The sequence below is a fragment of the Camelus bactrianus genome, chromosome 29 (genome assembly GCF_048773025.1).
Source record: "Camelus bactrianus isolate YW-2024 breed Bactrian camel chromosome 29, ASM4877302v1, whole genome shotgun sequence".
NCBI lineage: Eukaryota > Metazoa > Chordata > Mammalia > Artiodactyla > Camelidae > Camelus > Camelus bactrianus.
In genome coordinates, this window is record NC_133567.1 from 19,502,318 (window position 1) to 19,574,406 (window position 72,089).

At 37.3% G+C, this 72,089-nt stretch overlaps 1 protein-coding gene and 1 long non-coding RNA gene across 4 annotated transcripts; one reads left to right on the forward strand and one right to left on the reverse strand.

The window, feature by feature from the left end:
* The first annotated feature begins 6,518 nt into the window (after positions 1 to 6,518).
* On the forward strand, positions 6,519 to 34,508 carry ZBTB10 (zinc finger and BTB domain containing 10). The gene is made up of 6 exons (XM_010951689.3): positions 6,519 to 8,119; positions 17,028 to 17,916; positions 25,688 to 25,786; positions 28,829 to 29,014; positions 29,209 to 29,381; positions 29,614 to 34,508. The coding sequence occupies exons 1-6, from the start codon at positions 7,145 to 7,147 to the stop codon at positions 29,914 to 29,916; spliced, it is 2,625 nt and encodes an 874-aa protein (XP_010949991.2). The 5' UTR covers positions 6,519 to 7,144; the 3' UTR covers positions 29,917 to 34,508.
* A 14,803-nt stretch (positions 34,509 to 49,311) lies between these two features.
* Positions 49,312 to 69,791, reverse strand: LOC141575525 (uncharacterized). Of its 3 annotated transcripts, XR_012503159.1 has the most exons (4): positions 69,627 to 69,787; positions 56,776 to 57,041; positions 52,479 to 56,517; positions 49,313 to 52,264 (listed from the first exon to the last, which is right to left on the reverse strand). It is a non-coding gene; the product is annotated as an uncharacterized LOC141575525 (long non-coding RNA). The 3 variants fall into 3 exon arrangements; XR_012503158.1 differs by having other exon boundaries at positions 49,312 to 52,264; positions 52,479 to 57,041; positions 69,627 to 69,791; XR_012503160.1 differs by lacking the exon at positions 56,776 to 57,041 and having other exon boundaries at positions 69,627 to 69,785.
* Positions 69,792 to 72,089: the final 2,298 nt, after the last annotated feature.

A 72,089-nucleotide genomic window follows, 5' to 3' on the forward strand; every position in this document is an offset into this window, starting at 1 on the left:
TCTCCAGAAATCCTGGGGAAAAAACATGTCATTGAGTATAAAAGTTAACTTTTTCCCCCAAACTGAAAATAGTTTTAATTTTGGATTATATACTCAATATAAAATTTTATTTATTTATTTATGGGGGGGTGATTAGGTTTATTTAGTTAAATGGAAGTACTTGGGATTGAACCCAGGACCTCATGCATGCTAAGTGCACAGTCTACCACTGAGTATACCCTCCCTCTCAATATAAATTATAATCACAGTATAAGATAGTACAGAACGTATATTAAAAAGGTTTTTACAGGGTGGGGGACATAGCTCAGTGGTAGAGCATGTGCTTGGCATGCATGAGGTCCTGGGTTTAATCCCCAGTAAATAAAATAAAAAGTTTTTTAGAAACTGAAATTTAACTACTGAGATAATTACTATCCCCATTCAGGTGAACATCCTTTTAAACTTCTTTCCATGATTGTAGTCACACACGAACTTAGGTATATGCCCTCGGGAGGATGGCTGTTTTGTTCAGCAGCATAATGTATGCCCAGTGCTTAACAAAGTAGGTGCTCAATAACTATTAGTTAATTATTCCTGTTACATATGTTAATATATGTATTGCTTTTTTTTCATTCAATAATAAGCCCTGGACTTATATACCATATCAAATTTTTAATGGCTGTTCAATAATTCCTTATAGGTATATGCTATCATGTACGTAAATAACCCCACACTGATGGGAACTCAAGTGTTTTAGTCTTATAAACAGTAAGTCAATGAACATCCTGCAGACACACCTTAACATTTGTCTAGGATAAATTCCTAGAACTGAAATTGCTGGGTAAAAAGATATATACATATTTCATATTTTGATACGTATAGCCAAACAGCCTACCAGAAAAGTTATTTCTATTTCTATTCTCAATTATATTCATTTTCCTGTATCTCTGATGACTTAAAAACTTATTTATCCCCTGGTGTTTTTTTATGCACATTTCCCTGATTACTGGCCAAGTGTTACACATCTTTTCATAAGTTTATTAGTCCCTCGTATTTCTTATGTGATTTTCTAATACATGTCCTTTGCACATTTTTTCTTTCACTAGATCAGTGTTTGTCTTATTGATTTATAAGAGCCTTTGGATATTAGTGATATTAAGCCTTTGTCTGTCATACATACCCCAGATTTCTTTTTTCTAGTTCACTTTAAAAAATCTTTGTTGGGGGAAGGGTATAGCTCAAATAATAGAGTACATGTTTAGCATGCATGAGGTCCTGGGTTCAATCCCCAGTACCTCCTCTAAAAAATAAATGAATAAACCTAATTACACCCCCCCCCCAAAAAAAAGGAACTGAAAAAAATCTTTATTATACTTTTGTAAAAACAGTTTTATAATCTATATAGTCATTTCTAACAATCTTTTCCTTTAAGGTATCTGGCCTTTGTGTTCTGCTTAGAACTAGGTCCTTCACTCCCCAATATTATAAAAATAGCTCCCTAATAACATTTCCTCTTGGTATTTTTTAAACTTTTGAGAGCATTTCTAGAGGGCAATCAGGTGACACTAATAAGACTTTATTAAAATGTTCATTCCCTTTGCCAAAAGTTTCCCTTTTATTTTTTAATTTATTAAAATTCTTTTTGGCAGGGGAGGTAATTAGGTTTTTTAAAAGTTTACTTTAATGGAGGTACTGGGGATTGAACACAGAGACCTTGTGCATGCTAGGCATGCATTCTACCACTGAGCTATACCCTCCCCCACTAGAAGTTCCCTTTTTAGAATTTATCCTAAAGAAATAATAGATACAAAGTTTTAGTTTCAAAGGTATTCACTAGAGTTGTTTATAATGGCAAAAAACCCCAAAACTGTAAACAACACAATGTTCAATAATGGAAGACTGCTTAAATCAATTATGGTATATCCATAGTCTTTAAAATACAAAAAATATTTAATCATATTGAAACATATTAAAAACTTAAAGCCCAAATATGCTAAGTCCAATTCACAAATACCAAAACAAATTTTTGGCTAGGTACAAAAAGGAAGACTGTATTTATACAATAGTGGTTAGCTCTGGGCACTGGTAAAAATGGGTGATTTTTATTTTGGGGGGGTTAGGAGGGAAGGTAATTAGGTTTATTTATTAAATTTTTTTTTTGATGGAGGGACTGGGGATTGAACCCAGGACCTTCCTTGTGCATGCTAAGCCTGCACTCTACCACCGAGCTTTACCCTCCCGACCTGAGTGATCTTTTTCCTTTTTTTTTTTTCTTCTATGAGAACAGTTTGAAAAATAAAAACATTTAAAATTTAGTGTAGCCTATAATTATGCAGATACAACATTGTTAAATGTATCATTTGTGTTTTAGTAGCTAAAGGTGTCTTAGACTAGAGGGTAATACCCCTGTTCAACTTAAAAACATAAATTTTGCCTCATCCAATAGCTTTAAGCAAGTCAATTAAACTTTACATACCTGGGTTTCCTCATCTGTTAAATGAGGATAATGGTACCTACCTTGATTTAACTCACAAGGAAATTGTATAAATTGTTTATCATTCACTGTAAGCAACATAGAATAAGGTGCTGATAATATTGTTCATATTCAACTACATGATTATCATTGTTTTTGCTTAGACCTCTTTACTGAGGTATTGCTGACATACAAAAAGCTGTACATATTTAATGTATACAACTTGAGTTTGGAGGTAAGTATCCACCTGTGAAACCATTACCACAATCTATGACATAAACATATCCATCACCTCCTAAAGTTTCCTGTAACCCATTCTACTTACTGTTTTTTTTGTGATAAGGACACTTAAGATCTATCCTCTTCACAAAATTTTAAGTGTACAATACAGGACAGTTAACTACAGGCACTGTGCTGTACGTAGATCTCTAAGACTTTCCATCTCGTATAATCGAAACGGTACCCTTTGATTAATACCTCTCGTTTCCCTCTCCTTCCAGCCCCTGGCAACCACTATTCCACTTTCTGCTTCTAAGAGCTTGACTAGATTCCTCGTGTAGGTAGTATTTTTCCCTCTGTGTCTGGCTTGTTTCACGCAGCATAGTGTCCTCAAGGTCCATCCATGTTGTTGCAAATGGCAGGATTTCCTTCTTTCTAAGGCCTGAATAATATTCCATCGTGTGTATATATGATTCTTGTTGCTTTTAATGTAAATGCAATGGAAACAATAGCTCAAAATCTTTAAGGAGTATTTTTTCCTTATCTAAGGGAAACAAGAATAAACAAGAGAAAAAGTGGCCTACCAAAACAGATTTCGAGGGAAGATAATTATTCAACAAACATTTACTGATTGCCTACTTTGTGCCAAGCCTGGGGTTAGGGTTGGGGCTGGGGTAGGGGAGAATAAGAGTGAATAATACACAGTCTCTATTCTCAGGTACTTTATTCTGGTGGATGACACATGTCAATGCCCAGACAGAATCACAGGCCATTGACCCTAGAACCTGAAGAGGCTAAGTGCCTCTACCACGGCAATAAAGGACTGTCAAGTTTGACCATCAGAGATCAGCTGAACCAGGTATATAGGAGCTTGGCCTCATCACAGAGTTACAGTGGAAGCGGCATCAAGGTAACCTGCAGCAGTTTTGCAGAGCCTAAAGTGAAATTAGGGGACAGATTGGTTGGGGATGCCCCACACTTGAGGGGTTCCCCTGGTAAGCATAAGGGGGAATCCCCTTAAATATGGTAGAACCCCAACAGTAAATATAGGGGCTGGAGGGGAGAACAGATCCCTGCCTGCCAGTAGGAGACTGGAAGGGGTGGGGGAATTCTTAAAAACTCCATTTACAGAACAGGAGATCCCCTTCTGTTACTCATAGTTCCCTTGCACAGGGTATTCTGAGACATTTGTGATTACTAGCCTCTTGAACCCTGTTTCTGACTCAATCTTCCTTCGGGGTTTAGGATAAGACAACTGAATATATATTTATAAATATAAAATGATAAAAAATATGAATACACACACACACACACACACTCGCGCTGTTTGGCTGGTAAGTCAGTGGCCCCAGAATTTAAGCCATTTATTTGTACCACTTGAATCGAGTGTCGTTCATTCCTAATTAGTCCATGCTGAAACATAATTCCAGACAGAAGACGATGTGGATTTTACAAAATATAAAGTAAGATATATGTCTGAGAAAATTACAGTTCTGACACAATTAACAGCTTCTGGTACCACCAGAATCAGCAAAATATCAGCAAAATAATACTAGCATAAACTTACATGATGCCTATTACGTACAAGGCATATAAAGATGAAAAGAAGCAAAGATATGAATTTAACAGTTTGGGAATGGAAACAACCTTTAAAGTTGAAAGAAAAATTCTTTAGTACATTTTACTTCCCATCACCTTAATCCCAGATAAGCAATTAACTTCAGGAACTCTTTCCTCTTTTCATGCAGATGGCAGTGGCAGTTAACACTGAATTAATAATATATTTATTTGCAAAGTGTTTGGAATTTTGAAAAATGCATTAAGGACAAAGAACAGTATTATTAAAACATTCTTTCATATATCACATGGAAGCACATAATACATACAGCCAAGCAGGCAGAATCCTCCCACTCTTCCAAGGTACAAATTCTAATATTCTCCTGTCCTACACTTTTCAACAACTAAAAGCAAGACAAAATGTTTAAAAACCTCACAAACTGTACCAATCTGAGGACCTCTATTGGAATTTCACGCTGTTGATCACCGGTGGCCGGGTGACAATATGGATAGGTGGCAATATGATTATTACTGGAAAAATAACTCAAAGCCAAAATCTTTTTGTAGTAGGTTGGTACCATCATTCTTTATGTTAAAAATTGCATTTCATCTCTAAGGTGGAACTAATATTTTTTGCTTGATATACAACACTGCTCATTTAGACAGATAATAAAATTACAGTGAAAATTGCTTTGAATAAATCTATACAATCAATAATATGAGTCTGGAAATGCATGCATGTGTTCAGTCAGTTTAAATATATCAAGACAAATGATATTTTATAATATGGTTGGGAAAATCTGTTTTTTTAAAGTTGATCTTGGAAAAATACCATATTCCATATTCCACATGATATATTCAAAGCTTCAAATATTATTTACATTAAAAGTAGAAATTTCTGAACAGAATCATGACTAGAGAGCCTGAAAATTGTAACATGCTCTTTATTAAACATATATAACTTTTCATTAATATATAATGTAAGTTAAAACCTCTAACACTAGATAACCTATAACTGGAGTTTCTGTTTCATTTTTTCCTATGTACATGCTAATATATATTAATGTAAAAAATAAAATATCATTTTTCCCACTCAATAACTATCTTGAACATATTTTATATTAGTTTGTGATTAAAGTTTTAATGTATTTCTTAAGAGTAAAAAGCTCCCCCATAGTTTGAGAATATCCTTTTTTTAACCTGAAATAGGTTTAAAAAAGTTTAAGATTTCACATTTCAAAATAGTAAAATGAGTGTAAATACTTTAAAATCTGCTCATTGTGGCATACTAAATTTTTTTTTTAAAGTAAGGGCTCTAAGTTGGGAAATCTTTTTCTGAAATACTTGAGTACGATTATTATAAGAGTTTCATTTCTGGCTCAATCTGTTCTTCTAATCATTCTAAATCCTAGATACAGTGTGAACAGTTAAAAAACAAGTCCTAAAGATCAGTTCTTGTCTTTATACACACGATCGTCGGAGTCGCACGCAGCGTCTGTATAAGCAGACTCCTCCCCACTCCTGGGGAAAACCCTGCCTAATATTTATAACGTTATGACATACTGTAATACTCACAAGGTGGTTGTAGAAGTATAAACACGACTGGGGTTATCTGATTGGCTGCTGGTGATGTAACACCCATGTCAATACTTCCCAGTGAACGCACGTGTTCGACCTTTTATTTAAATTTCCATTTCATCACAGCAATAAGACACTCGGGGCGGTGCATTTTCTGTGAAATGATTATTGCCCTGGGCCTGAGGTGCAGCCTCGCACACACAATGCATCGGACGAGATGTCCGTGGCTGTAACCTCCTCGCGTGAAAGGCACCGCCTGGTCCAGTCTTTGTGAAGGAACAAAATAAGTTCACTTCCTTGGGCACCGCCGCCCACCCCCAGCAAATGACAAGGCTGGAGCGCAGCTCCCACCGCACAGTTATTTCCAAAGTCCCAGGTGAACTCCTGGCCAGAGCAGGAAAATGTGCGTCCCGGGCGCGGGTAGGTGCGTGCGGGAAGCGGGGAGGTGGCCAGACCCTGACACTCGCCAGCTGTTTGTCCTCCGCGGAGCCCGGCCCCGGCCGCACACGCCCTTCCCTCCCCGAGACCCCCAGCCCGCCGCCCGGCCTTTTGTCCCCCGCCCCTCGGCCGACTTCCTTCCCCGCGGCCGCACCCCCGCCCCCAGGCCGGAGGCGCGGCCCGGCCCCTTTCCCGGTCCCCCAGCGCCCCCACCCCACCCCACCCTAGCCCCAAGCCCAGCCCCCCTCCCCCAGCCCGGCCCCCACCCTTTCCCCCTCCAGCGGTTACTGCTACCCCGGTGCATTGTGGGCGCACGGTCCGTTGTTCATTTGCCATTCGACCTCCGCCAGGGCCTGGTCGGACGGAAACGCTCCGCCGGCTTTATTGTCGGTTCGTTATGTGGCGGAGCCCGGCAGTTTAACGTGCCTCTCGCCTTCAGCGCCTCGGAAGCCGGCGGCGGCGTCGGGACTCCTCGGCGCGCCGGAGGAAGGATATCTGTTTGGAGGGTCGGTGTGTGCGCGCGGCTTCAAAGAGGGAGCAGCGGAGGGTCCCCCCGCACTCCGCCTCTCAACTTCGAAGGCCCCACGCGCCCCGGCTCGCTGCTCACCTCTCCGCCGCCCGCCCCCTTCTCCGCGCGGGACGCTGCCCGGAGCGCAGCGGGGCGGGGGTGGAGGACGAGGAGGCGGCCGGAGGCGGCGGCCCGGCGGGTGGCGGCGGCGGACGCGTGAGGCAGCCCCGGGAGCGAGCGCGAGCCCGGCGGCCGGGCGGGAGGGCGAGGCCGAGCCCCGCGAGACCGGAACGCCCGGGGTGGGGGCGGGGGCGACGCGGCGGGGAGCGCGCGGGACGCGGCCCGAGGCCGGGCGCGAGCCGGGGCACCGGGCGGCGGCGGCGGCGCGCGCCATGTCGTTCAGTGAAATGAACCGCAGGACGCTGGCGTTCCGAGGAGGCGGGTTGGTCACCGCCAGCGCCGGCGGCGGCGGCGGCTCCGCGAACAATAACGTTGGCGGGGAGGCCTCGGCTTGGCCCCAGCAGCCCCAGCCGAGACAGCCCCAGCCGCCAGCGCCGCAGCAGCTCAATGGGCGGGGGGCCGACGAGGAAGTGGAATTGGAGGGCCTGGAGCCCCAAGACCTGGAGGCCTCCGCCGGGGCGGCCACCGCCGCCGAGGAAGCCAAGGAGTTGCTGCTCCCCCAGGACGCGGGCGGCCCCACCTCGCTGGGCGGCGGTGGCGCGGGGGGCCCTCTGCTAGCGGAAAGGAACCGTCGGACTCTGGCCTTCCGCGGCGGCGGCGGCGGCGGGGGGCTCGGCAACAATGGCAGGAGCCGCGGCCGCCCCGAGACCTCGGCGTGGCCCCTAAGGCATTTCAATGGCCGAGGGCCCGCGGCCGTGGAGCTGGAGCTGGACGCGCTGGAGGGGAAGGAGTTGATGCCGGACGGCGCGTCCCTGAGCGACAGCACCGAGGACGAAGAAGAGGGGGCGAGCCTGGGCGACGGCAGCGGGGCGGAAGGTGGCAGCTGCAGCAGCAGCAGGCGGTCGGGCGGCGATGGCGGGGACGAAGCGGAGGGCAGCGGAGTGGGAGTCGGCGAAGGAGAGACTGTCCAGCAATTCCCGCTCGCGCGGCCCAAGTCCCTAATGCAGAAGCTACAGTGCTCCTTCCAGACCTCTTGGCTCAAAGATTTTCCCTGGCTGCGGTATTCCAAGGATACTGGCCTAATGTCTTGCGGCTGGTGCCAAAAGACCCCCGAGGATGGGGGAAGCGGGGACCTGCCTCAAGTAGGGCACGACGAGCTTTCGCGAGGGACTCGCAACTACAAGAAAACCCTCCTTCTGAGGCACCACGTCTCTACCGAGCACAAACTCCACGAAGCCAACGCCCAGGTAGAGTAGATACTGCTTCTACTTTTTGAGATCTTTTAGGGAAAGGTTTATCAGTTAAAACCACTTTCCTGGGTGCAGGCATCTTTCCTGTTGGGGAAGAGGTGTAGGAAGCTTATGTGTGGGGGTTTAGAAAGCCTGAGAACAAGTTTTCAAAAAGTTGTCTGTGGGGGTTGAGGGGAGATGGATGGAATGACAATTTTCTAATCGTAGCGCTGAGTTTTGTTTTGTTTTTTTTTTTTTCCTGACTCAGATTTCTTTGCCCATCAGGTTGAATCAAAAGGAAAGTTTAAGAAAGCGAGGTTGAAGGTTTAAAACCCTTTAAGGTTGACTTTGTGGTCAAAATGTTATTAGCTGTGATTTTAGAAAAGCTGCTTGTTTGTAGTGTTGCTGGTGGAAGTCAAATCTGGTAACTCTTTGAAGAATGAATTAAACAATTTCCTTAACCCTTGACGCTACCCCTTTTAGGAGAACATCCAAACGAGAAATTTCTTTGTATTAGGCCAGAATAATGTGAAATATGAGAGCAGGATGTAATTACAGAGGAAGCTATTTGGGTATCACTCCTTTTTCATGAATAATTTTATTAAATTCATCTCCGTTAAACTAACTTTTCTTACCAAAGGCATTCTTTGGGTAAATTATGGTGATTTTTACATGTTTCCTTCTACTCAGATTTCTGTGCTGAAATTTTCTGTAGTCCCACCCTTTCAAAAAGTTCCTTATACAAGTAGTTTACTTTAAATTTAGCACATTAGAAATGTTTAATGTAAAGTTGTTTGTATCAAGTAGTTTGATTCGGACTGTTAGATAATATATTTACCAAACTCCTCGAAATCACAAGTTCTTAGTTATAAAACAAGCAAGCTGTACTTTAGTTCTTCTTAGCTCTTATTTTAATATTTCTAGTCTAAAGATAGTAGCCTTACCATTTTGGTAATCCCTTTTCAAGCCAAGCAGATGTTGATAGGCCCTTCTAAGACTTTTAGACAACCTGTGGTGGTGGGTGGAATTCATGCTTTTGTACTGGTAGCTAGTCATTGATTTTAGAAAGTCACCTTTCAGATATTAGTCCTTTTGTGTGTTTATTGGAGTGATCTTGCTGTTTAGAACACTTCGACTGGAGCTAAATAGGTACTATCTAATAACCCGATGGCACAGACGTGTCTCAGAAGTTGAGGCTTTAACTTTAAACAATAGGGTTATTTTTCTCAGGGGGCAATGGCAACAGTTTTTGCACAACTTTTAGTTGCCTAAGCCCTAGAAGGAAGGTCACTTAAAGATAAAAGGCCCAGGAAGGTTGAGTAAATTGTCCCAAATCTTAACAGTTCTCGGTGATAAATGAGACTAGCGTCTATAAGGAGTGTTGCAATGGAAAAAAAGATGGGTTTTAGAGTAAATCTAGGTTCAGATCTCAGCTTTCTGCAATTACTAGCTTTGTGAGCTTGGGCATTGGAGTGCCAGACTTGTCTTCTGTATGCCAAACGCACATTTCCCTCACACTGGCAAGTAATGAATTTGTTCCCATTTTGCCGAAGAGGAGTCTAGAGGCTTTAAAGGGTTATGTATTCTCGAAGTTACTTAGGTGATAGAGGTGGAAGGCTTGTGAGATGAAAATGTGCTTTTCTAAATATTGGTAAGTTGGTTATTTTAAAAATTTTAAGAAGAAAGTCAGAATGGATTTTCTTCATACGCCGTGGACCAGTTGCTCGTCTCAGTGCAGTCTCTCCATGTAGGCAAATCTGAATGGGAGTGCAAATTATAATTAGCTGCTTAGTGAACCTGAAATTAGAGGAAGGGGAACTAGTTGGATAACCTTATGATAGACTTAGTATGGTGTATCTTCTCCCCTAGGCATATATCTGGACTAGGGAATTCATTCCTAGGTAAAACCTTTTCTGCACTTGAGGGTAATCTCTCCCTTACGCTTTGCCCCCCCGAAGCTCCCTTCTTGCAAACCATCTTCTTTCTTTTAGGACATTCTCTCATTCGATTGAGAATAATATGACTTAGTAAGTTATGTTAGTCTAAGGCTATTTATTGGCTCCCTTGATTGGATTTTGGATGTTTCTACTCTGAATTGATCCTAATTATTTCTCTTACTTTCATTCTAAATAACCTTAGTTTAGGGTATTACCTTGAGACTGACCCCAGGTACCACCTACAGAATCTCTTTGTCTTGTTAATATGAGTGACAGGTTCAAGAACTGACCTTTCCTCCTATGGGCAGTTAATCATTTTTTTCATTGCCCTGTAGCCTTTGATTACCTGTAGGAGGCAGTATAACACAGTCTATATGAGCTTTCTTGAGTTTAAGTAGGGGGACCTGAGTCCTAATCCTTTTTCTTGGCAGGCAGAGGAGTTAACTTCTAGTTTCCCCCTGTAGGCAAAGTATTTATGCCAGCACAAAATCATTTAGTAAATGATAATTGTTATTAATTATCATCATGACTTATTTCCAGTGCCGATAATTATAACAAGATTTTTTTTGTGGCCTGGTACCTCGCGTCCCAGTGTTACCAGTTTAGTCAGTTTGGAAGCCACTTTATCTCATGAAGTCACTCTTGAGTCTAGAGGGCAAACCATTTCTCCTCTTCATACTTCTAGAGACTTTGGCCATTCAGTTCTTTGAACATTTGGAGACCTACCATACTGCCGTTTTCCTCACTTTCATAAAGAATGTTTTGCATTAGCTTTCTCCTGTCTTAAAAATAGTGAAATCAGAGTTTTGGAGCTCCTCAGGCAAGAGTTTGTGTCTGGTGGGTAGTTCATGCCCTTTATCCCCTGTGCCCTTTTTGTTAATTTTAAGGAGGCCTGTTTTTTTGAGAGCAGTTTGGCCAAATCTATCAGTAAGGGCTACTTTACTTTTTCTTGTGCCTCTGTAAGAGAGAAAAGTCATTTTCCACTAATTCCATAGTGGTGACCAAAAGATTGTGGCACGTTCTTAAAAATTTTGATACTCTGTTACTTGGATGTTGATTGTTAAGGATTGCTCATGGGACAATCTGTAAATATGCTTTCAGAATCATTCACAGCCTTCTGTTTCAGAAAGATCCCTGTGTTTATAAGGATGTGAATATAAGGATGTAAAGGACAGTGTACAGTTTCTACTTTGAGTAACAACTGACTGTATTTCAGAGTCGAGTTCGATGATGATTAGCTCATTCAGGATTTGATCATTTGGCTTGAGGACTTTATAATTGCTTTAGTAACAGTGATTACCACTGTATCTTGGTTCAGATCACTTTCTACCTAGTTGTGAAATTTTCATAGCCTAAGTCACATTCTCTCAACTCTTCCAGTTTAGTAAGCCTAAAACATGCACTCAAAAATGTGTTACTGTTATAAATTTAGTTAACCTTTCCATAAAGTAAATACTTAATTACGATCAGTGGTCTGATTGAAATTACTAATTGGAATATGTTGGTGAGTAACGAAAGCAAAGGTGGGACAGATCTACCAGCCTTCTTTGCATTTGGCAGAAATAAGGCTCAAATGTTTGTTTTGTTTTTAATGATTACTTTGTAAGAAAGCCTGAAAAACCTTTCACTAGGAAAGAGAAATAGATAGTACAAATGAGCACAGAGCCTATGCCCATTAAATAACTAATTTGTTTAATATTTATATAGGTTCTAACATTAATTCATTGTATTTGATTTGGTAAAAAAAACTGGTTCGTTTCCCTTATGATTTCAACTATAACTTAGCGTATCTAGGATTGACCTCTTTCCCCTTAAATTTACTTATATGTATTGGGTAGATTCAAGGCACTGGAGACAGATATTTCTCTGCCCTCAAGGAACCTGTATTCTAATAAGGGGAGACAGGCATGGCAAACTGATAGCTACCATGTTAGAAGTATGTTCGGGTTACAGTTAGACACTAAAGGAAAGGAGTCATCAATTTGTGAAAGTTGGGAAAAGCTTGTAGAATTGGCTCCTGAACTTAATTATATTAAATGAATAGTTGTTGAAAAGGGGAGAAGGCATTCTAGGCATTGCAGTTTGAAGCATAATGGAAATTGATGCTTTGATGTGTCTAAGAAGTGGATGATTTGGTTGTTGAGCAGCATGAAAAATCAGGTTTGAATAGGCAGATAGAATCCAGGATATGGACAATCTCCTGTCGTGCTGAAATGATTGTATTTTATTCTGTTTAACAAATGGGTAATTTAGCAGTTTTTAAGCACAGGTGAACTCTCCATGATGAAATATGTATAGAAGTACCTATGTAGTGTGGATGTAGGTAGGTTTTGAGGAAAGCTGGTAATAAAGCATATTTTTGGCATCTAAAATTGGCTGGATGTTATAATCACCTGAAGACTTCTACCCCAGACCTATAGATTTAGAATTTCTGAAACTGCAAGAGAAGCCATCACTCAAGCAGATCAGAGAAGCGATAGAAGGTTGCAAATGAGACCTTCCTTTCTTTGTCTATTGACTATTATAATTTGTCATTACCACCAGAAGTCATCTATTTGACATACATTTGCTGTGCCGTCCTTTGTCCTCATGCTAGAAATTGAATTTGGTTTCTTAAAATTAGGAGTTGTAGGTGGACATTAGGTTTTTATTTTTTCAAGGTACTGTTCCAGTGGGTTGCTGCAACAAAAGTAGTAAAGATTTTTGTTTTTAATGCTTTCAGTTTACACTTTCATGTTTGTTGGAAATGTCTTTTTTTCTCAATCCGTTTATCAAAAGAGGACTGTAATTCTGGATAGGGAAGTAAATACTAATTACTTGATTTTTAGCCAAATAGCTTTTTCTTATCATTTATGGATTGACTACAGATGAACTCACTGCAACTGGAGTTATCTCCCACTCTCCTCCTGGGTAGGGCAGTTCTCTGCAGGTTGGTGGCATTATCTAGCTTCTTCAGCTAGAATGCTATGAAGACCCTGTGATTCTCCCTCCCCACCTTGAAATCTAGTTAATCACTCAAGGTCTGATTTCCAAATCTTTTTTCTTCCAAATTTTTTTCTAGGCTCTGTCTCACTACCCTTCCCCCATTAATAGCATCTGTCTTACTTAGTTGGGATCCTTGTTTCCTGCTAGTATGTGTGTTACACTGTTAACAGTAGCTTTCCCTGGTCCCCAGTGTCTTCAGTCTTCATCCCCTGGTACTTATCCTCCACTTCTGCTGCCACAGTCCTCTTGATCTACTAATCCAATCAGATCACTCTACTTCTAAAGCTCTGTAGGCACCAATAGGCAGTGGTTCTTTATCTTGTACCAGATTCAAACATCTTAATAATCTGATGCAAGTTGTAGACACTTACCTCCAAAAATAGTCATAGTGCATATTTGCAAATCTTGGGTTTGGGGGGGAATCACCTTGAAGTTCTTTTATAAATTAGAATTGTGAGGATGCTGTAGACCATCCTGGTTCTTTTTCTCATGTTTTCTCATTTGCTTAGAATGCTCATCCTCCTATCCCATCCTTGCATCTCTTAAGGCTCTGCTCAGGGTTTTCTTCCAAAAAGCATCGCCCCCTCACCCCTCAAAATGGGATTAGATACACTTCCTCTATTCTCATAACACCCTTGTTAAACCTTGAGAATCTTGCCCATCAGTGATAACTTTAAGTTGGGAACTAATTCATTTTGGCTCTCCAGTGTAGAACCTGTCTAAACTAGGCATTCCCTTAGTGCTCATTCAATGTGAATAAAGTCAGAATTTTTCAAGCTTTTATCAGTTTTTTCTCTGAGCAAAATATTTACTAATTTTTGGCCTCTCTGGGAATAAATTTGAAGATAATAAGGTATGAGGGTTTTAACTAAATGTACACATCTATATTTTCTTGATTTGGGAGGGTTAATTAAGATCTCTTCTAGATCTAAAATTGTAATTATGAGCATCTTCACAAATAAAAAAAATGAAAACTTGTTAATGTTTATAGAATCTCTGGTATAACAAAATGTTTGACTTTTTTCATCAGTATATTTTTTATTTACCTGTGATAGCTCATTTTTATCAATATACTAAGGATGGGCATAGACTGTTAAAGAAGGAACTAGAGAGACTGATGACTTGAATGAGTTCTTAGGGACCATTTATTTGGATCAGCAAATAATGGCAATTTTAGTGCTTATTTATCTCTGTTTTACCCAAATCCTCAAATAATACTCCCCTTGGAGAGTACATATACTCCCTCAACTTGTAAACCCTTTATTGTGAAGGGCGTATTTAATAGGTGTTACAACAACATGGCATAGTGCTGTGATCAGTAGTGAAGGAGAAATTACTAGTGGTGCTTGTAAAAGCAGGGACCATTGCTGTTCTTACACAGTAGTAATAAGAAAAACTAGTGGTTGAATAGTGTTTGATTTATATAGTTTATGTCAAAAATAGAATGGGCAAATGTTTTGGTGGGTAGGCTTTTGTTTAAGTTCTTTTTAAAAATTAGGACATTTGATCTGATAATGGCAGAGAATTGCAGAAATTGGGACTGGCTCAGAAAATTCAGAACACAGTGACCATAGCCTAAAATGACTGCTACAGTTAGACACAGCCACCTCCTTAAAGTGTTTTGAACTACTTGGTGTATAAACTTCAGGCAGTTCTTGACTTGTAAATGCTAATTTACTGCTTCCATAAACACTTCATGATGTGCTGCCAAACTTCGATCAGTGCTTAAAATTTTTGATTCTTCCAAGTATTTCTACTGTTACTATAATATCTGTTAGAACTTTGGACCAAAAGAGCACTGCTCGGCAGGTATGGCATGCATAGCAAAACTTAGTTTCAGGCTTGCATCAAAGAAAGATGCAGTTTGGAAATTTTCTGTAGTGAATAGAGAAGAGCGTAAGCAAATTAGTGAAAAGTCTTACTCAAGCAGTTTCATAAAAGGGAGCTCAAGTAAACTGTATGATGCTTTTATAGAAAATTTAGAGTATAGCAGTAATTATTATAGTTGTTTTTAGTATTGGTTTAGTTATTTATATATTCGTATAAGTCCTAAACATTTTCATTCCCCTTTGCTAAATAGTTTGATGTCTTTACCTCACTTTCTTTCCTCCAGCCCCCAAAAGCAAAAATTTGGGACTTAGCCATGAATTGTTTTGATTACTTTCCCCCAACTGTGGCTGTTAGCAGTTTTTGCTTAGGATTGGGTGTTTTGGTAGGAGGAGAAAGTAACTGATTTAGAACATGAGACATTTCAGTATGACAGAGCAAGAATGTGGGGATGGGATTATCATACAAGTATAAAGTGTAAGTATGCACTTGAGACAATGGGAAGTAATAGGGAGGCTGCCAAGCCGAGGGTCAGTTGGAAATGCAAAAGAAATTCTCTGCTTTTTGTGCTTCATTCTATAGTGATTGTATATTCCAGATTTGAGGGTTACCTATAATGTTTCATTGTTCCTCTGAAATACTGAAGTGTCCTGAAATTCTGGTATTGTGGTTCCTTCGGTTGACTTCTCATACCTGGAAGCAGCACAGAAATTCTTAGATGGATCATGTGACCTGTTGTACTTTCAGAGAATTGGGATTATTATATGCATGACCCCCTGTGTTTAGGACTCAGAATGAAACCTAGTGTTTTTGTACTTTAGCCATAACCATGATGGGGTTAAATGGAGACTTGAGACTGTTAAGGAGTCTCGCCACCATGTAGAATATTATTTCCAGGAGAACTCTTTGCAGTCCTAACAACACCTCTGTTCCCTAAACCCTTTTTCCCCTGATTCTTCCTCCTCCCTTCTCCCCTTCAAGCATACCGGTTCTCCCAGCATGTTTTACAATCCAGTATGTATCTTCTCCATGTTTTTCCCAGGCTCATACACTTAAAGATCTGTACTTATGTATGTTTCATTATTTTATAGAAATGACTTGTATTTGAATTAATATTTTGTGCCGAAGAAAATGTGGATTTTTAACACTTAAAGTAAGGTCAGCATTTTCAGAAATGTTTGAGCAGTTTATCTGTTGGAAAAAATGATTACAAAGTGATTGGACAGTACACCATGTGCTATTCAGGTGCTGAGAGGATAGCCACCTCTGCCTAGTCTAGGGAGCTTACCCGCCTAGTCACTGGGTGAGGGAAGTCCTGAAGTTCCTAATTAGAAACATTCGGAGTGCTGCTTTGTAGGCTCAGGGATGGTGACTTGCCCAAAGGCACAGTTAATGACTAGTATAGACAGTGTTCCAAAACTGAGATCACGCTCCTTTTTCTTGCTGATTTATCATCATATGGCCCTTATAGGAAATACCATAACTTTAGTGATGCTAAACTGAACTATAATGAATACTTGTACGATTGATAAGAAGGAAAATGATAAACATTAAGAATTTTGAGTTCAGAAAATTTACCTGATGGAGAATATTTATGACCTTAAAGAGATAAGCTATTTTGAAAATCTAATCTAAAGGTAAAGACAACTTTGTAACTATTTGACTCAGTGTTTCCTGAGATTTCTTTTTTGTCTTTAATAGTGTTAAACATAATGAGATGCCCAGCATATTCTAACTTGAATATTTTAAGGTCAGCGAGAAAGTGGCTGAATTCCTATTAGTAAAAGAATTTGACAAATTAATTTGATTGCTGTAAATGAAAGCTTATTTACATGAGAAAAGAATTGCTCTTTTAAAATTTTAAACCTTAGTCCATGCCCATAGCTATTTGAAAAGAATTACATGATACATGATATATATTATTCTTTAAATGAAATTCTGCTGATCCTCAGGATGGGTTTGATTTTTTTTTCTTATGGTAGCAATGGCTTGCAGCAAGCTGTTCACTCCTTCCCTCTCAGTATTTGGAATTGTGAACACTTCCATCTCAATACATAACCATTACTAACAAACTAGTGTACTTGATTAATGCTTTTTAAAAAGTTATATTGATAATATTTGTTTGGTTTGGAGGCTTTAAATAAAATGTAATATTAATATTTTCCATCCAATTACAGGAGCCAGAAGTGCCATCAGAGGAGGGATACTGTGACTTTAATAGCAGGCCGAATGAGAACTCGTACTGCTATCAACTTCTTCGACAACTAAATGAACAGAGAAAGAAAGGTATTCTTTGTGACGTCAGCATTGTGGTGAGCGGAAAAATCTTTAAGGCTCATAAGAACATCCTGGTTGCAGGCAGCCGTTTCTTTAAGACTTTATATTGCTTTTCAAACAAAGAAAGCCCTAACCAAAACAATACTACCCATTTAGACATTGCTGCAGTTCAAGGTTTTTCAGTCATCTTGGACTTCTTGTATTCTGGTAACCTGGTGCTCACAAGCCAAAATGCCATTGAAGTGATGACAGTGGCCAGCTATCTTCAAATGAGTGAAGTTGTTCAAACTTGCCGAAATTTCATTAAAGATGCCTTAAATATCAGCATTAAATCAGAAGCTCCAGAGTCTGTAGTCGTGGACTATAATAATAGAAAACCAGTTAACAGAGATGGCCTGTCTTCATCACGGGATCAAAAAACTGCCAGTTTTTGGGCAACACGGAATCTTACCAATTTGGCGAGTAATGTAAAAATTGAAAATGATGGTTGTAACGTCGATGAGGGCCAAATGGAAAACTATCAAATGAATGACAGTAGTTGGGTCCAGGATGGTTCACCTGAATTGGCTGAAAATGAAACTCAAGGTCAAACAAAAGTGTTTATTTGGAATAATATGGGCTCCCAGGGAATTCAAGAGACTGGCAAAACAAGGAGGAAAACTCAAGCTACAAAGAGATTTATTTATAATATACCACCTAATAATGAAACAAATTTAGAAGATTGCTCAGTGATGCAGCCACCTGTTACCTACCCAGAAGAAGATTTGTCATTCATCAAGGAAGAACCAGGTAAATATTGTGTATACAAAGGTATCTCAGTTTTCATTCTAATTCTGGTTGCATATAATCTGGAAGTATATTTTTAAAGTATTTTTTAAGTAAAGAAGTAATACGGGGGAGGGTACTAGTTCAGTGGCATGCACGAGGTCCTGGGTTCAATCCCTAGTACCTCCATTAAACAATTTTTTTAAAAAAGTAATACACATAAGTAATACTAAATTAAAGTGTTTATTACAGAAGAGGGGATATCACTCAAACAAGTACATAATTTTGGTATATCTTAGTTTTTTTCTCTAGGCATGTATATGTGGATTTCCCAAAGGTTGTGTTAAATCAGGCATTTTGCCTGTTTTATGGCATGTGGACTCTGTGTATAGTTCTTTGACTTTCATGATCTTTAGCCTCTATGCTCTCTTTTTGCACCCAGTTCTGGAAAAGATAGTCTTTGAAGTATGTGATCAGTTTGTCATTTCAGAACATTTTTGAGATCTAGTTAGCATTCTTCACTTTTTTGGAGGAGGGGGTGTAACCATTTGATTTTGCAAATGATAGTGGAGTTCTGATTTGTTTAGAGCTACTATTCTGTTCTTCCTATAAATCTTTCAGAAGCTGGAATATTTTAAGTTTGTCCTATTATTACCTCATTTTCTCATTTGCATTAGTTAAGAGAGAGGCCTCTGGGCTCACACAGGTGGTCTATAGCAGCATATCCTAATAAACTCCTTTTCTGTTCTCAAAAAAGAGGCCTGAGACCTCTCTCTTCAGTATGTTCCCAAAGAAATGTATACAAGAACCTTAGCACATCACTTGTAGTGTGGGTCTTTAGAAAAGTAGAGTTGTAGGGGACCATTGTTGAAGAATGAAAACAGATTCAAAAATTTTCTTTAATTGTCTGTGTTTACTTTTATTAGAAGAAGCAGCCCCAGTGGGTTTGAGGTTTTCCTATGCAGACCCCAGACCTGTCCACCACTGTCATACATGACTTAGTGCTTCTTTTGCCTCAAAGCTCTTAACTGTTCAGTGTCTGGTTTATATCATTGTGATCATCTGGGGATGGAGTACTTTCTGTTAAAAAAGAATCATTGTTTTTAGTTCCCAAAGGGCAAAATGTGATTATTATTACAATAATCCTATGAAATGGTTCCTCCGGCTTGGGTTTTGTTTTCATTGGTAGAAATTTTAATCATGTGAAAATTAGTATGCACGTATAACGGATACTATTGGCTGATCTTTTCCCTCCTACTTATTAAGCCTTTAGCAATAAAACCCCAGAGGTAGTTTCTTTAAAGTATAAAGGGTAAGTAGACTTTTTTAGGAGCACTTTATATTTTGGCTTAATTTTTAATATAGAAGACCTTGAAGCAGTTCTCAAGTTACATTGTCTTTCTGCTGCATGGATTAATTAATAGTACGGTGCAAACCCTGCAGTATTTTTTAAAAATACATACAGATACACAAACAAATTGAAAAACAAGGAGTTTCTGGAGGGGGTAGTAGTTTGACAAAACTAATCAGAGTCAACCCTGTTCTAAAATTGGAGTCATTCAAAGAGAAGAAAAGCAGTGATTTGAACCACAGTGCATCCTTTCAAAAGTAGCAGTACTAGTGGTTATCTTAGCAAGCACCTCTAGCTGAGGTTGCACTAGCTGTATCATAAATTAATTTTTGGTAGTCTAATACGCTTTTAATTTAGCTCATATCTTAATATATACCTCTATTACGTCTTTGATATCACTTTGGTATCTGAACTTTGCTTAAGTCACAACTTTGGTTGTATTATTGATGTGCTGCATTCCAACTTTTTATAACTTTTTTGTGCCTCTGAATCCAGTTTCATCAGTGAGACAAAATGGGTCTTATAAGAGCTAGGACATAATATGATACAGAGCCAAAGGCTAGTATATTTTTACTGAAAGAGCCAAGCAGTAAATATTTTGGATTTGCTGGTCATAAGGTCAGTTACTTAACTCTGTCATTATAGCATGAAAGCAGTCACAGACAGTATGTAAAGAAATGAACATGGATATCTTCCAATAAAGCTTTATTGCCAACCCTTGGAATAGAGCAGTGGGTCTTAATTATGGCTGCATGTTGGCATTACTTGGGGACTTTACATTCCATCATGATGCTTGGATCTCTCCGCTAGGGATTCTGGTTGAATTGGTCTGGGATGTGGCCTGTTTGTTGAAATTTTTATAAACTCTACAGGTGATTGTGCTGTAAGCCAAGGTTAAGATCCACTGATAAAGAGGAAAGAGCCGAAATTGAGTCAGGATTTGAACATGAGTTCTGCCACTTACCCACTGTGTTACCATAATCAAATTAAGCTAAACACTTGCCCTCAGTTTTCTTTTCTTTAAAATACGCTACTTACGGGATTATTATGAAAAATGACAAACATAAAAACATAACTGTTATGGTCATCTTAGCCCCCTTAAAAAATGTTAAGAGTATTTAAAATCAGTTTTCCAGAGCAGTGTACTTTCTCCCACATCCTGGGTAGGTGGTCTTACAGCCTCAGCTTGGTCTTTCGCTTCAGTAGTTAGAATGCTTTTTTTAAGCAGCCTGTTCCAGTGTGGGATGAATATGACTATTAGGAAGTTACTTTATATTGAACTAAAATTTGCTTCTCTTTAACTTCCTAATTGTGCCATTTTGAGTAGTATAATCTGAACCTAACCTCTAATCTGCCTGATAACCCTTCAGATACTAAGTTTAAAAAATTCCCAGGAAGTCCCCTTCTTCTAGGCTAAGTGCTGTACCTCCCACCTTGTGAATTCCAAACCCTATTATGTCTTGATAGTCAAAGACAGTGTGTTTCGCCCTGAAATTTTGGTGCACAGAATTGACTAGAACTCTCCAGGTAAATTCAGATCAGTAAAGAATGTAGTGGGTCTGTATTTTACCAAGGTTAAGGCCTTTCTCAAGGTCATTCAGCTAGTAAATATAGAGGCAGGTTCCATGTTTAGGACTGACATTAAAGCCTTGGCAATTAATAAACTAGTAGATCCAGTCTTTTAAAAAATGAGGCCCATTTAAAACTTCTAACATTTCAATGAACCTACACTATTGGTTATACTTTCATTTTTATTTATTGAGAAAATAGTGAAAATTGTTAGTGAAATAAATGCTTTGAAGGGAATTTAAATTTCTATACCTAACATCTGAAAAGTCATGGTGAATTATTCAATGCTTTGGGTTTGTGGCTCTCTTATAGGAACTTTGACTTCCCCAGATTCTTCGTAAATGTTTTTAAACCACAGCTCTAACTAATGTTGTCTTCTTGTCACGTAATGTTAAGTTGGAGAAAGCTTCCTAGAGTGGATCTTGTATTGTGTAGGAGTTTGCCAGGAGAGGGAGAAGGGCATTCACTGACTGCAAGGTGGTAAGAAATTGGAGTAAGTGCATAAAAGAGTAGTAGGGAGATGAGGTTGTGTCTATAGGTTAGGTGGGGCCCGATTGTGATTCTCTGTTTGGCATGGTAATTGTGAATTTTATTTTATAGACCCTGAGGTAGTGTGAGGTTTTAAATTAGAGATTCAATCTGTTTATATTTGCCTTTAACATAAAAATACTTGGGGAATGTTCAGGATTGGAGTGGGGAGTGTCCTGAGGACACCTGTTAAGGCCCAGTCATGGGAGAAATAACAGCTTTGCTTGAGCAGAGCGAAGAAGAAACAGAGCCTAGTCTAAGACGGGCTCTCATTTGAGTCATGGAGTTTGGGGGTGAAGGGAAACTGCTCTTTTGAGTCTCTAAGTTGCTGTAGAACTGTCAGTGGTGCATAATACATTTGTAACTGAATTTCCGCTCCACTGAAAGGGGGAAAACCTGATTGCAATGAATGAAAAGTAATCTTTACTTGTTTATGACAAAAATTAAAAACTTAGTTCTCTGTAACTGTCTTCAGAGAAGAGAACTTTGATGCTAGGATATATTGAAATGAAAACAAAAAGTTGAGTAGACCTTACTGAGTCTCTTAAGAGTTTTTGTAGAATAGTTTATTTCTATACCTTTGATTTCTGATGTCTTCTCTCATAATTTCAGCCTTTTCAAGAATATTTATGTTTTAAGAAAATGTGAATTAGCCTGCACCTGCCTCATGTTTGAAATTTTGAGAACCAAAAAGCAAACGGTCAGGAAGACCTCCTACCCAACATAGTTTTGTTTATTTAGCATTTATAGGCAGGTGCTGTACCACTAACCAGATGATTTGGAAGGGATGCTAATGCTAGTCCACTGTCGTCCAGGAGAAACCTGTAACCACAGGCACCAAGATGAACCTTATTTAACAACAGTGTGATTTGTATCACACTTTACAATTTATGCAGTATTTCTTATTTATTAATATTACTTTTCATAGTAACTTTGTGAAGTGGGTAAATATTGCTGCTCTCCTTTGTGAAGAAAATAAAGTTATAATTGTTATAAATTTGGGAAGAGATAGAGACTGAAATTTATAATCTTTTAAATCTCATTCTGTTTCCATTGCTTGATAATCATGTTTAAAAAAAAAGTACCCATTTTTAAAATGCATGGTTTTACAATACATGGTTAATCAGAATTATTAAAAAGTGAATTCTAAGGAGGAAGTTGCTTTGAAAATAGACAAATGTATTACTGTAAAGAACAGTGACAGCTAATAACTAGGTACACTTAAGATTTGGGAGATGTTTTTATTAAATTAGTAAAATGAATGGTAGTTTCATACAGAGTATAGGTAGGTTTTTTTCTTTCTTTATTTAGCAAAATATGTCGAGTATCACCAAGAAAGTAAGTTTAAGATGGGTTTACTTTGCTTCAGTATTCTCATTTCCAGCATTGCAAATTGTACCTTTTTTTTTTTTTTTTTGCCTACCTGCCTTATGTCAGGTTTGGTACTTACGTTATCAGGAGGCAGTGTAATACAGTTAAACAATGCAGCACTTTGCTGCACTGGACTTTCGTTTCCTTACAAGGTTGAGGATAAGAGTATTTTTACTAATACTATGTAAATATGTAGTGAAATTTAAATGAGATAGCATATACAGGTCTTATTGGTTTATGTATAAAATCTGGTTTTCTGTTTTTGTGTTCTTTTGAGGAGGGGATCTACTATTACCTGTTAACTGGAGAAAAGACATTCATAAACTGAAGAAATTGTATGTGGCTTATGGTTTAACTCTGATCATTTGAATGTTATTACATAGTGTACATACATCTGCTATTAAAAAACTAAGAGAAAGATTTCCATAGGAAAGTCATGAATATCACAAAAGCAAAGTATATTAGAGTTTGTTATTTAATCCTGTATTTTTTTGATAAAAAGATGATGACCAAGAGTTCCTAGTGAAGCAGAATTCATTCTGGTATTGTGAATGGTTAGTTGCCTGGCTTCTGTATTACTCACATCATCATAATTGATTAAACATACGCTGTTAGGCAGTTTGCCTGGATTCAGATAAGGTACAGCGGTGGTATGATGTATTGATTCTTGAGTTAAGCATGCTTTCATGAAAGTTTATTGTCAACCTGGAAGAACTCACCTATTTTGAGATTTGTTTTTGGTGTCAAGAACCAAGTAGTTGGTGCCTTTCAAAAGAGTTTATATCTGTAGCATGGGAATGATTTTGTTACTGTACACAGAAGACATTTGCCATCTATTAAGCTTTTAGGTTGAGGTGTTCTCTACTTAGTGTCCATCTAGATTAAAGATCACAAATTAAATTCTCATACTTTAGAGGTAAGGTAGGAGACAGGAAATGTCTATTTTAAGAACTAGCTGAGGAAGCCTTCAACAAATGACTATAGAATGTTACATAAATAGAAACATCCTGTATTTACAAACCTACCTGGCAGAATTTTAAGACGTGCCCTCTGAACGTAATGTACACTTTAGAATAATGATTTTTTACAAAAGATACTGGGAAAAGTAAAATTGTTTTGATAATGATTTAAAATTTTTTATTATTAAAATACATTTAATTTTTCATAGGAAAGAAAAGTCAGTACACTTCAGTTAGTTATTTTCAGTTTGTGGATGTTTTGGTATTATATACCAGAAAGCTGAGAAATTATTCTAAGTTAAAACTAAGTTAGTAACACAAGTTGCAAAGGGCAGACTACCCGAGCCAACATATAATGACATTTGTTGAAAAGCCTTTTATTTGTCGTGCACTATGATAAATACTGGGGAAAAAAAATCTAAGCAGTTTTCTTACTCTCAAGGACAGGAAAGGAGTCTGTGTCTAATTTACTGTTCTTGCTTTCCACGTGAACTACTTGTTCATTCTCTGGACTTTCAACCCCTTTACTCTAGGCAGTAACCTCACATTCTACTGTTTTATATTACAGAGAAGATAAAAGCCAGTGAGCATTTAGAATATCTTTAAGTTCCTGTCTTCAAACTTCTCTCTAAATATACTGATTGTCTTATGCTTTGGGATCCCAGACTCCCTAGGAATCTTGAAAGTGATCATTTCTTCTCTTTGCAGTATTCTTCAGTATCTTTTCATAGTGACTTCTTCCATTCAGCATTTAAGTGTTTATTTCACCATAAACCCAAAACTCGTGACCTATTTCTCACTCGTCCCCTTTGCAGCCAAATTTCTCAAACTGTATTATATCTCTAATTCATCTTCTATTCAAAACACAGGCCATTCTCAATCTTTACCTGCCAGCTGATCCACCAGTATCACTCTTAAGATCATCAGGTGACCTCCAAGGTGCTCAGTATTTATTGAATGAAATGAAAGTAATGCATGCTTTAGTCGTCACCGTGAATTCTTGGCAGTACAGGATGGTGATACCAAAGACGAGTCTTGAATTGAAGGTAGAGGAGAGGTTGTCCATTATAAATGGCATTTGAAAAATGTCTTCTGAGGCTTAATTCATCTGAGAGAGTAGATGGTACCTGTGGGATGATGCTAGATTCCTAAGTAGGAACCTGAATATTAGGACCTTGTATTCTAAATTAAGGAGTTTGAAGAATATCCAAAAAAATTGGTGAACTGTTGAAGTAAAGTAGCAACATGAAGTTCTGTGTTTTGGGGAGACCTCTGGCAGTGTTGTGGGAAGTGAAGTGGGAGAACTGTTATTTTGGAAGCAAAGAGACCATTTCAGTAATTCACTAACTAATCTAGAATAATGAAGGCTGCCTGAATTAAGACAGTGGCAGAGAAAAGGAAGAAATGGAACAGATTCAAGGGAAATTAACAGATTGGAACTAACAGTACTCATCTCATCAGTATGCCCTTTTATGCTGCCTTTCCATATTTCAAGATTAACTCTTAGGAATTACCTCTTCTCTGAAGTCTTCCTTTACCAGTTCAGTATTAATTGGTCTTTTCCACTTCTGAACAATACAGAAACAATAATGTTTTATACATTAGTGCTTAATATTAGCATTAGCAACTATCTTTTGGGTACCAGACACCATTATTATAACATTTGGCTTGCATCACCTAATTAAATTTCTGTATCAAATCTATGATACAGGTGGATGCATATGAGGAAACTGACACATGCTCATAAGGTGGAGCCAGGGTACCTAATTCACCTTGGCTCTTAAGTTCATTCCTATCTAGTACACTGTACTTATGTTGAATGTGCACTTGCTCCTGTGATTGAAAACCATGTCTTATATGCTTTTGTGTCTTGTAGCGTTAAGCACATAGTAGATATTTAGTACTTGCAGATATTCTATTTAGTCTGCATACGAAACAGTTCTGAGAAAGAGTGATGTTTTGGGCGACTGCTGTGGTGTCGTTGTAAATAACAGACTATTCTATATCTCCTTTTCAGATCTGGATGGTGCTCTACTCTCAGGGCCAGATTGTGATAGGAATGTGAATGCAAATTTATTGGCTGAAGCAGGCTCCGGTCAAGATGGTGGTGATGCTGGTAGGTACAGTAGAATTTTATAGCAGGAGTACCTTTAAGAGGATTTGAAGATTGGAAAATGTGTATGTGTTTATTAAGGACTTACTACAGTTTCTTTTCCTTAAAGGAAAGTATTATGTATAAACACTTTAAATATTTGGCAGCTATGTTGATTATAGAATTTAGAATCCTGGTAAATACAAATGGACAGATATTTCTTGTTTGTTTGAGGGAGTCATTTATTTAGAGTTGTTAAAACTTTCACATATCAAAAAGTAATTAAGTTAATAGAGCTTGTGGCTTCCTGCTAGTGTGTAGATTAAATGAGAATGGTAATTATCAGAATGGTTGACCACTTTAATTAGCTTTGATGTAAAATAACAGTATGGTTGTTGAAAGCTATAGAAAAATGTTCGAAGTAGTAATACTTAACAACAGCTGCTTTGGGGGAGGTGTCCTGCATATGAAGGTGAAAGAATCCATGAGTATTCCAAAGAATAACATGAGTATAAGTAAATTGAAAAGGGAGAAAGCTTTCTTTATAGAAAAATGCCAACCTAATAAATACAGAAAAATGATAGAATTGGAAAAATGTCTATTTTGCAACCTCCATGGGAAGTAATCATCATTGGATAGCAAGCCGCTGTTGGTGGACGCATCCCATGGTTGGGGGAAAGGCGGTTGTAGTAGCATACCGACATGGTCTCAGTATCATACCGCAGCTTACTTTTACTTACAAAGGGGATAAGATATCTTTACAATAAAGAGATCTGATGAACATTATGATAACCAAGTGATTAACCTTAGCACTAGTAATAAAAGAACTGAAACAACGTGCCTCCTGATATGATAGACTAGTTGGCTCACATCACCTATGTAGTATACTTGCCAGAATGTTTAACTTGAATTCATCGTGAGGTAGAGAAATCCAGACAAATGTATACAAATCCAGCGAGTCCAGGTTCTAAAATGCTAGGAAAGACAAGCAGAGCAACCACGAGGTTGAAGAAGACCAGTGAGACCAACTAAAAGCATTTAGCATTGTGTCAATCTTGATTATATCATCGATCCAAAAAAGGTGAAGAGGCATTTTAGGAATCCTTGGAAATGTGAATATGTAGTATTGTTAAATGATAGTCTCACAGTTATTGGATGTGATGAAGGCACTATGGTTTATGTATGAGAAAGTTCTAAAAGATAGCATGCTGCATTTAGGATGAAGTGATGAAGCATGCAAGTTTTCAAATAGTACGTGAAAGGTGTACTATACGTGGAAGGGAATATATAGAAAGTGCCTATGGCAAAATTAACGTTTGTGGGAGATAGATAAAGGGATATGGATGTTCATTGATTCAACTTCTGTAGCTTTGAAAATCTTTTTAAAAATTGATGGGGACGGGGACAACTGTGGGTACTCTTTACAGAAAGGTTTCAGGGGCTTTGGGCTACAAGTATGCATTGACCAAAATTTAGCCATAATTCTGAAGAAACTTTGTTAAGGTGATTTCTCCTAACTGTAGAAAAGAATTTACAAAAAAGGTTTTGAGTTGAATTTTGAAGACTTGTCTCTTGTACAGAAAATCACTGATAGTGCCAGGAGTACTTTATTGCACTTGCTTTCATGGTTTAGAAATCTGGTTCAAGAATAGGTTTAGTTGGGTTGTGTGAATTCATATGTAAAATTTAAAATTTGTGCACATAGGCATTTTCAGTGGAGAATAGGCCATATAATCTCATTTTCAAAGAAGCAAACCCTTAATTTAGAGTCGTTTCTCTTTAGGGGACATTCTAATCCATTAATTAGTATTTACAACTGAGTTCGCTCTGTGTTATGATTTTGACTTCAAAAACATTGCTTTCCTCTTGGTTGGAAATAGTGGCCAAGGGGGAGTGGTTTGGAAGCAAGGGCTGGATTGTGTGAGGCTTTGGAGCGTATTGGAAGTCTTCGGCTTTTACTATAAGATGCTTGGTTCTCGCAGGCTTTTGAGTGGAGTAGGGCCTGGCTCTGATTTAAAGTTTTAGAAGAGTCAGATTGCTGTGTTGAGAATAAACTCTAGGAAGGCGACACACTGCAAGCTGTGGGATAAGCTGACGGCTACTGAAAATAATCCAGAGACAACAGTTGATGGTTTTTGTTTTGTTTTTTTTTTTTAATTTTTTGTTGGATTTTACTTAACTCATTTAACAGAGGTACTGGGGTTTGAACCCAGGACCTTGTGCATGCTGAGCTTGCACTCTACCACTGAATTGTAGTACGCTCTCCCCAACAGCTGATGGGATAGAGTAGCAGTAGTTATGGGGGATTCTGCATGTGTTAACATTGCCTGAGGATTTCTGGATCCAAGGAATTACATACATGTTTAAGATGGAATTAAATGCAGAGGAGATGATTCCTATTTTAGCTAGTCTGAAGATTCCCAGGCACAAATTCCCTAAGGGACACTGACTCTACCTCCCAGATTTTCATTTATATAAGGATGAAGTTAGAGAGGGTTTGACAAATCCCCAAATTCATTGTTAGCTTGCGCCACTGTGTCTGAAACACTTTACTGTAATTACCCTGTATTTATTACCCTGTAATTTACCCTGTAGTCTGCATCCTTATCCCATTTTTCTGTACTGCATAGTCTGAAAACAAGAATATGTGATTGACAATAGGAGACTACTCCATTCCAGAGCTAGGCTTCAGGATAACAGTGTTAGAATAGATAAAAGTGACAGAATAGTTAGAAACGGCAACTATTAAAAGAGTAGTTTCATATGACCTCCACATACCATTAAATAGTGTTCAGATTTATTTTATTGAATTTTTTTCCTATAGTTGAATTGTATTTGAAATTAGTTTTCTATTTAAGATGCCTGCCAACCAGGATATTATAATTAGGATAATAAAATGTGAGGCCATCTCAGTTTTAGATCAAACTGTAGAGTTTTTATTTGAATATTTTATATTAAGCTGTTCTATCATAATGTTCATAAAATAAAAATTTAGTTTCTGGGTTTTTTTTAATTCTAATAAGAGACAGATCTTTATTACCATCCTTATATCAAAATCATTTTCAGTTGTATTAGGTCCTTCACATGATTTCAAGTATGGCCTCATGCCTGGCCCTTCAAGTGATTTCAAGTATGGATTGCTACCAGGTACTTCAAATGATTTCAAGTATGGATTGATACCAGGTGCTTCTAACGATTTCAAGTATGGATTATTGCCTGAATCTTGGCCAAAACAAGAAACTTGGGAAAATGGCAAGTATTAGTCACACATTTACAGAATTCTTAATACTTTTTATCAATTTTAAAAGGTTCCATCTGGGTTTTAAAAACTCAGATGTTAGTAGCCCTATAATAATCCCTGTTCTGAGGAAGAGGCAAGCTCCTGATAGCGATTTTCTGTTCAGTATATAATAAGTGCTGTTTTGTTTTTTTTTAAATTCTCAAAGGTGAATCATCTCTAATCATGAACAAGTTAAAATGCCCTCATTGTAGCTATGTAGCCAAATACAGACGAACACTAAAAAGGCATTTGCTCATTCATACGGGAATCAGATCGTTTAGCTGTGATACTTGTGGAAAGCTGTTTACTCGCAGAGAACACGTAAAAAGACATGCCCTGGTAAGTAACTTTACATGTGACTGATCTTTGAGATAAACTATGTTTATGTCAGTGAAATTTGAGGTATTTTAAACACTACTACTTGCAAATTTAAGGAAGGTAGATGTAATAAAAAAATAAATTGCTTTAAACAATGTGAGCCAATACCAAGTGGGAGGTTTAATTTGAGTGGTTCAAATGCATTATATTGTCTGTACTATCTTTACATTGGATTTTTCCCCCCTTCAATTAGGTGCATAAGAAGGATAAAAAATACAAATGTATGGTGTGTAAGAAGATCTTCATGTTAGCAGCCAGTGTTGGAATAAGACATGGATCTCGACGCTATGGTGTTTGTACGGAGTGTACAGATAAATCACAACAAGGAGGGCAAGAAAGTGTAGATCAGGGACAGGATACAGATTTCCCTCGGGATGAAGAATTTGAGGAGAACGGAGGAGAAGCTGATGAAGAGCTGGTTGATGATGGAGAAGATCAGAACGATGCATCTCGATGGGATGAATCAGGAGATGTTTGTATGTCTCTAGATGATTAATGGACCGACTATACCCCTCAAGGATGCTGCATTTGGACATAATATGAATCAACAATTTGAATTGTTGAACTTGAAGGCTTGCAAAATATGGTACATGCTGGATGGTAGTTACGTTGCTGTGAAAACTGTAGGGTCAAAGCCTTAGAGCAAAATTTTTTTTTTTTATATTTGCACAGGACTGTACAGCAGACAACCTTGTGGTTGGATTACATGGAGTCCACACATCTTCAGTCAGTTATCAAAGTAAAAAATATTTTTTATTTATAGGGTATGCAGTAACTATTTGGGTCCTATGAAAATATAGTACCTGTTCTTAAAAAGCTTACATTCATGTGCCACTTCAACATGAATGAAGAAAATCCATTTATTAGAGTACAGTGACAGCTGACCTAATTACTCTGTCCATCAAACCACTCAGGCTAGTTTGTACTAGTAGAGTTTTGTTTCTATTTTTATTTGTATTAATTTTATTTTTTTTTAATACAGATTTTCAGTGAGGGGGCCCTTTCAACCCCATTGGTTCTACTTTTCTGTATTTTCCATTTTAATTTGCTTCATAACTTAAACCAGGTCTATTCTAGTCTTAGGTATTATTTCTCAATTTTGTGCTGATGGGCATGTTTATAAGAACTGGAGAGGTAATTTATTGGAATGAACTAACTGACTTCCTCCATTCCCCTTTCCTTTGACATGAATTTTATTTACTATTTTACAAATGAAGAATGATGTTGCAAAGTACCGTGGCGAGGTTGATAAATACCACTAAAATGATTATGATTTAGAAGTAACTTTCTCCTGCTGCTCTAATCTGATAAATGGTTACTATATGACATTTTCTGACAAGGCATTTGGTTTTGGGTATCTGTTACTTTGGCACTACTCTTGTTTGCTTCTTTTTTATTTTTTGCCAGTGTACTATACCTCAGTCCTATTTGAAAAGACAAATCTAATTGAAAGAAAAGTCATAGAAACAATAAGTAAAATGATTTGTTTTATAATGTATCCTCCATGTCCAGTTTGGTTAGCTTGTTATGCAATATAAGTGAAATATCAGGTTTTTACTCCTGTGCCCTTTTTATCATTAAAATTAACACAAAAAGTGCATTCTCCTTTGTTTCATACTTATCTGGATATTCAGTGTTTTGAAATTATGATAGATAATTAAGTTAATTTATTTTTTTCAATTCGTTGAAGTCACTACACCTTGATAGATATGTAGTCTTTCTAGTAGTTGCCATGATTCAACTATCTGCAGAAATCTGACAAAATATTGAGAGGCTTTACAGTTTATTCCGTTAGCTAAATTCTTTGGGGTACAAGGGGTGATGTATTGAGTTGAAATTGCCAGATTTACTTAGCCTGATGATGAATTAGCTGATTAACTCAAGCAACATTTCACACAACACTCACGACATTTATCAGGAACATGTTGTATATTATATAAGATTGAGGGATATCATATTTTCAGCTTTCTTTTAAATAGAAATTGTGAGTATATTTTCCTATTTTATATCAGGTAACTAAATTACGCTAATCGTGTGGAAAAAACTGCAAAAGTACACTCTGACAGACATAATCCTTTTGGTGCTCCATCTGATCAAGGTTGAAAAGTTGATACGTTATTTAAGAGATGAGCTTTCTCATTGTCTCTGATTTCAGTAAAATAATGGTTTAATGTTAGACTGATGCTTCTGCGTGGTTAAATCAAAGATAAAGTATAGTTACATGGTTAGATGCATCATTTGTCATCTAAACTTTATTGTAGTTTCTACAAAATTGAAAAACTGACATGAATAGTTTTGGTTTGATTTTTAAGGCTAAAGAGTACATCTTATTCTCAATGTTTTAGACAAATGAGTAAAATGTAATTCTGGTGGGGTCCAAAGTAGACGTTAGTTGGGCAGAGATACTATGAATGGAAAAGTATTTTAAACGTAAAATGTTCTGCTTTGTGAATATGTAAGTATAGTATAAAGATTTCTTTCATCCCATTTATCCCTCTCCTTTAAAATAAACCATAGTTTACAATTGGTAGATCTGTCTATATATAAATATATATTAAAGAGAAAAGATATATATCTGAAAATCACCTAAATCTGCTTTATTAGACTACAGTTCACTTATTGCATAGAAACTGGACTTGGCTTTACATTCTTAATGTGCTTTTACTTTTCCTTAAGGTAAGAACTTACTCTGAATTTTCTTTACTACTAAAATCTTTATGTATATCTGGTAAATTATGACCAAATTTTTGTTAGATTGCATATAGTAAATTGAAATATATACTTGGTACACTACGGGATTGTTGTGCTTTTGTTTTGGTTTTAGTTGGAAACAAGGTTTGATGTAGATGGCTTGTTACTGTTAATTTAAAATATTCTATAATTATTGTCCATTACCTTTTATGTTGTGTTGTGACAGATTTGGCTATATTTTTAGTCAACTGAAATATACTTTTAAGAGTTTGTTTTTAGAAAGGTAATCCAAAGGAAAAATGTTTATACTCTTGAATATATTAGCCTCAGCCTATATAAAAATTTCTTCTTTAAACATTTTACCAGAAACAGAATTGACAGATTTTTCTACTTGCTGACTGCCTAACTTATTTTGTTTCATGATCTTGAGGGGACTACCTTTTCCCTTCTAGATCTTTTTTAAAAATAGTTTTTAGTACTATGGTATACTACTGGATGTTTCTATTTTTTTAGTATATTCTTTTTCTGACTTACAGTACAAATTTCAGGAAGTTGATAGATACTAAGAACTTATGATTGGTCTCAGAGAGGTAACAATGGAATACTCATAATTTTGTCTGGAGCCCTGGCAGAATTATGTGTTACACATTTGCTGAATTTCTTGTAACTTATATTTTAAATGAAAACTATTTTAGAGCTTTTATTTAATGAAGGGGAAGAGTATAAACTGTTTATTTCCTATTCATTCTGTAGTAGCAGACCCTCTCATGTAAATCAAGATCATGTATTAATTCTTGGGCTTCTCAGAGACAGTTACTTCCACGTGGTCCCTGCCTTTTCATTGTTATTGGCCCTCATTTTTTCATATTCACTAGATGTTTTCCTAAATTTTACCACTCTGGCAGTTAAAAGCCAAAAAAGAAAAGAAACATTATAGGAAGGGGAAACTGAACAGTAATGATTAGCTTTGAAATTTGGGGGGGAAACCAGCTGGTTTGGTAGAGCCATCCTGATGGAGAAGAATGAGATGAGTTAATTCCTGTAAAGTGCTTAGAACACTGTCTGGGCCATGATACATCTTAGTTGTTTAATGATAGATGGGAACCATGAGGAAAAGGGGTGGGGGAAGTGGGAGAAAATAGGGAATGAAAAGATTGGGACGTTGAAATTTATATTAACATGATACGTTGTAAAGGGCCTGAAGACGACTGGAGCTGCATAATTAACAGGGGAAAATGTTATGGGAGATGGGTTTTAAAAATCATGAAATTTAAAACCGATAAGCTTTATTATACTTTTAGGATGTTGTCAACATAGGATGAAAACATTCTGAATAATTCCAAAAAGCTGTCTTTTTTTTTTTTTTTTTTTTTTTTTGGTACCTGCACATGCCATTGCGCTTTATATTATCAAATCCCCTGTAAGGGAGGTGCTATAGTCTCCATCTTACAGACAAGGAAAGGCTCCAGGAAATTTGCCTAATTGAATTTGTGAACGTAACACAGTTACTGAGCGGTAGAGCTGGGTTTTGACTAGGTCTGATCCTGAAGCCCGTGCTCTTTTTTTTAGGGGGCTCTATTGCCCCATTAAACAACTTTGTCGGATGTCAGCTCTTTAAAGGGGTCTGTCTATGGAGACATCTTTTCCCTATAAAACATCTGTTAGGAATTTGAGTGTCTTAATTCTTCCTCCCCCAAATATCCTTACTACTCTTTCCTCCTAAATACAGCAGTTGTATCACATGACTATTAACAAGATACCAACCTCAGTGTCGCACATGCTATTAATTGGCTGTGGCATTTTCATTTTTAAAAGGATGGTTTTTAACTGAAGAATTAGATGTGAACCCCAGTTTTTGTGCCGTTCAGTCACCCAGATCCTTAAACTTAACTATGGTACATAATATACATGCTTAGAACTAACTGGTGTTCTTTTGTAGTCACTTTAGGGTTTAAAATGGAAAGTTTTTTCCTGCTGTATCCCTACTTTCAAGTGAAGTTGAACCTGTTCTAGTTTAAAATGCTTTAGGGATAAGCACACTTTAACAGATGTTTTCTAGCCCTGAATTTTTTGATGTTGGGTACTTAAAATTTGGAGTATGCCAGCTATTGAGAACAAAATTTGGGGTTGAGGAGAGGGATGGTTGAGGCCATGATGAAATGGGAGAATCAGCATTTTAAACACTGTAAACATGAAAGAACACTATCTTCTGCCTGCTGTTTGTAAAAGCTCTTTGGGAAGATCTTTTACGAAGACCAATTTTTTAATGTAATTTACCTACCTAGTATAAGTGTCCTAAGACATGTATGTAACCTTCCAAAACTGTTTTGTCTGTGTATTTAGAAAATACACAAGATTCTTTATCAAACCTAAAAATATAAACTTGTGAGCACTGAACTCCTGGCTTTGTGACTTTTGTTGACTCTGACTAATGGGGGTAGGGGGATGCCTTTGTAAACTTTGGCTTACATAATTCAGATACCTTTGTACTTAAGGTTTACAAGTTTGAATTGTAGAACATGAAGGGTTTTTTTGGTTTGTATCTTTCGATATGAAGAGCATAAAGGACTACTTCCTAGTCATGCTTGGAGAGCCGCTTTAATAGCAGTGAATTGTAATCAGCACATCACTTGTCTTTCATCTTTACCGCTTTTGGAATTCTCTACAGGTTGTAGAAAACATTGAAATACTCCCCTGAAATGTGCATAATTTTGGCAATGGGCTGAAGAGCAAAGGTGAACGACTTCCCTATTGGCTGCATACCAGAGGGTTCACAGATTACAAGTAAATGTAAAGCTCCAGGTTTTGAAACTTCAGTAATACAGAAAGAAAAAACACTTTGAAGGGTTTTGTGGTGGTGGTATTAGCAATAGAACAAAAGAAATCATGGAATGACCAGGTTGCCAGACTTTATTATTAAAGAAATGAGAGTTTTCACTTAGTTTGGAAAAGCGTGACTTAAAGGAACAGATGCTCAAATTGCATATAATTCCTAGTGTTTTTAGGCTTGTAAAAGAACTGTCATGTGGCAGAGTTAGGTGATTTATATAGATGCATTCTCTATGATTCCAAGGGATTACGATTGGGACTACTCAACTCAAGACTAAAAGGCAGTTTTTAATAAATGTCTGAAGATGAAATGAGGTTGCTAAAGGAAGAAACCAAATCACCTCACCACTGGAGACACCCTAAATAAAGTGGAAAGATTACCCAGTAAGCATTTTGGCTAAGGCAGTGTTGACTAAAAATTTATATTTCAAGTTGGTTGAAATATTTCAAATTATCTCATGAAGTTGAAGTTTAGGAATCATGTTTAGCTTTATGGAAAAATGGCTAACTGAGCTCTTTTTCACTACAAATCATAGACCAATGTTTGGAAGCTGGTGTAGGAAATTACTGGATCTATAGTTAGATAAGAAAATTAAATGTCCTTTGCATCTAAAGGTCTGTATCACAACTATCTGAATTTTGAACTAAATGAAATTTTGAAATGGGCTAAAGGAAATCTATTCAGTTAAAATGAATAAAAAATAATAAACAAGCCCCACAGTTGCATGGCACTTTTACACGCTATTGATACAACTTTCTGAACTGTCTTCCAGCAGAATCAGTTTGGCATTAAGAAAACACTCATCTTCCAAGCATAATTAGGTGTGTTTTAGAGTCTTAGTGAAAGACAGGCCAAAGACAGTCTTACTTCTTGGCTTGTGTCCCAGCAGTTAGTGAGAGGGTGATACATAAAATGGTCTCAAGATAATTGTAGAATTTTTTTTTTTAATGGTTTTAAGAGAGAACTAATACAGAACTGATTCCCAGAGAGGGTAGTACAATGACTACAGTTACTTTTAGATTCCAGGGCTCCTCAACTTTCATGTCAGTGTTTTCCCTGCAACAAAAAATATATTTAACATTTGGGAAAACTTGGAAAGTAGAGACTACAAAGTATACTCAGATGAAACTGGCACATAGCCTGAGCTCAAAATTACTTGAATAAACGATTATTTTAAAACATCAACATTTTTAAGACTTTGCTAGTATCTAATGGCATGTAGCTATCAAGCTAATTTTGTTTAGAAGTAATTTGTGTTGTGCAGTGCTTAGGGTAAAATTGGGGTAACACTGAGCCCTTGGGACCCTTTCCCCCACCAACCAGGAGGACGTGATCAAACCCAACCGTTGGCAATTACTACCATAGAGATCCCAGTGCAAGTGGGCTTCTGTGTTTAATTTTTTTTTTTTTTTTTACCTATACCATCTCTGTAGCTCAGAATACTTAAGTGACGAGATTAAGTACAGCCCGTGTTCTCGTGTTACACACTTGGATTTTGTGAGCACCTGGATTCCTAAACTGAGATGGTGGCGTTTACATAGAGACATGGGTAATTCTCCAGAGCAGGTTTTAGCACACTAATTTTTCAAGTAATTGTTACCTAAACCATTAAAATAATTAGCTCCTTCCAAAGAATAGCAATTATAATTGGATCAGCCTCCAAGAGTACTAAGCCAGAGCCTTACACTTCTCATCTGCGGCAAAGGAAATATGAAGAAATTATTTTATGAACTATTGTAGTAAGTAAGCAACTAGAGTTTTTTATATGTAGGTATAGTTTTTCTTTGATTAGTAGTCTTAAATTTGCCTCCTTGTAAGATTTTATTTCATAGGTTTAAAGATGTTTGTTAGAATCCTACATTGGACTTCAGGTTGACTTTAGCCATTAATCATCCTAAACTTACGCTCTGATTGTGCCTTCTGAAGGTTGCTGACTCTGGCACCCTAGTCTGTTTCCTTCTTTGTTACCACCGTGACTTACCCCACACTCAAAATGTGAGCTCCTGTTTCAGTCCACAGCCTCTTTTTCCTCTTTGGTCATACATGTGATAAACTGGTATGTTGAATACCAGTCTGTGATGGATGGTGGGATCATGCTGTATGTTCTATTCTTTCTTACTCGACTACAATCCATTTGGGATGGGAAAAGATGCAGAGTTAGACAATCAGGGAGCTTTATCAGAAAAGTCCTTCCATTTCAGCAGTTTTAAAAAGCAAGAGAGGTAGAGGGGTAGGATGGCTAAAAATATTTTAAAATATATAAAATGGCACAGATTAAGTTAGAATAATGCATACACAGCACTTTACATTGTCCCTCTTCAACGTAATAAAAGGAGAAGGAATACTTTCACCTTGAAAACGTATTGCCTCCTAGATGCCTCTCAGTTCTCTGTCAGCTGTATCAGGCAGGTCTTAGGGTTAGAGGAGCCCTTCTTAGACTCTTGTGTACTCACGGAAGCTGACACCTTAATAGCGTCTACCTCCTGTTTGGGGGGCCTAGGTAATGAAGGGACATTGACCTAGAGGGGCCTACCTAGCCAATAAAGCAGTTCAGTAGACTTGCAGGAACACGAGCTAATGTTCATTCACATATTTTTTGAATAGGGAAAGAAAAACACCTCAAAGGATGAAGTCAACATCTTTCTGTAATGTAACCCCTATCCCCAGTTATTCTGAAGGGAAATGATAGCCTAAGATCTTTGCTCAATTTTGATGTGCATTTTTTAACATAGTGCATTTACATCTCACTAAAAATCTCAATATCAAATATATAGTCAGCGTTCAAAATTCCAATCATCTCATTCATGCTCCACATACATATGTATTTTACATGTTTTTTACAATTTGCTTTTCAGTCAGGATTCTAATTATAATAAAAGTCAGCAAACTTTTTCTGAATAGGACAAATAGTAAATGATTTTGGCTTTGTGGGCCACGTAAGGTCTCCATCACAATTAGTCAGGTTTGCTGTTTGAACACTAAAACAGCCATACACAAAATGTAAACAGTGTGGCTGTGTTATGGTAAAGCTCAAAAAATGAAGCAGCAGGCTGTAGCTGGTGAACTCCAGATCTGTAAGTTCTCACTCTGTCCCTCCCACCGCCCACCCCCAATTTATGCGTGCGCACGACTTTCGTTTTTCCAATACATACATTGAAGTATGATGTGCCTTCTTACCAACAATGAAGTACTTCCTTTCCAGGACGACAAATCTTGAGTAGCAACAAGATATGACACTTTGGTGGCGCCATTTTAGCTGAGAAGGATACCATCTTGGCTGTGATTTAACAATAAGAACTTAACAGGAGGAATTCAACTAAATACCGTATTCCAGTACACAGTGTTCCCTCCCCCGTTCCCCAGTTCCTAAATGAGGGAAATAAAGAATACAACCAATTCAGAAATACATTCAGAACTTTAAGGGAAGACTTCAACTTGCTGATGAAAAAGATGTGCCTTTCTAATTTTAGACCCTTCTTTGCCACTTCCTCCTATCTATCCTATGATAAAAATATTTTATATCAGACCTCAACCTTAATTGAACGCTATGACATTTTCTTTCCACAACCTTTAGAATGTAAACTATCTGGGAGTCTTTCATTAATATCAACATTTATAAAAGGTGTCAGTAAATGAGACCTGTTGGTCATCTTGGACACAGCTTGAAAATGCTAAACTTGTGAGTAATTTGAGGTAAATTTCAGGTCTCTGACCTGAAAGAGACTTTCTGTCAAGCCCCTGAAGAAAATTCCCCAAACTGAATCAGAAGCCTACGTCATTGTTTCAAACACACTTGATTCCTCATTGTAAGCCCCACTGACGACAATCTTGTGGTCTTTGGGTTGCTCAGCCTCTCACAGTAGTGGACTCAAGTACATGTCAAATGAACAAAATACTGAGCACGATTCTTCACAAAGTTTCTATTAAAACACAATTTCAACATTGATCTAAAATACTTCCAAGAGTTGTTCCTTATAATTAAGGTTAAAATTAATCAAAGCAGATGGTCTGATTCTAAGGGACTTAGAAAAAGTTTTGTTGCTTTTGTCTCTAAGGTGGTACTGTTCCATCAGGAGTGTCATATATATTCAGAAAGGATGTGTGATGGAACTCTGAGAAGACAGTCACTTGAGAATACAGCAAGGTTCCTCTGCACACCCCATTCATTCTTCAACCCATTGCCCCCTAGAATTGCCACTTCAATATTTGAATGAAACTACCCTTTTAAGGTCACTAATGACTAGTTGCCAAATCCTCACCTCTAGCATTTCATACTGTTAGTGACTCACTTCCTTCACACAACCCTCCTCTTACTTGACCCTGTAAACATCGGTTTTCTTTCAATTCTTTACTGGGCACTGTCCCGGTGTTCTTTCCCTTGGTGTCCTTAGTCAGTCCCAAATGATCACAGTGACTTAACCCTTGGTGAATATCATCCCTGACCTCTCCAGAGCTTACAAATATTTGTTGTAATGGCACCACGCATTGTTTGACGCACAAACGATTTATGATCACATCCTAATTGGAGTCCTTGTTCTTTAATTCCTCATGGACGACCTCAAGGGTCTTTGGATTTACATTTTAGTGTATGGAGCCTCACTGTGAGCTGATATTGCATAGCAAAGTTACCTTCACAAAAATCAATCTTGATTTTTATCAGCTATCTAATGCATGCCACCACTACTGGATGAAGTGGTGTCTAGCTGGCTTTACTGTGTCCTGTCAGCATGTCTGTATCTCTGTTCACTGTACAGATTAATAAAATCTTCGAACTAAAGGAAACTGAAGGACAACTACATGTGTTTATCCAATTTCTGCTTGAACTCATCCCATCAGTGTCCATCTCCAGCTCATATGGCAGCTGTATTCGCTTGAAATCCTTCTGCTAAACTGAGTTGAGTTGAAATCTGCTTATTCCATCTCTCAAGTGTCACACAGATTCGCATCCTCCCACATAATGGTCCACGGAACTGTGGGAATTGGAAAGGGGGGTACACTGTATTTGAGGAGTACTTAGGGCCTTAAATTTTTTCTATTTCTAGAAAAGAGTATTCTATGTTTTCATTCCTGCAAGTATAATATCAGAAATCCATACTGTTCACCCTTTTCCTGTTTAATGTTTCACTCTTCATTCTAAGTCTGAGAATCAAATATTTAATATGAAAAACTGATGCCCAAAACATAGAAATCACCTAGAAATACTTTTTTTAAAGTAGAATATTAATTTGCTGGCACTGCTATATAATACTTAACATAAGATTAAATTTGCTTCTCCAAGATTAGATTAAGTTTGCAGCTTGATATAAAAATTTAAATTTGCTTAATCCTAGGCTTTCAAGAATTTCATAATTAATTGATTTCTTAATGCAGTATAATTTTAACATGTATAAATTTAATGATTCACCTCCCTTTAGAAAATGTATTACAAGGAAGATGTGAGTTATTTTTTCCTTTAATTGCATTTTAGATCATACTGTAAAAGAAGTGAAATATTTCATCTTTATTAAATTCTTATAAAATTTCAGGTCCCTCAGGCTCAAACCATTCCTCTCCTTAAGCAGCAGGATAGATTTACAATTATGCCTGCTTTGTTATTTCCATACTTTGTTTGCAAAGATTCTTGAGTACAGTCCTAGTGCATTTATGTCTCTAAGAGAGAAGAACGAACATATTGTCTTCATTAGGTAGCCAGTTTAAGTCCTAAAAATTATGGACTGCTCATTGGCATAATAAGTCTTGATATTTGAGCTTTCAAAATATGTCGGGAAATTCCATAAAAATAGTTACCCCGAACGCATTTTGTAACATTGATTGCATGCTATTTGAATGTTACCAGCATATCCTTCATCTTGTCTCAGCACAAAATCCGAGAATTTGCGAGCTGAGAATCCCAGGACATTTTGCCTGTGTAGGTGATGAATTTCATTGCCATTTTCAGCCACTTATGGATATGAGAAGAAAAGAGAGGGATGTTGTTACTCTTCACACATTTATTGCATCATGCCAGTTTGTTATAATTTTATGTGTTATGTGAGCAATCTCTTTATAGTATTGTGACTAATCTAGACCTCAGAATAGTCTTTTTTTTTTTTATTTTGGAAACTAAGCTTAAATGATACAGATGTAATATTTTTTGCAAGCAAAAAAATGAATAAATTTGCATTAGCTGGTTTGCCACTGTGAAAGTCCATCTTCTGCATATATAGTGGAAGTGAAGTGACTTGAAAAATTAGATTTGAGAATGTTTCCAGTATATCATACTGCCATTAATGTTCTGCTTTTTAATAGAATTTTTTTCTTATATTCCCACCTTTATTAACATAATTCATCATTAAGAGATGATTGAGGCAACTGCATAGGCAAAATCTGGCATTTTGAACATCCTGAAAAACACTGTCAGGTTTATTTTTTAGCCACGTGTACACACAGAAAGCAAACCTTCATTAAGCCATTAAAGAGAAACTGTAAGCAATTGAAACTAAAGATTAATGTACTGTGTAATTGAGTCTCATTGTAATAATTTAAGTGTGTTCAAAATATTTTCATTGTGGGATTAGTATTAGAATCTGGTATATATTTAAGGCCTTTAATATTTTAATTTTAGAGTTGAAAGCTTTCCAAAGCTTCTAAAAAAGTAAAGTTATAACTCATTTATGCAGCTCTCTCATTTATGGACATTGGAGAAGGGACTTATGTAAGTCTTATGAGGCAAAATACATTGAAAAGAGGATTCCTCAAGCAAAAGTTTTCATGATCTGTAGGTGTGATTTAGAAAGGTTTCAGAATAAACTACAGAATTTCATATGAACTTCACTTGTTTGAGTAGGTAAACTTGGTGGATAATTAATGATTTCCTTTAATACGTCCAGTCCATTTGGTGTATTAGATAATTACCATCATTCAGATCATGTATATTTCTTTAGCTCTTATTAGAGATGCTTTGTTCCTTCTTCAGTAAGCACTGATCCAAATTACTATATATGCTGTGTTTTCTACAGTGACTAAATAGTGCAAGCTATTCAAACACTTCAAGGCATTTTTATTTTAAAATCCATTCCATCCTTAAAGAGAAAATATACTTTAGAGGATAATTGCTAGAAACAATATTCATTTTTAATAAATAATCTAATTAACTTATTTATAATATGAATTATAATAGTGAGCGTCTTGTTTGAACATTTCTTTCCCTGTTCACATTTGTGCTTGACAGGGATTCCACACTCTCTCCACCTTCACTCTTTAGAGTTCCTACTTTTTGCCCCTTGCTAACCTTCTTTGGCTGACTCTGGGGCTTCATTTTTATCTAGCTAAATTCGTTTAACTAGATCTAGCCAAATTAGCCATGTTTTTTGTTATTTTTAAAAAATTTATTCATTATTATTTTTTTATTTTGGCAGTGGGGAAGTAATTAGGCTTATTTATTTTTAGAGGAGGTACTGGGGATTGAACCCAGGACCTTGTGCATGCTAAGCATGCACTCTACCACTCAAGCTATACCCTCCCCACCAGCCATGTTTTAGATATAAATACAAAGCTAAGGATCCAATTTATCCTCAAACTAACTTAAAATGAATTTTAATCCTATTTTATTTGCCAAAAAAATCAATTAAAAAATTTTAATAGTAACCAGGTACATTTACTACTTGATTTTGAATACCTTAGTTCCAGGAACAGTTTCTGCCTCGTGTCTTTCTCTCTGCCTTAAATTTGGCCATTTTGCCCTAACTATGACCTTTCTTATTTAAGCCTAACTGGCTAACAAATGCAGAGCAAACCTCAAAAGAGAAGCATTGTTTTCACTTCTAAATAACCTTCTTCAGGGATTTTCAAACTGTGCTCTGTGATCCTAGGAGTCTTTGAAGATGCCTCTCTGGGTGTGGGGTTAGCTGGCACAGAGTAGGTGGGGCCTGGGCCTTGGCCAAACCTCTACAACAGCTTCACTTTTGTCTTATTTGTTATGCTTTCAGGGCCCAGTACTTAAAAAAAAAAATTAAACACAGACTTAATTTAAGAACATTTATGTATAATAATAATAGTAATAGTCGTTTTTGTTTCCAGAGTGCCAGATTCTGCTTTTAAGTATTTTCTAACATTAATCCATTAATCCTTAAAAAAAAGAACCCTATAAGATTAAGCATTTTTATTATTCCAATTTTACAAATGGGGAAGCTGAGACTTAAAGAGATTAAATAACTTGCCCATGGGGTCATAGCTACTGACAGACTGACTCAAATCTGGGTGTGCCAATTAATGTCTCAGTTTGAGCCAGGACTGGCAAATTCAAGGTAAGTGTGCCACCATCCTGTACGCCCACATTTGAGGTAGACTGAGCTAACAGCTAAAAATAGCATTTCTCACTGATCACCAACACAGCCTTAGAATCCTCCCCACTGTGGGCAGCCACTCCTAACCCACTGGGGTTCACATCCTAGGTGAGACCACTCTTCTTGCCCTACTTTAAGGTGAGAGATCCATGACCTCACACTTCTGATTAGAAAGCCTCCCCCAAGTCTCAAAGTGTTGCCAATTGCTCGTTTGGATATTGGCAGTAGAAAAACCCCAACTTATCTTTAATCCTAGATGTAATTTTTCATGATGGAGCAAGCCATTTTATGAACAAAATTCCCTAACTGTATCCTCCTCATTCTCGCCACTTCTAATAGAGGATGCTTGTTTCTGTGTTTATATATTTGTAGTTTGTAAAAATTTATAAGTTGATAATTATAAACATTATACAACCCTCATAAGCAGAACAGTTAGGTTTTTTAAGCTTCTCTTTTGAGTGCCTACTAGAACAGAGACCTAAAGTAATTTATATTCTGAGCCTAATATTTTAGGTGTGGGGTGGAGGTGGTGAGGGAGAGGGTGGAGAACTTACGCTTGAGGTAATTCTGCCAGTTTCCATATTGTAGAGTGCAGAATTCAGTGGTTTGAATAACCTTCACTATTTCCACTCCCAGCATGCTCTGCCCAGGAATGTCATAGCCACAGGACTGGGTGAATGCCCAAACATTTAAAAAAAGAACACACACACCCAACCCCCAGCCAATTTCTCAGTTGTTCTTGCCAGGAGGTAACCAGTAGTTCCTGTGCTGTGCCCATTCTTACCAAGGAAAGCTAGGTGCAATTAAACCTTTTTTCCCTTTTAGGTGCAAGACTTTTTAAATGACTCATAGTAGTTTCTGCTCAAGGCATGTCAAAGAGGCCCAAGGCTATGTTTAGGAACTTGCTATGAATTACCTGTCAGTACCAACCAACTTTTCCGATACAGTATATATGGAGAGTCAGAAGCAAGTAATTTATAATTTTCAATACACACAAAAAATCTTAAGTCGTTTTTGTTGTCCTAAACTGGTATTGAAATCTAGATTTCCTTATATGGATGGACATCTCTTCTGGGAAATTATTTAACATTCATTTAACATACACCTTAGTGTACTGGAATGATCTTCATGTGACCATTGTGATGGAACCCATTACATCCTTGTTCATGAAAATGTTTGAATATGTCTTAAAATGTTCTCTATATGAATAAAAAGTTTCTTCCTAAAAGCTATTTCTGATGCATTCTCTTTCCACTTATTTGTAAAATTAGAAATTGCGGGGCAGTGCTATGGGGAATGAATCAGAGTGACTGGGTTCAGTGACCTTTGGATGATGCCACTAACTAGGAAGTTACTTGAAAAAGTCCTGATGAGGGTGTTGGAAAATTCTATGGTTGCCGTGTATGGTGAGCTCCATGTGCCTCTCTCTCCTGGTTTTTGCTTTTGTCAAATGAGAAAATGAAATAGCCAGTGTAAGTTGCCCTATTCCTAACTGATCGGGGCTTGCTAAAAGAGACAACCAAAGCCATTGATACCATTACATGAAAGAGTTCTAATTAGGAATAGTAGCCCATGTGAAGCAGAGATAAAAAGCTGACCAAACAACTATGTGATTCTAAGATTCCCAGAAATGTGGAAAGGAACATTATAACTAAGACTGGAGATGATATCAGGGTTGTATTAAGTGGTGATTGGTAGCAGTTAGGGTTTGGTGAGTAAGGTTTAGTTATGTGTGTTTCTTTCAAAAGCTTGTTCCCCTTGATATTTCTAAGTCACTATTAAAGCATCTAAGCCTAAACATTAAAAGTTACAGGTTTTTTTTTTAAAGTAAACAGATAATTGCACTTACCTGATGCTACCACATACTAACTGCATGAAAAATGTTCCACAGAAATAAAAAGTCCTTTTGAATGTTAATTTGCAAACATATATGTCAATGGCAAATACCATGAGCTATAAATTGAATACAGTTCTATTTTTTCCTTAATGATTTATTAGGATGTTTATGATCTAGGCTTAATATGAACACTAAAAACTCTATACTACTTTAACAACTGAAATTAAAATGTACTGGTAAGATCAGAATACTTTCATCTTGTGGATTAATAGAAGGCCATTACTTTTTTGGGAAAAAATATAATATATACAGAAAAAAGAGTCATAGATAAAGTTCTTCTTTAAAAAGCTATTGCTAGGGAACTATAGTCAATATCTTACAGTAACTTACAGCTAAAAAGAATATGAAGATGAATATATGTATGTTCCTATATGACCAGAAAGTGACCCAACATTGTAAACTGACTATACTTCAATAAAAATATATTTCAAAAATAAATAACACCTGTAAAAAAAAATGCTATTACTAAAAAAATTTTTTTAAACCTTCCAGTAAAAATTCTGGCCCACAATTTATTTATTGGATAGCTGTCATCAGTATAGTGCTATGATAGTAGCACTTGCCATCAAAATGTCATTTACATGGGAAATAAACATACAAAAATAACGTAATGTAACTAGTTTTCAAACAGAAATTAAAACATTCTAGACAATTGTTGTTATTTTCAAAAATTATAAAACCCTAAGTATGAGGTGAATTGAGATGCCTGGGACAAGTAGAAGAGGCTCTCTGGAAAGCAATTTAGTAGCATGTGTCAGGAGTCACTGAAAAATGTCCATGCCCTCAAAACGCACTCCTAGAAAACCATTCCATGGCAGAGATGATTTGTATGCAAATTTGTGTTTTCAAAGTGTTATTTATAAGAGCAAAATAAAAATAAGCTATGTTTCTAATAACATAAAAATAAATAAATTGTGGTAGCTTCTCACTGTTAGGTATTCATTAATAATATTTTCAAAGAATATATGATATGATAGATTGTCTTGTCTAAATATTAGGAAAAAAGACACAAACTGTAAAATGCTTCCAATTTTATGTAAAAAATAAACACACCAAAATGTTTTTTTTTAGGAAGTTTTTTACCCTTTATTATATTTTCCAAATTTTCTTCAATAAACATTTATTTTTATCAGAAAATTATGTGGTAAAAATTGAAGAATCAAAGCATTTCTTATTATTTTAGGAAATAAATATCATTTACATTTCATGATTTATGAAAATGGTATTATTTGGTTGATTAGTTGGTTGATGTCTTCTCCTTTGCTTTATTTCTTTTTCCAAATAATCTTTTTTCTGATTATAAGAGTAATAACATTAATATTAAAAATATATGAAAATATGGAAAAGTAGGAGTAAATAAAAGTAATATGAAAAAATTTTTTAATCCATTGTCCTACCAACCAGAGATAGTCATTGTTAACATTTATTGTATGTTCTTCCAAATAATGTTTATGCAGATATGTCTATGTCCTGGGCTGGTTTTCAGGGATATACACTGATGGATAACCATATCAGTTATTTACAACTGGCAACGGTTCTGGTGGTTCTCTGTCCATGCCTACAAGTGGCAAAATATGTTGACTATCACTCTTTTGCAGTCTATCAATCAATCAATCAATCAACTTGGTTGATCCATGTTTAAAAAAATGTGGTCATATCACGTGTCCTCTTTTAAAATCTGCCCTTTTTTCACTTAACAATATAGTAACACCTTTTTATGTTAATAAACATGTGGGACTACTTCATCACTTTAGCAACTGCATTATTTGATTGTATGCTTAGAAAGACCTCTCCACTTCAAAATCATTAAAATATCCATCTCCATTGCTTTCCAGTTAAGCTTATCTGAAGCTTAGTGGTCAGCAAACATTTTCCGTAAAGGGTCAGACAGTAAAGATCTTTGGCTTTGTGAGCCAGACATACTGTCCTGTCACAACTGCTCATCTCTGCCTTGTAGTGGGAAAGCACACATAGACAAACTAATGGGTGTGTGCCACTAAAATTTTATTTATGCACACTGAAATGTGATTTCATATCACTTTCATATGTCATGAAAACATTTTTTTTCAACCACTAAATTTTAATTTATGCACACTGAATTGAGACTTCATAGAATTTTCATATGTCATGAAAAATTCTTTTTCAACCATTTAAAACTGTAAAATCATTCTCCTGCTTCTTCAATTGCCAGTCCTGCAGAAACAGGTGGCAGGTCCAGATCTGCATCTGCTAAATCCTCTCTAGCTGAATCTTCTGCTCCACAGCTTTCATCTCCTGCTATGAAGTGTATCAGTGTCACACCAAAATTTTCTTTAGTTAGATGCTAATCTTCTTGGAAAATGTTCTTTTGATGGTACAGAGAATCCATAAGGAATAAAGCAAAAAAATCATAACTCTGACTTAGCTTGCTGTTTCTGTCCAAAACCTAAAATCACAAAATTCAGAGAGAGAATGAAAATCTTCATTTCTATTTTAAAATAACAACTATTCCACTTTTTCCGGAAACTGAACATGTTCACTGAATGCACTAGTGTATTTTATAAATTCCTTTTCTTTCTTTGTAAAAATTTCCCATTGATTTTATCCTTTTACTGAGACAAAACTGAGATGATACTGAAGAAGACTTACCTCAGTGTTGTCCCGTCGAAGCCACAATCTGTGGCTTTGTTATATAGGCTTCTTTTTTATAGTCCGCACTGCATAAGTACTGCTAATTCTTAACTGACTGCCACAAAGAAATGCCGCGTATTGGTAGTCACTATGTATTTAGAAATGCTTTGTTTGCCAGGTACTCTCCTAAGGACCTAATAGACATTATCTCATTTAATCATCACATAAATCTTTGTGGGGTAGGGATTTAGGTCCATTTCACAGATTAAAAAACTACAGCTCAGTAAAGGTAAATAACCTGCCAGCTAGCAAGGGCAGGATCAGAATTTAAACTTAGATTTTTGAGTTTTTAAAGCCACAAACGCTCTAGAGCAGTACTGGCCTGCATTCTTGTAGTTTATTTGCCACCCTGATGAAGCATATTTTTGGTATTCAATAAAAATCCTGTTAAAAAAAACCTTGTTAGTGGTTGTTTGATGTAACTGTACAGGCCTGCCTCTCTAAGATCCATCTCCCACCCAGAAACGAATTACAAGTTGGTTGGCCATCAAGGTCAGAGGCGTCGAATGAATTAAGCCCAGCAAATTAATTACATTAAAAAAAAAAACCCATCAGTGCATAGAGGAATGTTTTTCTGTGATACAATAAATACACAAACACTTTAAAACATTGTTTTATTTATTACCTTACCTTTTTGCTTTGTAGATTTTTAACATAAATGTACAGACCAATTTCAACATGGTCAAATATATCATTTTTATTTTCTTTATGGTTTCTGCCTTTCCCTATTTATTCAAATAGTCATCAGTTTTCTTTCAATATTTCTCTTAAAGTAAACCAGCCTCTAAGTTATTTGTGAGATTGCTTGGTGATTTCTTTAAAAGAATTCCATGTCAGAGGATCCAAGTTTAGCATGCTTTTGCCTTCATTTTATCCCAACAATTTAGATAACAATTTTACAATCACATTCTCTTCCTGGTTACAAGTCTTGATACCTGAATTGATCATGCTCAAATTCAAATTCATGTCTGAACAGATTTCAGTTATCTTTGAAATTGTGCTTCATCAGTTGCAGAGAAACCCATAAACTGTGGAAGAGTGTTCCTTTTCCTTGAGATTAATCTCAGATTACTCTCTAAATTAGCTCAAATCTTAAATGATTTCTTAAATGGTCTCTTATTAATTTCCCACAAAAGATTAAATTTAATCCAGAAACTGCCCATTGTATTGCTTATTTGTAAAACTGTGACACACAAATGGATAATGTATTTCTTGCTTGTGGAGCACTGGCTAAATTTCAATCTCTCTGAAAGATCCACTATGTTCTTTATCTTTTCTTGTGATTGAGATTTATAGTCCACCAAATGAGCTCTATTTGTTTGTAGCTAGGAACTGGCCATTAGAACGTCACAGTATTTTTTTTTAATGTTTTTTGATTCCACAGAATTCCTCTGGGTTCCACAGCCTTCCTATTCTGCTCAAGGTGAAATGCTACTGAGTGGCATATGCAGTTAATCTCATTTACATTTCTTGTTAGTGTTTTTTTCTGATTAGAAGTACAAAGCCATAAGATTTTAAAGTAAGTGAGAAGTGGAGAAAGAGGAACCCTCCTATGCTGTTGGTGGGAATGTAGTTTGGTGCAGCCATTATGGAAAACAGTATGGAGATTTCTCAAAAGATTAAAAATAGACATACCATATGATCCAGCAATCCCACTCCTGGACATATATACAGAGGGAACTCTAAGTCAAAAAGATACATGCACCCCAATGTTCACAGCAGCACTATTTACAATAGCCAAGACATGGAAACAACTTAAATGTCCATTGACAGATGACTGTATATTACGCAATGGAATACTACTCTGCCATAAAAAAGAATAAAATAATGCCATTTGCAGCAATATGGATGGACATAGAGATCGTCATTCTAAGTGAAGTAAGCCAGAAAGAGAAAGAAAAATACTATATGATATCACTCAGATGTGGTATCTAAAAAAAAAAAGGCGGTGGAGGGGAGACACTATGCACTCATCTACAAAACAGAAACAGACTCACAGACTTAGTAAACAATCTTGTTACCGGGGAAATGGGGTGGGAAGGGATAAATTTGGGAGTTTGAGATTTACAAATGTTAGCCACTATATATAAAAATAGATTTTAAAAAAAAGTTTATTTCGTATAGCACAGGGAACTATGTTCAATATCTTATAATAACCTTTAATGGAAAAAAATATGAAAATGAGTATATGTATGTATATGCAAGACTGGGATATTGTGCTGTACACCAGAGAAAGACACATTGTAATTGACTGTACTTCAATTAAAAAAAAAAAAGAAAAAAAGAAAATATGTTGGAATATAAAAAAAAAACTAAAATAAAGTGAGAAAAAAGCAGTACACATAACTGACAGAGGCCATAAATTTTGTGAAAAAGAAATGTATACACAGAAAAAAACCTGGAAAAATCATAAAGTTTGAAGTGGTTTTTCTGCTTGGTGGGATCAATGATTTTCAGTTTCTTTGCACTTTCTTTTGTTATTTTCAAAATTTTAACATGAACATATATTACGTTAGAAAATAATTACAGGTACACCTCGTTTTATTGCATTTCACAGATACTGGTTTTTTTTCTTCCTATACTAGAATCATTTTAATGACCTACATGGGCCAATCAAGGCAGAAATCGATTTTAGTAATGTTGTGGAGTGAGAAGTCTCAGCCTGGGGGCAGAGCTGCCCAAGGAGTGTGCTGACCTGCCAGGCTTACAGGGAGAGGGAAGGCACATCATGATCCAGTGACGGTTTTATGTGTGGATATGAGGGACCTGACCAAGCTGTGTGGTGATGAAGATACTGCATTTTTTACAAGTGAAAGGTTTGTGGCAACCCTGCAGGAAGCAAGTTCTATCAGCACCATTTTTTCAACAGCATTTGGTCAATTCGTGTCTCTGTCACATTTTGGTAGTTCTTGGAATAATTCAAATTTTTTCACTATTACTTTATTTGTTACGGTGATCTGTGATTAGTGATCTTTGATGTTACTTCTATGACTTGCTGAAGGCTCAGATGATGGCTAGCATTTTTTAGCAATAAATATTTTAAAATTAAGATATATACACTTTTTTTCAGACATAATGCTATTCACACTTAATAGACTGCAGAATGGTGTAAATGTAACTTTCATATGCATTGGGAAACCGCAAAATTCATGCCACCCACTTTATTGCAATATTTGTATTTGTTTATTGTGGTGGCCTGGAACTGAACCCACGGTATTTCTGAGGTATGCCTGTATTTGGGGAAAAAAACATAGACCTCTTCCCTTTTACTAAAACACATTGGAATAGACATTATTTGATATAGTTGTAATAACTTTATTTCTGAGTAAAAGCATAGAAATAAAAATACAGCAAAATATTTTTTAAAAATGATTAAGCCATTGGCTTTATTCTGTAACACTATAGAGAATAAGGTGATGAATAAAACCCCAAAACACGGGACTGGAAGCAGACAGGTGATTGACAAATGGTGGGAAGGACTATTTCACATCCTTTTCCTCCTCTTTCTTTTTCTTTTTAAAGGAGTATTTCTTGGAATGAGAGAAAAATCATGAAAATCAAAAGTTTTCTGTGTTTATTACTTAGAACACTGAATTAACTCTGATTATAAACACTGGCGATCATAATTCATCCATCTTGAGGAAACACTGAGTTAGCAAGCAGAAACTGGTCCTGAAGGGGACTCAGATGAGGCCAGTCAAGACCTAAGTGAACTCACCATAACTTCAAACCTTACGTTTCATTTCTTGATCTTGGCGACAGTTATATGGGTGTTTTCACTTTGTAAATATTCCTCAAACTCTATACTGGTGTTGTGAATATAATTCTATACCTACAGTTTGTGTACATTTCTGTATGTTACACTTCGATTAAAATTTTTTACTTGGAAAAAAAAATCTCAGCACGCTCTGCTTCTGTCCTCCTGCAGTGCATCTGGTAACCCCTGCGTTTGGTTCCCCAGAACATTTCCTCTGTGCCCGCAACTCTGGACCCGGCCAATCACAGCAGCCCAGCTCCTGGGCTCAGAAGACTGGTGGGGACACATCTCAAGCAGGACCATCAGTGTCCCTCCTGGAGCTACTCTCCAAGTTAAGGGGATTTTTTTTTTTTTAATATGGAGCTAGGGCTGGTATATTTTAATATCTCCCTAGATTTTCCTTTTTTAATTAATTAATTAAAATACTGTTCTATTTACAAATTTAACCATCTGGAGAGTCAGGGCACTATTCATCGCTTTCTCAATCTTGCCTCTGCTCAGTCCTCTGTGGGGTGGAAAGTCGATAGTCTTTCAAGTCCTTAAGTTCTCATGATTCTTTTCTTGGTTAAAACATCAGGTTCTTTAACTTGAGAATAAGGAAAATGTTCTCTGTGACCCCTTTTCTTTCCTGAGATCCATGTAACAGATGAGTCTTGCAACAAAAAAAGAGCAAAACTGTAAAGAAAAAAGAAAGAAAGAAAGAAAAAAGATTTTCTACTGTTCCATTATCAAGCACTCAAATAACAAATACTCTTAGCTATATGTCATCTGTACTTGCAGAATCATCTGCCTTAGGCAGAATGAAATTAAATAACAGGTCTGAGCCAATTCTGAAGACTTTGTCCCTCCAACCCAGCCTTTAACCTTTTCTGAAGCCTTCCTTTCTAACCTTTTAATCCTATTCTCGACGTGGTGATGGTCAGCCTGGGAGTGATTTATGCAAGGAGCCCATTGGTCAGGAAGGACAGTTCGGCTGTGGTCCTTTAGGTCTGGGGATGGACTGATTAATCTGCGTTGTTCTTTTGTGCTTCTCTGGATCCTCTCCAAAAGATTTTTTAAAAATATATCAAACAATACATTATTTACTCAGTTCTGATCGCTTGAGCCAGAGGGAAAACAAAAGGGAGTAAGGAAAAGAAGATGACAGACACGGTGCTATGTGCATCTAATTTTACTTATCTCAGTTGTATTTAATACTATTTCCACCTACACATTAGCATCCTACCTGGTATTGGACAAATTTTTATAAATTTCTTAGTCTTCACTCATATTTCCCTTGTTGTGATGGCTCGAATAAATATAAGGGTGTAACATTTGTTGATATATTGTGTATTTGCTAGTTCCAGGGAAAAGTACATTATATTATCTCTATTAAGGAATGTTTTGTTTAAACATGTAAACCCCAAAATACCTGATACATGTATAAAGGAGCATATTCAAAATCTGAAATTACTAAAAAATAAGAATTGTATTGATTCATATTTATGTCTCTACATTAAACATTAAACATTTAATCCTATAACTAAATATATTAGTGATTTCATTTATGGCTTTTCTTTATTCTGTATGTCTTTCTAATATCTGCACATCTAACCCTCCATTTATCCAGAGTAATTCTGTGCACATATAAATGCATTTCCCCCCAAATCATTAGAAATGCATGCCATAAATAATTTCAAAGAGCATCAGAAATTATTTAGTTCACATAAAACTTAAAGCTTCCAAATATGAAAAGCGATCATAAAAAATAAAAAGACAAAGATTGCAAATTTATGTCAGATAAAAATGTGCTATTCTTTGTGTATAAAGAATTCTTTAAAGCTATATGGAAAATACAAACAGACTAATAGAAAAATGGGTATGGGCCAGAAACTGGCAATTCACCAAAGAAATGTAAATGGCCAATAAATGTGTGAAAAACATCCAATTTCATTAGTGATTACAGCATTGCCACATTACACAATAGGATGCATATTTTCACATAAAATCAATAAAATCAAGATTTTTTAAAAATTAACTATCCCATGACATCTAGGATGCTGGGAAACAAGCATTCCCATATGCTGTCAATGTATGTAAAATGCTGGAAATTGTCAGGAAAGCAATTTGACCACATGCATCAAATTAACACCTCTGACCAAGTGATAGGGCTTCTAGGAATCGCTTCTAAATTATCACACACTAATTCCAGCATGTACGTACTGGTGATACTGATCGCAGTATCGTCCACAACTGTGAAAAATAAAACCCTGCATGTCTAACAATCACAAGTAAAGAAAACTGAGGCTAAATTTAAAAGCAAATTTTCCAAACTCACAGCAGATAAAGTGCAGGGCTGAGTTCAGACTCGGGTCTGTCTGCCTCCAGTGCCTGTTCCTTAAACCTCTTAAGCTGGTGGTTTTCCTGCTGTCTTCCCTGGAATTTTCTTGAGGTGTCTCAGATTCTGGGATTTCTGGGTTTTTCTGAGCTCAGCATTAGCTCACCTAACATCGACCCCACCTGTGGCCCAGTCTCAGAGTTCTGGGGTCCAGGTAAGATTTCTTGGGGTGGATGTGGGGGGTGCAGAGTGGAGAAATGCTGCTAAATGACAAAATATAACCTTTGACACCCACCATCACATTGGATTGAGTCCCACTCTGCACCAGTACGAGGATGGAGAGGGAGCCTCTGCCCTCTCAGGCCACCGGTGGCCGAGGCCCAGGGCAGGCAGACAAGACGGCGCATCTCAGGACACTAACTGCACTCAGATTCAGATCATCACCCTCCAACCAAATCCCCCACCAGCCGGCCCCACCCCTCTTCTCTGTTTTATTAACAGCGAATAGTATTTTCTCACTGATGAAGTGGTATTTCTGAAAGCTCTACTGTAGTTCCTTTGCCAGACATTCTGACAAGGAGGGTGGTTGAGGTGTTTCTCACAGCCAAGAAAGCACAGGCAGAACTGTGGTCTCTAAGTTGGATTTCTGGGTACCCTGACATCTGAATCAGCTGTCCTCACTGAAAAAGCCAAACATCTTGTTTTCCCTGCCCTGGTTTAAATGCCAACTAAATTTAATTATCCTAAGCCAGTGATTTTCAAAGAATGCATTATTACCTGAAGCTTCATATGCCAATTCTTATGACCCCCCCCCCCCAGAATCCACTGGGTCCATGGGGGGCAAGGGTGCAGGAGGGTGGGGCCCCAAAATGTGGGTTGTAGCAGGGGATTCTGATACCCTCAGGTCAGAAATGTTGTCCTGAGCTTCCTCCTCTTCCATTCCTCACACCAACTAGACAACATTAATCACACCCTTCCTCTGTGTGGCCCCATTAAGTCATGTAATGCTGTGTTGTGTTATGTTACATTATTACATCATGATATTTAGTTGTGTGTCTGCATTTCCCCCTCGTGAGCTCCTTAAGTGACAGGACCTAGGTTTTATACGTGTTCATATCTTTAGGGCAAGCACAGCACCTGGAACTTATTAAATGTGTGTTAAATGAATATTGAACAAATTGAGTCACCAAGAGAAAAGGGAAAGTCTGAAACCCGCATGCCTTAGTGTGAGAATATCATCCATCGATGTGCTGTGTGACCACTTATTGTCATGTTCCAAGCAGCTTCCAAAAGCTGCTTCTTTTAGACCATCTTTCATAGGTTTCACTGACTTTCTTATTGGGTCTGAATTTTTAGCTACAGTTTCCTCATGCACAATGTCTTGAGCTGCAGTTTGTTCCAGTTTTGTCAGCTTTGGTCACATCTTCCATAGAGAGCGTTTTTTCTCTTTCATGTTGGAAATGTAAGACACTGTTAGCTAATGTTTCCTAAGTCCTTACTATTCACCAAATATGTATTGAGGCCCTGCTATATGCCAAGTGCTATTCTAGGTATGTTATAAAATAGAAGAGACAAAACTCTGTGCTCTGTGTCTGGCTCTGGGCTAGATGTTTTCTGCCTATATCATCTCACTAAGTCACATGTTGTGAAAATTAACCTTCCAAGTGTCATGGGGCATTTCAACTTAAAGAACTGGGGAAAATTCCTAATTTACATTAATCTCTTTTAAGTCTATTTTGAGTGGGAAAAGGGACCACCAATTTATCACTAGCTATGCCACATCCCTTTATAAATTATGCAATTTACGAAGTTCTTTTTCTGGCTCATAGGTCTTCATCATTTAGCACTGAGTAGACACTTGTGAGAACAGCACCCTAGCGTGTGGGCTCCATCCAGCTGTGTGTGTTTACTGGGTGAGGTGATTAATAGTATTTTGCACCCAGGCAGCACCCTGGATAAGACTGTTAAAGGTCCTATGTGCCTGGGTTCTCTTAACTGTTGTTATTATTAGGGTGACAACCACATGGCACAGAACTTTGAAGCACATGGTCTGATTTATAATCCCTTGTTGACTCTGGGGACTATTGAAGAGTAATGAACAAATTGTTTATCTAATTTTCCTACTTAAGTAGTATTTTAAAACACAATAAAACATTGTTTTACTGTGGTAAAAAAGACAACATAAAATCTACCATCTTAACCATTCTGAAGTATTCAGTTCAGTAGTGTTCAGTGAGAAAACGTTGGTCAAACAGATCTCCTGAACTTTATCGTCCTGCAGATCTCAAACTCTGAACTCGTTAAACGACAACTGACCTCTTATCCCTCCCTGGCGGTTTTCATAGGGCTTTCGTATACAAAGCTTACAGAGTTCCATCCTTTTTCTTGTCTATGTCTCTAAAAGCATGAGAAGAAGACAGGGAAGGCAGAAGAACTGCTGTCCGTGTTTCCCTGTGAGTCACGTTCACCATCTGTGAGAATCAGCGGCTGTCGGAGAGCTCCCTGAGTGCCTTCAGGGCTGTAACACGGAACTCTGGCCCTTAGTAGTGCCAGGGAGTTGAAATGCCTTTTGCCTATTTGTGTGCTTTGGGAGAACTTCCAGAAACAGGTTCTAGAAGATAAAAGGGTCTCAGATTAGCAGATACAAACTACTATATACAGAATAGATAAACAACAAGGTCCTACTATAGCACGGGGAATTATATTCAATAACTTGTAATAACATAATGAAAAAGAATATGAAAAAGAATATACACATAGATGTATAACTGAATCACTGTGCTGTACACCAGAGCTAACACAACACTGTAAATCAACTATACTTCAATTTTTAAAAAAAAAAAAAAGGGCCTCAGAGCTGTGGGCTCACCCTCCACACCGCAGTGCTGGTGTTCTTCCTCTCATGTCTCAGACAATAATCACGTGGCTTGCACTTAAATAGTTCCAGTGATGGAAGTCTCACCACACCCGAGGGCAGTGTTCCTTCCTTGTCTTCCCTATATGATTCCTACAGGTTTCGAGAAAACGTCACAAAACTGCTCTCCTGCATAGCTGAAAGTATTTGGAGTTGACCTGTCTGGTCTGGTTCTGTGTCTTGCCTGCTTCAGGCTTGCTTTCTTTCTGCCTAGATGCAATCTGGATTTAGGAAATAGTAAAAGAAAGTATTTTAAATAAACAGAGTATTGATATTTGACAACGAGATTTCCACATGAGTGTAGCTCATTCATACATTCAACAGAAGCAGTCTAGAGAACAGTGTGAGGTGGCATGGAGCCTGGAAGCCAGGAGCCCTATGAGACAGGTACCTTTGTTTCATTCGGTCTTTTGTCTTCCCAAAATCTCTGATGCCTTCCTCCCATTCTTAGTCCATATGGTTCAGCCAGAGTTGACCCACACCTACCTTTCCAGGCAAGCGCGTCATCCTCACCATGGTGATGCTGGAAGCCACTGCACTAGCCCTCACTTCTGGCTAAGGCTTTGGGAATTGCCTCCTGCCTGACATGGGTGTCCAGAGCAAGATCCAAGAACAGGTGCAATAATGTAACTCATAAATACAGGGTCATGGTCACAGACAAGCAGAGTGAACAGGCTGCAGCGAGGGTCACTGGCTCACTCTGATTGGAAGGACAGCTACTCAATAATTAGATCTATTCAATAATATAAAAATAAAGTGAGATTTTATTAAGAAACTGCTAGTGAATTAAGAAAATGTAAAGGCAGATCCAACCCTGAGAACATTTTTGGAGAATTGAGAATCAAGTAAAAATATTCCTAAACCATATTAAATGTCATATATATATATATGAAATGTTTATTTTTTGACCAAAAAGAAGTAATACATGCTATTTCTGCATTGAGCCCTGCACGGTGTGTTTTTGCAACATTGGTACAGGAATATATCCTATACAGATGGTTGATTCATCCATCCCCTATTTCAAGAAGTATCTGTGGACATTTCAAAGTGAACTGTGCCTTTCAGTTGAAGATTAACTTGTTTAGAAGACTTTGTGCTGCCAAAAATACCAAACGATAACCAAAAATAATAAAGAAATAAGCAGCTCAAACTTTGCTGATCTTTATGATAACCTCATTTCTCTCGTGGCTGTCTACCTTTTGAGGCTCCATTAACTCTGTCCTGCACAGGCTACTAGAAAAGTAGCCTTCCAATTTTTTTGACACTGACATACATAAGAAATATTTTAAATGGAAGTTTAGAATAGCATTTACATGTATATATATACATATATAAATGAGAAAAAGTGTTCTGAAATATTGCTTTCCTTTACCATCTGCAATTCACTAATGTTTTGTTTTCTATTCCTTTCTATTCTTTTCCTCTATTTGTTTTTTTCCCATCCTATTCTATTTCATTTTAAAATGTCAATTGTGACTCACAAAGTTGATTTCACAACTTACTAATTGATCTTAACGAGTAGTTTGAAAAACATTGCTTTAGTCTAGGGTACAGCAAAGGATGAAAACTAGAAATGTCTCTTTTTGTGGCTCAGCCCCAAGAATTTTGCCAGTCTACTTCAGATTATTTGACACTTCTTTTTCATTCATTCATTTATTCCTTCATTTCATTTATTAGAGGAATAGCTATGAAGCCCCTCCCACGAGCTGGGCACTTGGCCAGCTATGGGGAATACAGAGGTGGGCAGCACGGATTCCGGCGCTCACTGGACTCAACTCGAAGGAAAGTTGTGTCGGGAGATCTAAACACCAAGGTGGGGGCAGTGGTGACGTGAGAAAGGAGGTGAAATTGTGGCATCTAGGGGAGTCATTTACTCAGTAGTTTCCTGGTGGTAACAACTCATTCATCTGCAGTTTTCAGAAAGGAAGACACTGATTTTGGTTTTGCTAATACGATGATGAATAAATATGGTCTTTTCACTGCTGCTAGTCTGATAGTGTGGGGTGGGTAACATTAATAATTACAATACAATTCAGTAACGCCACAGACCAACATAACCATTTTGAGTTGCACAGAGTCAAAGGATAGTTAAAAATAGAGGAAACGGAGACTGCAAGCAGGGGAGGAAAGGACAGAAGATGAGGGCAAACACTGGGAAATGAGCCTGGTTGTAGGGATAGTTTCCAGGATATGGAGAGATTTTGATATTTTTTACAAGTTGAGGGAAAGGAACCAGTGGAGAGGCCAAGACAGGGCATGATCAGGTGATGCAGTGGGGGATCTGGGGGTGAGGAGCAAGTGCAGTGGGAAGGAATTCACCTGGGAAAGAATAACAAGCATGGTGACCACTTTATGGACAAAACAAAGGAGTAACAGTCAAAGCCTGCAATATTATTAAATTTATTATGAAGACTAAAAAAATATTATTTGATATGGAGAACATTTTTCATTAGCTACGTTTTCTCCTTTTCTTGAATGATATAATAGATAGCATTTTGTCCTGAAATTACTCCCCAAGTTACAAGCCCTCTTGCCTCATCCCTTTATTTCATTGATTTTTTTTCTTTGGGCCTGCCAAAATGACATCATCTTTCACTCATGGACCTTTATTTTTTAACTTGCACTTGAAGAATAACATTTATAAAGAAAAGCACAGGAAACAAAAGTGTTGTTCAGCTTGATGAATTTTCACAAAGTGGGGACATCTGTGTGCAACTTGTAGCCCTTCTAAGAAACATCACCTGCACCCCCAAAACGCTGCCACCCCCAGAGGCCCCTACCAGTTATTCTCTCTCCATCCGAGGGTGACCACTGTCCTGATTTCTAACAAGGCGGGTGGGGGGGCATTTTTAAACAAGAAAATAATCTAAGCGCTCCAACAGATAAATCCACATGCAAGAAGGTATTTCTTTAAAAGCTGTCCAAATAAGGGCACTATTTCCAACCTGTTCTTAACTGTTTACCTCACTCCTATATTGTTTGCCTAGTTGGAGTAAAACTGAAGAGTAGACCAATCAGAAGGCTTTTTTCTGGAAGACTCCCCTTAGAAACAAACATTTTGAAATGAAATGGGAGGCAGAATTAAAACCAAATGTGAACTACCTATTTATATAATAAGTAACCTGTCTCTAGCTATTGTATGCATTTGATGCATTGGTATCTTTCTAAAACCCAAGATATATTTTTCACGCTACTTCCAAAATAAAATTTTGGAAAATACAGAAGTCAATATAATCCACAGTTCATTACCCAGTGGTGCCACTGTAATAATGAAACAAAGGAAACATCTTTAATGTCCATAAGTAGTAACACATTAACGTCAATCAATTTGTAAGTGAAAAAGTCTCAGAACTATTTGCATAAAACTCTCATTTATGTTATAAAGGCATAGATGAAAAAGAATTAGGATTTTTTAAAAATTCCAAAACCATCTTCTTTGGTTTCACATAAACATGACTGAAGTTTTTTTTAGCAGTAATTAAGAAACACTTACATACTTTGAGAGACAATGCTATTTGAGAACAATGACAAATGGCTATTTATTCATTTATTCAATGCATATTTATTGGTAAATAATGGTTTGGAAGCCAATACTCAAGTGTCTTATGGAAATGTAGTTATTACATTTATAATATTTCCTATTATGTACTAATTCATGATTTTTAGCATGTCATTCTCTTTTGTAATTAAGTGGCAGTAAATCAAGTATGACTTATTCAGATACATTAAGTGAGAAGTTAAACTCAAGATGCAACTTGAGTGGTTACCAGTGGGGAGAGGGAAGAGGAGGGGCAAGATAGGGGCAGGGGATGAAAAGGTATAAACTACTACATATAAAATAAATAAGCTACAAGAATATATTGTACAGCATAGGGAATATAGCCAATATTTTACAATAATTATAAATGGAGTATAACTTTAAAAATTGTGATTAACTGTGTTGTGCACTGAAATTTACTTAATATTGTACATCAACTATACCTCAGTAAAAAAAAAAAAAAAAAAAGATGCAACTAGAATCATCCAAGTGCAAGGTCATTTATTTCCAATTGCTTTGAGGTTAGTGTCCTCATTAGAAATAGAGCTGATGAAGCATCCTGTTCCCACCACTATAAATAATCCCCTCGCCCCTCTTTTTATTCCCACAGTTTTTAAGAGCCACCATAGTGAAGGCATCTACGTTTCATTCAGATAGAATGGGATGAAGTTTTCTTTTCACATATATTTATAAATTCTCATCTGCATTATTGCATTTATCAAATATAATTGTAATTATTTACTTCGGGTCTCTCCCAATGGATTACACATTCCTTAAAGGTAAGGATAATGCCCTATTCCTCTTTAAAACCCTAGTCCCTAGCATAGTGCTCAGCACTATACCTGAGCCAATGTTTAGACAACTGTACCTAGTTATCAATGGTAGTACCTAAATATTTTCAAAAGCAGGTACTTTTAAAAAAAAATGAGTATTTCCATCAGAATGATTTAACTAGCAACTGGGGAAGATTTTATTTTTCCAAAGATGGCCACCACAATATATCCCATCCTCCAAGCTCCTGGTACAGTGAGAAAGTGACACTCTTCCCACCAAGTAGTGTGGTCGATGTCCCCTCCTCTTGAAACTGGGCGGACCTCTGTGACTGCCTCCATCAATGTAGTACAGTTGCAAGTGGTGTTATACGACTTCCAAAGGTAGGTCATAAAAATGCCATGGACTTCTGCCTTGTCCTCTGGGGACACTTGCTCTTGGAACCCAACCACTATGTAAGGAAGCCAGGCTGGCTCACAGAGGCCACAGGCAGGTGTCTCAGCCAGCAGCCCCAGCTGAAGTTCCAGCTTTCAGCCAACATCAGCTGCTAGATGGGTGAGTGAGTCTTTGCATGACGGTTCCAGCCCCTAGCTGTTGTCACCAGCTGATGCTGCAGGGAAAAGGAAAAAAGCTGTCCCTGCAGAGCCCTGTCCAAACTGCAGATTCATGGACAAAATAAATGATGGTTGTTTTAAGCCACTTACCCCTGCCTATACTAACTGATAGGTTGTTATGCAGCAAGAGACAACCAGAACAGCTACTTCTAGTTCACACTCCGGTGGAAACGGAGGGAAGGGCTGGCGCCCCAGAGCCCTCTCTTCTATTTCCTGTTCTTAATCCAGGTGCAGCGAGAAGCAACATGGTCAAATGGAAGTAGGGTTAGAACCCGCAGGGTGAGCCCTAACTAGGACAAAGAGTCCTTGAAAAATTAATTTGAGCCCATTAAATTGCAAGCATTAAACATGCATTTGTGATGCCTGGATTTTTTTTTTTTTTTGAGGAGGCAGAAAAAAATATTTTTAATGACTACAGAATGATTGTGACAAACTCTTCTCATGTCTTATTGATGTGTTAAGAATCATGTTATAGGCATGGGAAGTTAAATTATCTAATGCTGGTATTCTGTGATCTTGTAATAAAGGAGCTGTTAACTTGCTGCGGGATGCTTTAAGATTTGCCTGAAGTTACTGCATAATCAGTGTGAACAGAATGTGGTTACCGACCTCATCAATGCCTCTGACACAGTAAATCATGTTGTGCTGAAAAAATTACACAGGAGTGAGTGAAACGTGCGATGCAAGCATAGATGAGTTAACTGGCCGGTTCACGGACATAGGCTGCTTTCTTTCCTGGGAAATTACGTGTGACAGTTAAATTAACCTTAAGGGACTTGGAGGTTGGCAAAGATTTGCATATTTTTTTCATTCTTTATTTATGAACTGCCAAGTTCTTTGGAGAGTACAACAGTGCATTTTTATATTAACAATGAAATACATTATTTGGGAGGAAGCACTGGAGAATGAGATTGAAGAAACCAACTTGGGGCTTATCAACCATTTCAATCTATGAAAACACTGCAGCATTTAACCTTGAGTAGCACTGCCTTGCCTCCTTAGTGAAGATAAAATATAAACTATTTTTTATTAAGAACAAAAGGCCACTAGACTCTAATTCTCCTTTCATTCCCATTTAAGTCAAGCTACTTATTTTTGACTTTGAAAATGGCAGTTGTCAAGCTCACAGGAGTCTGACTCTGGCTAACAGAGGTGCATTTTTTTAGACTTCAGCTGAACAAATGTGAACAAATACTTGCTCTCTAGGGGTGGGGTACCTTCTCTGATAATGTCAGAAGAAATGGACACCAAGACCCTCCGCTCCTCCCTTTTACATTTTTTCCCCTTTTTTCTCTTTTGTCTTTAATTCCGGGTGGTTGCTGATTTAAACAAACTACAGATCTGATTCCTAGTCACATATGTTTTTTAAGTTTTAAAATCACTGCAAATTTCTAAAAGGAGAAGGCCAGCATCCATGGTCACTGTGGACTCCCTCCTGGAATGCCTGTCTGCCCCACTGCTTGAGTCTTGTAGGGCTAAGACCCATTCAGGATAACTGTGAAGCCCAAAATATATTGATAGAATACGCGTAGGAAAATGTTCATCATGATATTGTGATTTTCAAACAAAAAATTAAAGATTTTCAAGAATATTGTATTATGCAGAGGTTACATATTATGATTATGAAGAACATTTAGCAAGTGGGGAGATCTTTTTATACAGAACAGTACTTCAAGCTCTAAGTAGACTGTGATTACAACAATGTAAAAAAGTTGAAAGAGGAAGGAAACATAAAAATGTTAACAATGGTTAAGAAGCATTAATAAGATGTATTGTGTAAACAACTATTCTATACTTTTTTTTGTCAAAGAAAGGAATGATTATATACAGGATGACAAATGGATAAATGATTTGTTACACCCTGTCAGTTACTTTGTGAATAGTCTCTTCTGGAGAGGGTATAGCTTAAGACGTAGAGTGCATGTTTAGTGTGCATGAGGTCCTGGGTTCAATCCCCAGTATCTCCTCTAAAAATAAATACACAAATTTAATTATCTCCCACCCTGCCAAAAAAAAAGTTCCTTATAACCACATTAACAAAGAACTATTACAGCCACAAAGCAGGACTATGAGATGGATTTGCATTATGGTAGTGGAATATTTTTTTCTTATTTTCCCCTACATTCTGTAAAGGTCATTACATTATTATTATAAAAATTATATAATACAACTGTTAACTGTTCCAGTTAATAAAACTGGAAGAAACAGAAAGAAAAAAACAATTTTTAAGTACTCAACAATGCTTAAATCCAGCAGGAGAGAATAGAGACCATCTTGAGCTACTGGCTAAAATGAAGTGACACAGAAATATGGAGAAAGTCTTGACAGAGGTCCTCCCTATGTCATGTTAGCCAAATTCAAAAGGGACACAGAGGTGACTTCCATCACTGGACACAGTCCCCTTACAAATAAACTGTATTCCCATTCCTAATTTTCCTCAAAACAGTCTTTGCTTGACTTCATCGAATTCCTTCACATTCTCAAACTCTTCACACAAACTGGAGTTTAAAAAAGGCCTTCTGTTTATAAGTGGGAATAAATCATGTTTTACTTTAATTTAGGAAATAGCAAATGCACATCAGGAGTTGCAAAGCTGTTTTTGAGAATATGAGATTCAGTCTACATAAAGAAACATGAAGAAAATACGAAGATATGATAACATCAGAAGTAAGCTCGGTTTTGAGAGAAAAAACTGAAAGCTAGTGTAGGAAAGCTAGTAAGAAGTAGAAGTGGAATTTGCAAAATAGATGGAGTTGAACCACAAACTTTTCAGACAAGTGTTGGTACAAACAGACTATGAATAAAAATCAAATTCACCTGGGGTGGCTGGGACAGGGGGGTATTGTGGGTTTCCAGAGTGGTCTGGGCTTACACATCTGCGGGCTTTTTGGCTTGTTCTTCTGTCATAAGCGTGTTCTTGAGCTGTAATTTACATGTGTACTTGGGCTATGAACTCAGATTTTAGAGACTGTCAAAAAACAGTTCTTGCTTTCTCCTCCTGCTTAAACAAGTTTAATCCTGGATGATTTTGATTTACCTGTTGAACACACACTTGTTTAAAAAGATTATTCTAGATACAAGTAAAAAATAATAGGCTGATGCAAAATTTATATAAAATGGTGTTTTAAAATGTTCATTTTGCCTTCTACCCTGCAAGCATCCAAAATAATTTCATTAAAATTATATTCATTTCCCACATATGAAAACCAATATTCCTGAAATTCTGGCTGATATCATTTGGAGTCATCAATTATTATTTGCATACATTTGGAATAAAGACAAATGGCAAATAATACTATGTGTGCTCTGCCTGAAGCCAACTTTTTCTGAAGAGTATCATTAAAAAGTATTGTTCTCTGGGCAAATCCATTTACTAGGCCTGATATGTGGCTGTAATAGTTCTTTGTTAATATGGCTATAAGAAACTCTTCACAAAGTAACCTATTGGGTATAACATCGTTTATCAATTTCTCATCCCACAAGCATTTCTCTCTTTGACCAAAAAAAGTATAGGAGAGGTGAGGGGGAGGAATAAATGGAGAGTTTGGGATTATATTACTATATATAAGACAGATAAACAAGGACTTACTGTATAGTACAGGGAACTATATTCAATATCTTGTAATAACTTATAATGGAAAGGAATCTGAAAAAGAATATATGTATGTATAACTGAACCACTTTGCTGTACATCCGAAACTAACACAACATTGCAAATGAACTATACTTCAAAAAAAAAAGTACTAGATAGTTGTTTGCAGAATATATCTTGTTAATGGTTCTTAAAAAAAACTCCTCTTCTTCCTTATAGAAACAATTTCAATCAAATTTCCCTCACACCTTCTGTGCAAGCATCATCCTTCCCTGATAGAAGACAACAGACGTGCACACTGGGGGCTTCCTGGTCTTTTCCAACGGTAGTTCCCATGATCAGGACTCTATGGGTACAGTCTACATCAATTATTTTACTAATGACCATGGAGAATCTAGGGAGTACATGTCTGTCATTCAGCTGTTGTACACGATTCAAATACATCACGAGCCAAGTGCTTTGGAGGTGATTCACGCTTGAGTCAGGTGCTTGATTCACACCTACTCTTCCTCTGACAGTCAGTAATCCTTCAAGCTCTAATTTTATGATGTAATTTTAGTAGTGGAATTAACCTGGAACACCTCAAAATTATATAATTAATTACATTCAGCTTCAATTATAATTACTGTTTAATCTCAGCCTCTCAGCCTGACACCCCACAGAAATCTGGCGCACACAATGGCAGTCAGGGTGGATGGTGAGACTCCTTCAGCCTACTGGTTCATAGGCGCCCACTAATTATATAAATTGTATTTATTTGCTAAAAAATCTCTCAGGGATTAGTCAAGTGCATGCCATTTATTTGGAACTGAGGGCTTGGAGAAGTTAAGGTACAGAGAGTGAAGGGAACTACTTTCAGTAATTTCTAATTATGTTCCCCTTAACATTCATTTTGAAAAGGTTTAATCAATGAATTTTTTTAAGGTTTCTTTAGTCACATAAATTTGATTTATGCTGGATTTAAAAATTAAATAACTTTCTGTACTATAGAGTTCCTTGGTCTTTGATATGTTAATATATGTTGAGAATCTCCGAGATGGGAGATATAAAATGTTTCCTAAACTCTTTGAACAGAGAACACCCTCTCCTTTAAACAACAGCAATAGCAACTTTATGGAAGTATAATTTACATGCCATGAAATTCACTTGTTTCACAGGTACAATTAAATGATTTTTCAGTGAATTTATAGGGTTGTACAACCATCACTAAAATCCAAGTTTAGAACATTTTCATTACCTCAAAAACATCTCTTGTTCCCATTTGCCATTACTCTGAATTCCCACCTCCAGCCCTAGGCAGCCACTAATCTACTTTGTCATAATAGATTTGCCTCTTCTGGAAATTTTACATAAATGGACTCATACAGTACTTGTATTCTGAGTCTAGCTTCTTTCACTAAGCACATTTTTGAGGTTCACTTTGTAGTATGTACCAGTACTTCTTTTTATTGACAAATAGTATTCCATATAGATACACCACATTCTTTAAAATCCACTCATGAGTTTATGGGCATTTGGATTGCCCACTTTTTGGCTGTGAATGACGCTGCTGAACATTCATATGTCCAAGTCTATGTATGAACATACATTTTCATTTCTCTTGGGTATATATTTAGGATTGAAGTTGTGAATCATATGGTGACTTTATGTTTAATTAAAAAAAAAACTTCCAAAGTGCTTTTCCAAAATGGCTGCACTATTTTGCACTCCCACCAGCAGTGTATGAGAGCTCCAATTTCTCCACATCCTCACCAACTGGTCATCTTAGTGGATGTGTTGTGCTATTTCAATTGTGGTTTTGATTTGGATTACCTGGTGGCTAACAAAGTTGAGAATCTTTGTGTGTCTGTTGGCCATTCATTTTTCTTTGTTCAAAATGTCTTTCAAATTTCTTGCCCATTTAAAATCAGGTTCTTTTCTTATTATTGCATTGCAAAAGTTCCTTGTATTCTGGATATAAGATCTGAATCAAATATGACTTGCAAATATTTTCCCCTCTTCTCTTTTCACTTTCTTTTGGTATCTTTTTAAACACAAACATTTAAAATTTTTATTGAGTTCAACATATCAATTTTTTTCTTTTATTGCTTGTGCTTTTTTGTTATTTCCAAGAAAGTCATGAAGATTTGCTCCTATGTTTTCTTCTAAAACTTTTGTAATTTTAGCTCTGGATGGATAATTCATTTGGTGTTAAATTTTGAGTATGATGAGCAGTAAAGGTTTAAGTATATCTTTTTGCATGTGGATATCCAACTGTCCCAGCACCGTTTGTTGAAAAGACTATCCTTTCCCTATTGAATTGCCTTGGCACCTTTGTTGAAAAGCAATTGAGCATAAATGTAAGAGTCTTTAATATGTTAATGTATGTTGTGAATCTCCAACAGGGAGGATATAAAATGTTTCCCAAAATTTTTTTAACAAGGAATTTTCCTCCATCCCTCCCACATCCCCCCAACATCCCCCCCCCCCTTTTTTTAAACACAGGCTTTCACACAGGTCCTCACTGCTGACCACACAACAAACTTCAGGGAATGCTTCTCTAAGGTGCTCAGGGCTCTAACTTTTACTTGCAACTAACTTCGTTGCTTGTTTTTAGTGGCTAGGAGGCTGAGCATTGTATTTGAAGCTGCAAAACCAAAGGCATCATTTCTAGTAATACGCTTACGTAAGTACGATAAGACATTGCACTACGCAGAAATGCATGTAAAGGCTGTTGAAAATACTTGTTATTGAATTAGATCCATATTTTACACATATTTAGAAAGAAAAGGGGGTTTCTCACAGGCATAATGGATGAAACTTTGAAGTATGGAGGATTCTGCTACCGTGTTTTTACATTTTTGGGGTAATGCATCTTGCTTGATCATGATATCTGACAGGAGTACATATCATTAGTAAGGTATTAAAGACTTATTTGCATATACTTTATCATATATATATATACATATATATATACACACACACATATATATATATATACACACATATGTTGGGGGTGTATTTTTTTCCTTTTAAAAACTAGTAGATTTTAAGGGGGGTGGGTATAGCTCAAGCGGTAGAGTGCATGCCTAGCATGCACAACGCCTGGGTTCAATCCCCAGTACCTCCTCTAAAAAATAAGTAAAACCTAATTACCTCCCCCCACCAAAAAAGAAAGAAAGAAAGAAAAAAACTAGTAGATTCTGTCTTAATGTTCTTATTTAACCCACTATAATGCAAAATGTTGGATAATTGCTTAAACGACCTTGTTAGAATGACAATGCTATTTTAGCATTATATTATTAAAGCAAACAAAAAAAGTACAAAAATAAAAAGTGAAATTAAAATGAGTGTGTCTTTATCACCTTGTATTTCTCTGTAGAACAGAAGACTATAGATAGAGATCAATGATGAGAGGGAAGAAAATGTACACTTTGATGGAGAGAATGCGTCATCATAAATCTTGAAAAGTAGGCCAAAAGGCCTTTGTCAGTGCTCTAAACACAGAGCCTGGTGAATGTCGCTGACCGACTGACAGGCAGACGACTCCAGGGAACGCCTGAGGTTCTAGAAACCCACAGAAAATGACAGTGTAAGCCAAGTATGTAGGTGTTCTTCCAGCGTAGGCGGAAGTGCATTCAGAGTCCTAACCGACGTGTTGATTTTCTAACCATGCCTCCCTTCTGCTAGTGATCTAGAGTTCTTTTTAAAAACCTACTATTGTTTTTTTTTGACGATCTAAGATGGCATTATGTTTCTCCTTATATATAAGAAGTGATTGCATACCTAAGTTTCCAAATAGATAACAATAATACTTCTGGATATTCTATTATGCCAAACAAAATTTGTAGCAGAAAATTTATTTTCTTGTGAAACTGCAGCCATATCTAGGACAGGATTCAGAATGTAAAGCACCGCCTTCCTCTTTGTAAGGGTTTGTATTCTGTCTAATTTTGAGACAGTCTGTCTAGTTTTGAGAAATGGCCCTTGTCCATTTTTAGTCTCACTATATTTTTAAAGGAACTTAAGCGTTCATTTTAGCTTATACATCTCAAACCTTTTTAGGATGGACTTTAGTAATTAGCTAATTTACGAAAATTTAACTTGTATTCTATTTTCATTTGTCACCTGAAACCATACCCAATGTTTGCTCAGCATTTAAGATTCCCCCCTCCCACTTCCCAGGATACTTGGAAACTTTCAGGCTCCTTCCCCCTAGAGAGGCCATGTACAGATTTTGTTTTTAACCGTTTTCTCTTTGGCCGGTGTGCGTGGTCTAGTTTTTTCTTTCTTTTCGGGAGGTTAGGCTTACCTACAAAGCCCTGCCGTCGAGGGAGAGGCGCTCTGCCGGGACGCTGCCGCGCTGAACAGTCACAGCGCTGCCCGCCGTGACCTCGTCGACCCCCCGCGCGCGGTGGGCGGGCGTTGATGACGTCACGCCCAGACGCTCCGGCCAGTGGGATGGTTACCTCCGAGCTACCGCCTCCGGGCCTGGCGGGTGTGGGTGGGTGGGTCAGGGATGGAGAGTCTGGATTTCACACCAGTGTCGGGCATCCACTTTTCTGCCTATGGGGGAAATCTCTTTTCAGCCTGGCCCAAAGTTGTGCTCAAGGAAGAAATAAAACTCCCCTTCCATCTGCGCAGCTGAACAGTTTCAGAAAGAGTAGGGGCAGCAGGCTGATAGAGCCTGGGGCCAACAGGAAGCCGCTCCCTCGGCGCTGGAAATAAGGGGCGGGAATTCGTCTATCATTCCCAGGAGTATCGAAGTCTGGGAGAGTTTCCTCCTTCAAGCAAGCAGCCCTAAACTAAAGTAAGAAAGCTGCCTCCTCCCAGGGACTACCCTGGAGCCATCGCCCGTGGAGGGCCCAGGAGAATTTGGATGGGAAGAAGAATCCACTCAGTGATGGGGATTATTCTGTTGCACACGTGGCTAAGATTTTTACGAGAGTGAGGAGAGATTGGAAATTAATATATTTGCAATCATATATCAACCAGGTATTGTAAAATGCTTATAGTTCTTATTCTGCAGTGTCGGCTCAATCATAACATCAGTTACTTTCTTTCGTTATCTTTATGAAGCTCTGATGCAAAGAACTCCTACCATGTTTTTATAGAAACAGGTCTGGGCTGGCGAAACTCCCATATCACTGTAAGTAACCAGGAAGTTGTTTTTCAGTCTGTTTTCCTTGGTGCTACAACACCTGCAGTAACGTATATAGTCAATGAATGATGACATGGGTAGAAAATCACCAGCAAATTGGTAAATTCCAGTAAACTGACAATATATTCCTATTTGGTTACTTACGCTCTTCACATCTCCATTCCTTCTATTTACTTTGCAAAGAGAAAAGCCCTTTGAACCCAAACATTTATTGACCCCAGAACCAGACAAGTCACAGAAGAGGCCACAGGGAAGGCAACTCTCTCAGCATCTACTTCTAGCATAAGCAGAATTGCAGGGAGGCACTGCTCAGGAGCAGTTAAGCAAAATTGGCAGTGTTCCCCACACAGCTGAAAGATTGGATTTGAAAAGCACCTTCATACAGCCAGCCATTCAAAATAGAAGTACAACATATTTACCAAATTGAATGTGAGTGATCTTTGAATTGTTCTCACTGTAGATTCTCTTGAATTATCTTAAAGAAATGTATGCATTTTGATGAAATAAGGAGGAGAGAAAAGGTAGGTTGTGAAATGAACAGAAATAGAGGCTCCTATCCTGATAGTATCTTCCTACTATGGGAAATTTTTTCAGAGGAAGATGAGATTAAATTAAACCAGGAAAAAAAAAAAAACCAGGAAGGGTTCCCATGCAAGGTTAATTTATACTATGTCCTTTATTTGCTTAGATACATTGAGGGGGTGGCTGTACTTCAATTAAGAAATAAAAGAAAGTAAAAACACCAATGACCAAGGCAGAGTGTCAGATGTGGGGATGGGGTGGGGAGAAATGATAAAATAAATGCCTGATAATTCACATAAAAATGTTTATTCATATGCTGCACGAAACTACCCTACTACACTTTTGGAAATACTGTCTAGAAATAACACCCTTTTTATATCTTGTGGCTCCTTCTGAAGAATTTCTTCATGAGAAAGTAAACACATAGGGATTTTCTCATCTTTTAAAAACTGAGATATATTTTCTTACTTAATGAAACCCAGATCTTCCTTCATTGCTCCATGTGGCAGTCACACGTGGCCCCATCACAATTAGACAGGCAGAGGGGAATAGCTTGGCTGTGTCCTAAAGATTTAACATGTAGAGTTTCATTTCATAACTTAAAAAATTATTTATTCATGAGACTGTTTCTTCCCTTACATAGTGGTTACACGAGCATTTTCTTATTCTCAAGCAATTCATTATTTGGGCTGTTTTTTAAAAATACTAAAATTGTGTTTAGTCTGAGGAGTATCTACCCCATTTGTGTTTTATTGTATGATGAATTTCTTCTTTTTTTATATACTTACCATGGAATTGTGGAATTTTAGAGCTGTGAGCAGTCATGGAAATCACTTAGTTCTTAACCAATCATTCCATTTGGTAATGGTGGCCCAGAGTGAGTCATTTTTGCATATGATTTCTCAAAAAGATCCCATTTCTTATGATGTAGCAGTTCTTTCAGCAGAGGAAGTTTCACTATGCCCTAAAGGTGAGCAACAGCCTGGACACCATCACTGGACTTTCTTACTAGTAAACCTTCTCTAGAATGCAGAAAGATTTAGACAAAATCTACCCACTAGGACCTGGTCATCCAAAGTCCTGCCCCTCGAA

Coding starts and splice junctions, on each gene's coding strand:
- ZBTB10 (XM_010951689.3), top strand. CDS start 7,145: ATGTCGTTCAGTGAAATGAACCGCAGGACGCTGGCGTTCCGAGGAGGC. Junction 17,917..25,687: donor ATTCATCAAGGAAGAACCAG/GTAAATATTGTG, acceptor TCTCCTTTTCAG/ATCTGGATGGTGCTCTACTC. Junction 25,787..28,828: donor TCAAGATGGTGGTGATGCTG/GTAGGTACAGTA, acceptor AATCATTTTCAG/TTGTATTAGGTCCTTCACAT.